We start from the raw sequence: 72,089 nt of genomic DNA on the forward strand, positions 1-72,089 counted from the left end.
CCGACTCAATAGTCGTGTCCGGTGGTATCACCGCAATTGCTGTCGGTAGGCCTTGCGCCTATCCTGACAGCAACCAACATTACACGCAAGGGAAGCAGTTACATACATTAAAGGGGCTAGCATTCCTGCAGACGACGCACCTCGACCGCGATCCGCCCGACCACCAGACGACATTCCTCTGCGGCTATGGGACTGAACATAGTGGCTGTATTTAGGCCGGCGCTCGAGGTACGATACCGATGGGCTTCACGGGCTAGCTGCAGAATGCAGTCGCATTACATGAGTCAAGAACTCATTTTGGATCCGGCTCAACGAGGACGCCATGTTTCTTGTTAATAATCAGCTAATTCTCGTCTTAGTTTCCACCCTGGTCTTGACTGTGTTTCGTCATAATGGGACTTTGCAACTCAATTGTCCTTCTGTGAATTTAAGTCGTACCATGCCTACATCTACGTCTACACCTACATCATACTTTTCAAGCCACCTAATGGTATGTGGCAGAAGGTACTTTTTGTTTCACTAACTGAGCTTCTCAACCCTGTTGCATTCGCGAATAGTGCGTGGGCGAAATGATTGTCAGTAAGCCACTGTATTGGCTCTAATTTCTCGAATTTTCTCCTCCTGGTCTTTAAGGGAGAAATGAGTGGGGGGAAGTAATATGATCTCCGGAAAGTGCTCTCGCGAAATTTCTATATTAAATCTCTCCGTGATGCACAATGCCTCTCTTGTTGCTCTGCAAATGGAGTTTGCTGAGCATCTCCGCAACGTTCGCGTGCCGACTAAACGATAGCGTGACGAAACGTGCCGCTCTTCATTGGATTTTTTTCTATCTCTTCTATCAGTCCTGTCTGTTAGGGATCCTATTTAGATGAACAATGCTAAAAAGTCGATAGAACAAGCCCCTGATAATTCACTTCCTTCGTGGATGAGTTACACTTCCTTAGATTCTTCCTATAAATCTGAGTCTGGCATCTACTTTTCCCATTATTTGTTTTACGTGGTCGTTCCACTTAAGGTCGCTCTGTATAGTTACCTCTAGATATTTCACGGCAGATACTGTTTCCAGCGGCTTGTCATCAATATCGTAGCTATACACTAGCGGATTTTTCCTATGTATGCGTAGTATGTTATATTTACTTACGTTGAGGGTCAACTGCCAGTGCCTGTGCCATTCACCAATTCTCTGGAGGTCATTCTGCAAATCTTTACTATCTTCTGGCGATGCTACTTTGTTACAGACAACCGCATCGTTTGCGAATTGCCTTAGAGAGCATCCGTCGCTTACTTCTAGATCATTTACGTATATTACAAACACTAACGGTTCTGTCTCTCTTCCGTGGGGTACACCGAAAATTACGTTTACATCTTTCGATTCTGTTCCTTTACGAGCGACGTGTTGAATTTCTGTCTGCAAGGAAGTCTTGAATCCAGTGGCAAATCTGCTCCGGTACTCGATAAGCTGGTAATTTTTTTTTCACTAAACGGTAGTGAAGGATGGTGTCAGATGCCTTCCTGAAGTCAAGGAGCACGCCATAGACCTGAGCCCCATTGTCTATGACGCTCTGGATCTCACGGAACTGAATTTCGCAGGATCTCTGTTTGCAAAATCCATGTTGATTTTTATAGAGGAGATTTTTCTACTCAAAAAACGTCACAATTCTTGAGCACTAAACATGTTCTATAATCCTACAACAGATTTACGTCTACGATATAGATCTATAATTGTATGCATCTGCGCTACGGTCCATCTTAAAAACGGGAATAACCTGCGCTTTCTTCCACTCGCTAGGTACCCTTCGATGATCAAGCGACCTACGATAAATTACTGTTAGAAGGTGAGCAAGTTCTTTCGCGTAATCTTTGTAGAATCTTATGTTATCTCGTCTTGTCCTGTCCTTATCTCAATATCTGTTATTTCGACGTTCGCACGACGATTGAAAGGAGAGACTTAGGATCTTCCGCGGTGAAACAATTTCGGGAGATCGAATTCAGTATTTCGTACTTCTCTCCGTTATCTTCCGTTTCGATACCAGTATGGTCACTGATTTTACATACGACCAAAATATCTTAGGGTTTTTACTCAAGTCGGTTGACAAAGTTTTCCATCCAAAGTCATTGGACGCTTCTCTCATTGCTCTCCGTACGCTCATTTCTGCTTCGTTCACCTATTGTTTGTCAGCTAGGTTTTTACTTCCCGTGAATCTGACATGAAGATCTCTTTGTTTACGTAGCTGTTTTTTAATATGGCTATTAAATCGTGGTGGGTCTTTCCGACCATTTAATGACTTACTCGGAACATACAGAGTGACACTTATATGAAAAAAACGTAAATTACTCACAATCTACAGCGTGCACACACTTTATTCAACTTGTAAACGCCACTAAAGGTATTTGGATTTAGGTTATGACATTCTCGATATGCCTGCCATCATTGGCGAAGAAGTTGCACAGGCGACTATCGAAATTCTGCATGACCCGCTGAAGTGTCGGAACATCGATGCTCTCAATGACCACCTGAATGGCTGTTTTCAGCTAACCAATGATTTTGGGGTTATTGCTGTACACCTTGTCTTTAATACAATCGCACAAAAAGTAGTCGCGTGTGTTCAGACCTGGAGAATATGGCGGCCAATCAAGGCCCATTCCAGTGGCCTCTTGGTGCTCCAGAGCCAGAATCCTGTACCCAAAGTGTTCCTCCAGGACGTCAAATACTCTTTTGATCGATTTGGTTGAGCTGCGTCTTGCTTGAACCACATATTGTCGAAATCAGGGTCACTCTGGATAATGGGGATGATATCATCTCCCAAAACCTTCACGTACCTTTCGGTAGTCACCGTGCCATCAGGGAATATCGCACCAATTATTTTGTGACTGATCATTGCACACCACACAGTCATCCGTTGAGGGTGAAGAGACTTCTCGATTCTCAGTCTCCCAAATGCGCCAATTTTGCATATTGACGAACCCATCCAAATGAAAGTTAGCTTCGCCCCTTAACCAAACCATGGATGCACATACTACGAGTAATTCTCATCATGCCCCGCGACCAACTGTCCAGCTTGAATGTCGTAACGCAAACCATTCAGAAGTTCTGACGATTTTATTTCATAAAGTTCAATAATTCTCACCACGTATTTGTCTAGGGCATATTGCACAATTCCTTTGAATTATTTTCATTTGTTTTCCACATCTTCGTCTTCACCACCGAATATTTGATGCTGACTGCTCAGATTCTCTGAAATTTGTATCCTGTCACTCATGCTAATCAAAAATATATTTCCACCTTTCTTAACATTTTTGTCTGACCCGTTGTAGATTCTATCATATTTCACTTATACCTTCCTCTACGTTAACTGATTCGATAAGTTCAGGTCTCTTTGTTGCCAGGAGCTCTAAGACGTTGCCCTCAAGAGTTGGTCCTCAAAGTAATTTTCGGACAAATCCAGAGCAGTGTTGTCCGAATCCCTGTCTCTAGCACCAGTGTTGATAGCATGATGCTCCCAATCTACACCTGGCAAGTTGAGGTCACCCCCTATTACAGCAGCATGATCAGAAAAGTTATTAACGATATTCCGCAAGTTCTGTAAGAAGCGCTCTACCGCTAGAGCTCCTGCCCCAATCGGTCTAGCATTTTCGACCCATCTTTGATACTTAACTTCACCCAGATTAATTCACAATCGTAATGCGTGATAACCTTGCTAGATGTTATCGAATTCTTTTCTGCAAAAAACATGCTGCTACCAATCCTTACGATAAATATTCCAATCTAAACATAGGATTTCGTTGTCATTAATTTCTGATTTCAAACAACTTCCTGTTCCTGATAATATCTGTGCATTATAACCTTCAGTAAGCGATACTAATTCCGAAACTTTTCCTTGGATGCTCCTGCAGTTTAACCTTTTCTGTCCCTGATCTACAGTGACGCTGCTTGTGCGTCTGCTCGTCCTAAAAGCTTTCAACTTCCAGACAATATTGGCGTTTACTTGTTCTTCCAGGAAGTGATTTTCCCTCAGGTCTTTGGCCTCCCTAATCACATCAATACTATTTCGCTACTTGAGAAGGAACTTTCTTTTCAATACTACTCACTCCTTATTCAAGAAGTAATTGTCTTCGTCGAGTGATTAACTCTTACGTCGTATTAAAACACACGTCGGTGAAAGCGTATTCTCTCTTGTTCAATAAGCGTCGTTCTACTAAATCAACGTGAAAATTTCCTTTCCGATAGACAAGACGAACACAAAATCAGCGCTGTCAGACAAATAAGAAATTGCATCTTGCAACTAGGAGTGTAAGTACAGTCACTGATGGCCGTACAAAGAGATGATCCGAAATAACAGCTATTGTGAAACGTCGACATGGCAGCGCTCCAGGAAACCATTATTGCTAATGAAAGTCATATAAGTGAACTACGTGCAGTCGACAACGAATTTTGGGAGTGAGATTGCCGCGCGGGATTATCCGAGCGGTCTTAGGCGCTGCAGACATGGACTTTGCGGCTGGTCCCGACGGAGGTTCGAGTCCTCCCTCGGGCATGGGTGTGTGTGTTTGTCCTTAGGATAATTTAGGTTAAGTAGTGTGTAAGCTTAGTGACTGATGACCTTAGCAGTGAAGTCCCATAAGATTTTACACACATTTAAACATTTTGGGAGTGAGATTCTCTGTCAAGAACAAGCTTACAATTACCTGAGAGATCTGTCGGAGGTTCCAGCTCGACATAATGAACGCATCATGGCATTTAGAATTCGATTAAATGGGAACCATCATGGTACAGTGATCAGCGTATAAGGCCCCATTATAGATTCTGATGATGAAATCAAACAAACATTCTGCGCTGATCTGAATGACATCCTAATATTAGTTGGAACTTTAAGTGCCAGAGGGGTAAGGACCAGAATGTACGGGGTAGTGAGTGGCACTGACAACGTGGGAGTTGGCAATGAAAGCTCAAGTGTTATTAGAATCCTTTCAAAACGTGGTGAACAGGGATTAACAGTTACCAACACCGTCTTTCGTCGAATGGATGGAATCAAAACATTATTAAAACACGCCAAATCGATGCAGTAGCATCTCATTGACTATGTAATGTCCGCAAGAAAGTTGCACACGGTGTTTCCATCACTAAAGCGATGACAGGAGCGTTGCTGGGAAGATAACCGTCTTAGATAAGTCATTCATCCCGCGGGACTGCTACGGTCGCAGGTTCGAATCCTGCCTCGGGCATGGGTGTGTGTGATGTCCTTAGGTTAGTTAGGTTTAAGTAGTTCTAAGTTCTAGGGGACTTATGACCTAAGATGTTGAATCCCATAGTGCTCCGAGCCATTTGAACCATTTTAAGTCATTCATCTGTCGCTATGTGCCCAGAGGAGGAAGCAAAACAGGAGCTACAGATACACATTTGATACCCAAAACCTTAGAAACTTATAATATGCCTCACAATACAGCAGCTTCATAGAACAGAGTCGAAATAATGCCCTCATGATGTAATCTAACATTGTGAGAGATTGAAGACCTCTATTCTCACTCTCTGGAGAGAAACGTTAGGGCATATGACCAGAAAACATCAGGATTCGTTTGACGAAAATGATGAAGTTGAAGCATCGATCTCAGTGAAGAAGGAAGGCTTGTAATGCAAATGTACAAAAAATTTCCCGTGCGCTGAAGAATGCGTAATGGATAACAAAAATTAAGGTAACGCAGTCTCCCGCAGATGAAAACACTCAACAATTTTCCCAGGCCACATAGTAAATTTATGGTCCAGTCACCTATGTTAGCGGTCCAGTTTGGTCCAGTGATAAGAGTACACTTCTAAAATATCAACCCTACGTAATGAAAAGGTGGAAGAACATTTTTAAGACGTTCTGAATACGGAATCAGTTTACTGACAAACAACTGTACGACTTAATGAGAAAAAAACCATTAAAGGAAAACTTGGCTCCTTACCAGTATCACATGAACTTACATGTGTTGTCTGTCAAGCAAAGAGGTCATCGGTTTTAACGAAAATGAAAGAAACAAAATAGGCCTCTTTACATTAACTCTATTAATTTCGCTAAGGCATTTGACTCGATTAAACATGAAGCATTATGGAAGATTTAAGGAATATATTGTTTGCGAAAGAAATTTCTTTCCATCTTGAAACTGCACTACACAGATACAACTGTCATTGGTATTAACGTTGTTCAAGGGTCATTCCACATGAGTACCTGTATTACGTAAGAATATGTAATTGTATGGTTACACGATGATGACATCGTCCTGCGTAAAATATTCCGGAGGGAAAATAGTCCCCCATTCGGATCTCCGGGTAGGGACCACCCAGGAGAACGTCATTATCAGGAGAGAAAAAACTGGCGTTCTACGGATGTAGCGTAAAATGACAGACCCCTTAATTGGGTAGGTAGGTTAGAAAATTTAAAAAGGGAAATTGATAGGTTAAAGATAGATGTAGTGGGAATTAGAGAAGTTCTGTAGCACGAGGAACATGACGTTTGGTCAGGTGAATATAGGGTTGTAAACACAATATCAAATCGGGGTAATGCAGGAGTAGGTTCAGTAATAACTAAAAAAATAGGAGTGCGAAGAAAGTCCGAGTACTACGAACAGCGTAGTGAATGCATTATTGTAGCCAATATAGGCAAGAAGCAATCACACACCAGATACCTCTGCACATGAGGAGGAGATAGAGGAAATGTACGAGTATGATGAGATAGAAGAAATTATTAAGATAGTTAAGCGAGACGAATTTTTAATAGTCGTGGGGGACAGGAATTCGATAGTAAGAAAAGGAAGAGAAGGAAAAGTAGTAGGTGAATATGGACTGGAAGAAAGGAATGAAAGTGAAAGCCCCCTGGTGGAATTTTGCACAGAGCATAGTTTAATTATTGCCAACACTTGGTTTAAGAACCACGAAAGAAGACTGTTTACGTGGAAGAGACCTGGAGACACCAGAAGGTTTCAGATTGATCATATTAAAGTAAGGCAGAGATTTAGGAACCAGGTTTTAAATTGTAATACATTTCCAGGAGCAGATGTCGACTCTGACCACAATTATGAACTGCGGATTAAAACTGAAGAAACTGCAAACGGGTGGGAATTTAAGGAGATGTGACTCGGATAAACTGAAAAAATCAGAGGTTCTAGCAAGTTTCAGAGGGAGCATTAGGGAACAACTGACAAGAACAGGGGAAAAGAATACAGTAGAAGAATCATGGGTAGCTTTGAGATATGAAATAATGAAGGCAGCAGAGGATCAAGTATGTAAAAATACGAGGTCTAGTAGAAATCCTTGATAACACAAGAGATTTTGACTTTATTTGGTGAAAGAAGAAAATATGAAAATGCAATAAATGAAGCACGTGGAAGAAAATAAAAACGCCTAAAAAGTGAGATAGACAGTAAGTGCAAAATGGCTAAGCAGAGTACGAATGTAAGCATGTAGAAGCATATATCACCAGGGGAGTAAAATAGTTACCGCCTACAGGGGAATAAAACAGACCTCTGGAGACAGAAAACCACCTGTATTACTATCAAGAGCTCAGATGGAAAACCAGTTCTAAGCAAAGAAGGGAAAGCAGAAAGGTGGAAGGAGCGCATAGAGAGTGAGTCAGATCGCTGGTCGATCATCAGCGGTCGGCTTGTTATCTTCGGAGCGTCCCCGGGCATGAGCATCTTTGCGTTTTCGGCTGGGGCGCGCGGGATGGCGAGAGGCGGTCGGTTTGGGGCGGCCGGTGAGACTGGCGGAGTTGTGGCTCGCGCGCAAGATCATGTGTGATGTCTGTTACGCTGGGGCTGTTTGCTAATCGTGAAACTCCTGCGGCGGTGACTGGTTGCCTGGAAGGCATTTCATATAAACAGTGCCAAGCCTCGCAGTGAGAGGGGAGTCCGGAGTTGGTGTTGGCCTAGATGTTTGTACAAATTGAGGTGCCTGTGTGAGAAGCACGGCGTGGGCCTGTTGGTTGCTTCGTGCTTCTGGCAGCCACCGCAAGTGGATGTTCGGCCGGAATGTCTACAGTTTGTGGTGAGCATAGTGTGAACAAGTTCTCGTAGGATGTGCTTCCAGCCTGACTCTTAGCCTGTGTTATTTGTGGGTGCCGACCCCTTGTCTGCCACTGCTTCCGGGTGTCCTGTAAGATTTCACAGCAAAACTGTGTTTCGGTGGGATTCTGTGTTTCTGGCTCAGCCTTCGCTAGAAAGGTGAAAGATTTTGCCTCAACTGAAGGGGGGGGGGGGGGGGGGGTTCGATTGGATATCTTTTGTAATTCCTTAATGCTGTAACAAAAAAAATTGTTCTTTCAGAATAAGCGCCTGTTTCTTTTGGACACTGCAGTTCAAACAGGAGTGGCGTAATGTTAATCGGTTTTTGTTATTCGTCAAATGAAGTGTATGTAATGTCTTGCGGTTTTCTGGGGCACCCAGCTGTGTTACTGAACTCATTTTGAAGTGTTTGTTGGGTGGACGACTGCTCCCCACTTCAGTGTATTCTTTTGAGTAGTATTGTAAGGTTTTTTGGATATTTGTCAGTGGGGTGTATTGATTCAATTTTGTTTTTCTCTTTCTTTTGAATTACGGTGAATTGTTTAGTTTATCTGGTTATTGGCTTAACTCGTGGTACACGCATTAAATCAGCTGATTTTGAATTTTTTTTTAATTCCTGTTTAATGTCAGACAGACTCAAATGTAACTTCATTTATGTTATTTGAAATAAATGTGTTGTATGACCTTAATGAATTATGTGCGATCGAAGTAAGAGACCCAGTCCTTCATTAGTGCTTAACAGTGGCGTGTGGTTCGGGTTGTGAGCTCCGCGCTCGTACCAGAGAGTCTATACAGGGGAGATGTATTTCAGTGCAATGTTATGGAAATGGAAGAGTACGTAGATGAAGATGAGACGGGAGATATGCTACTGCGTGAAGAACTTGACAGAGCACTAAAAGAGATAAGTCGAATCAAGGCCCTGGGATCAATTAATAGCCTCCAAACCCAGTCCTGTCTAAATATTGCTATTTTTAATAAGGTTTATTGGTATAAAACTATTTTGTTTATTGTTATAAAGTTCTTTAAATGACTATGTCACGGCCGGACAACTTTTAAGAATGTTCTTTTATACCATTTTAATGATTCTAACTTGTTGGTTTCTAATTATTAATAAAGTACGTGGTTAATCTGGACGTCGCTCCTGCTGGCAGAGAACTTGTCTAAGATCGTTTTAAGGAAACAAATAAATGTTAAATTGTGACCGAAATGGTTCGTACACCTCTCTATCCCTGAATCAGCACCACTAATATCATTACAGCTTTTTTAATATTTTCATAAAATGCATGAAAAGGTAATACATGGAAAAGGAAGGTTAATGAAAATTTGGGATTGCAAATAAACTTCCAGGAATGGATTTTAAGCTACAGACGAGACTTCGTGTATGAAATGAGATACCTTCATTATTTCAAAGCTTATCATTTACAAATGCTGGGATGATATGCGTTGTGAAAATAGATGATGCAGCAATTTTCTTGACATCTTGCACACTCCGTAAAAGCTGCATTGTTATAACTACGTGGCGATTTTAAAGTTTCTACAGAAAAACAAAGTTGGTTTTTTAAATTCATGAAACGTCCTTCCTCATCGCGGGTTGTGACAGAACACCATGTGTAACACATCATTTCATAAAATATTGGCAATGGAATGTATTTTGAAGCATTATTCTCGGGATGTGATTCCTTTCTCTCTCCCAATGAGACAACAGCAGTTTTGAAGTTTTTTATCAATTTCTTTACCTTACGGTAAAAACAGAGATAGCAGGGTTGTACTAGCGAGTGCATTTTGGGACGAATCTCTTTAATACCGCATGATGGCAATCTTTCTGCACCAGAAAAATCTCGTTGTGTAACTGTTGATATGTTTGTCCTCCCCAGGTGTCTATTTACAAAAGAAATCCTGCACATAAGGCTTGTCATATCAGTCAAAAAAGGACTGTATTAATTTGTATTACTTTTTTTATGAACTAGTGACGGCATTCCTATATTTTGCTGCATGCTCATCTTTCACATTCCTTTTCATGCCCTTTATATATATATACATATATATATATATATATATATATATATATATATATATATATATATATATATATATATATATGGTAGATAATAGAACATCTGAGGATATTTCCGTTTATTTGTACCAAATGTAATATAAAAATTGAAAATAAAAACTTTTCTCATAGGGACTCAACCCCATGACGCTCGGATTACCGTTCTGTATTCTTTCCACTGCTACAAACGTTTCCTGGAAACTACGCTAACATTAATGGCTCATGCCTTATCATACCCTCCCAAAAATAATATTTTTATAAACGCTTGGCCATTTGGATCGCCGACTTTTTTCACTTTCTTTTCAGTAAGCCTTGCATATGCTGTAAATTTGGACGAAATCGGCGATGACGTGTGTGCGTGGCCCCAGTATCAAACGGAATACCAGCAAAACACTGATCCTTCACCTTTACCAAGCAGAACCTTTCGTTACATTGGCAGTATTTTCTCATCAAGTGCAAACGTAGGACCATCTGTCATCACTGATGCAAACACGGTACCTCTGGCATCGCAATGTTCAGTCATCGCCGGACTCATAAATGATTGAAAGACAAATCCGCTCGACTACAAGTGTTTCCTATGACGACAACAATGATGATAATGATGGTTGTCATATGCGCCAATAGTTTCATCAAATCTGGCAGCATAGCTTTATTTATTTATTTATTTATTTATTTATTTATTGATTTATTTAACCTGGCAAGATTAGGGCCATCAGGCCCTCTCTTACATCTAACCAGGCATTCTACTTATTTTACATTCATATGTTTTAGTAGGCATGTTAAACTACATCTAGTACAAAAGGTGAAATAAACAATTTGAAAGGTACACCTGGAAAAATACATACATATAGAGTTTATATTCTTAGATCACAAGTACTGTTATAATTAGACATTATTGAACAGACAGATTTGAGATAGGAGTGCTGGCAGCAGGGAGTATGAGGGAGACTCATGGTGAAGGGAGGAGAAGAATAGAGAGACATGATGAAACATAATTAAGGAAATATAAAGGAAAAGAATATTGCGTGGCTAATAGAGATAGATGAAGAGGAAGGCATCTCAGGAGCAACATAGGAGACGCTAGCTTTGCTATTTGACAGATGAGGGGATTGTCCTTGTACATTAATTTTGTGGAGAACTTTATAAGGATGATAGTAGGAAATGCTTCAACTTCTTCTTAAAAGCAGCAGGAGATTGAATTTTGCGCAAGGTAAGGGGCAGTTTGTTCCAGAGGCGGACAGCGGCAACTGAGAAGGAGTTTGCAAAAGTTTTTGTTTTGTGAGTGGGCACAGTTAGGATACCAAATAAGAGTGACCTCGTGTTTCGATTATGATGACATGACAGGTTTTTAATCTCTGAAGCAAGGTACTGGGGTGTTTGCGCCTCGAGGAGTCGGTGGAGTAATCATAGAGTGTGGTAGTCGCGCAATTTGTCCGGCCGCAGCCACCCTAGCTGGGAGTATGAAGCACTAACATGATCGTATCGGCGAATGTTGCAGGTGTAACGCACACAGGCATTCATGGTTAGCTCTAGCCGTCTTTTGTTTTCACTGCTCATGCCTTGTTGAATCACATCACAATAGTGGAGGTTCGGTAGAACGAGTGCTTGCACGAGCTGGCGTTTCAAGTCCTGTGGAAATATGTTCCGAAACTTTTTGAGAGCATAGAGACAAGCAGACGTCTTTCGGCACACTGCGACTGTATTCTCCGCCCAGTTGAGATGCTCATCCAAAGTTACACCCAAGTTCTTCACTGTTTTCTGATATGGTATTGGAGTACCGTCGAGCAGAATAGGAGGTAGCCGTTCGCGGAAATCTGAACTTATTAATTTCTGATGGGCTATTAAGATTACTTGCGTCTTTTTTGCATTTAGTTTAAGCCCCAGGTTTTTCGTCCATGTCACTACTGAAGACAGATCATCATTCATCTGAGCGATTGCAGTGTTTACATCTTCAGGTCTGACGCTTAGGTAGAGCTGGAGGTCGTCGGCATAGAAATGATATTTACAGGAGGACAGAACCGATGAAATATCGTTGACATATAAAGAAAACAAAAGTGGTCCTAAGACTGATCCTTGTGGCACTCCCGAGGAAACATGTTTCCAGGAAGATTTTTCATTTACGCAGACAACACATTGCTGTCTGTCTTTTAAGTAGCTTTCAAACCATCTCATTGCACTTTCAGAGAAATTAAGCTGTTGCATTTTTCTGAGCATTATGTCAAAGTTAACAGTGTCAAAAGCTTTGCTGAAGTCCAGTAGCGTCAATATTGTTGCCTTTCGATTGTCGATGGCATATTTCAGGTCATCAGTTACTTTAATTAGAGCAGTGTTTGTGCTGTGATGTTTACGGAAACCGGATTGAAATTTGTCATATAGGCTGAATTCATGCAAGTGTTCAGTGATTTGGTCATGAACAATATATTCAAGTGCTTTGGAAACAGCAGGCAGTATGCTAATTGGTCGGTAATCACTAGGCAGTTGCGGGTTTTCGATCTTAGGGATGGGTCGAATTAGGCTTCTTTTCCATGCAGTGGGATATATTCCGTTCACGAGGGAAAAATTAAATATGTCAGTTAAGACAGGCACTAAGATATCGGCAACATTCTTAATCATGGTTATACCGATACTGTCGTTGCCTATTGCATCAGAAGAGATTCTCATTATTGCTTTTCTTGCCGTATTTGTTGTCACATGTTTTAGATGGAAGGTATCGTTGTTAGTTATCCTGTTTAGGGATTCTTGTGGACGGTAATTATCAGCTGTGCTGGTATTCAGAGGTGCAGAGAAGAATTCATTTAATTCGTTAGCTGACACATGAAAAGTGGTTTCCGATTTTGCCTTTCCGACCCCCAAGCTACGGAGATTCTTCCATAGAGTCGTGGGCGTCAGATCGCTGCATACAAGGGAGCGAGCGTGCCTGATTTTAGCATTGCGAATGCATTGTTTCACTCTGTTCCGTAGCTTTCTATATTCTTCGAAACGCTCGGGTTTCGGATCTGCCTTGAAACGCCTGTGGGCAGCATCCCTATTAGTCATCATTTGACGTAATTCAGCTGTCAGCCATGGAGCAGGAGATTTTCTTACACGGATTGTGCGCACAGGTGCATGTTTGTCATAGAGGGCAGTGAGTTTATCACCAAGTTCATTAATTTTGCCGTCGATTGTGGGTTTTCTGATTATTTGATGCCATGAGATTTCTGAGCAATCGGCTGTTAGAGCGTCAAGGTCAATACGTTTCATGTTCCTACAAGTTATGTAACGCGATTTGATCCTTGGGGGCTGCACAGAGTAGGCCAGGAATATTACATCATGTGCTGAGAGGCCAGGGGCCGATGTTTGACCAACATCTCTTACTTTGTCAGTCTGTTTCGTTTCGATTACGTCTATAAGAGTATGACTGTGCGCCGTATGGTGTGTAGGTTGTAATGGAAGAATGTTCATGCTATTGCAACTAAACAGTCTTCTTAGGTTTATTGCGGAGGGAGTGTCTCTTAGCAGGTCTATGTTCAAGTCACCCATTACGATGACATGTTCGTATTGACACTGAAGTGAATGTAATTCCGACTGGAAGGAACTCATTGAGCTTATTTTTGGCGGCTTGTACACGACGCCAGTCAAGAATTTCCGACTTTGTATATTTATTTCAATGAACATGAATTCAGCCTCTTTTTCTTCAGCAGGATTTGACGTACATAAGACTTTGGTCGAGATTCTGATAAATAATTATTTACTTGCGTAGAAATTAAATTTTGACACTTTCTTTTTTACAGAACATCAGTATTGCAGGAAATGTACGTTTCGATCGTTTTTTATCTCTGTGACAATTTTCAGTTACGTACACAAAGAATCGTAGTCTAATTAGTGTGTCCTCAATAAAATCTTGTCAGTACTTTTTAAGTTCACTTATTATTGTTTTCTGTGACACTGTTTTCCTCAATACATGTTATTGGATTCATTAGTCTATTAAAGGTATCAGTTCTCTTCTTTAATGACATCGTGTTTTAACAAATAAGCTTATACATTGTACCATTGTTGCGTGTAATTTATCAATTCTTCCTGCTAGAGTTACGTGACATTAGATATAGTTTTTCGCCTGTTCGTACTCTTTTCAGTCTTTCTTGTGAAAGAACGTGAAAACCGCCCGCGTCTAATACCCTACGGGATAGCGTGGACCTCGTTGAGCTGGTACCTGTCTGGAATTTAAATGAAATGTGACTTGCAGCTGAATAAGTTTGCAAATATAAGGCTGAAGTTTTTATTCAGGATAAGTTGAGTAAGACTTGGATTATACATGATCAGTTGCCTGTAGTAATTGGAGAAGAAAATGCTTTTTATTGTAAATTTGGCTAACAGGAATCTGTGTTTATGAGATTCCTTTATGATTAAAGCACACATTGGATAAAGAAAAGGTCAACTGCAGGGCATTTTAAACATTTTATTAAACAATTATCCATTTGCCATCGCACTATGTTTAGCCTCCAAGAAGATACGCAATAATAAAATGGAAGTGCACAATTTCAATAAAGGTACACTAAATATTTATTTCTGAAAGTCTCTGTGACATAATTGCAGGAAATGATTGCATCTCAAAGCAAAAAAGGGGAAGTGATCTCCCACTCCTCCTTAGTACTTATATCACCTTCCTCCCTCCCTCCTTCATTCGCAGTAGTTACTTATACAGGCATTACAAAAGTTTTCTATTTTTTGTCATTAACTAAGCCATATTCCGGTAATATCAAACAGATTATGCAAATTAGCTGCTCGGCGTACTATGCTTCCCGTGGATATAATCAGCTCTCCACATACCTCGACTATTCCCTCTTACGCTTAACAGCTCATGCATCCAAGTTGCTGACAAGAGTAATATACAGAAGAATGGAAAAGAAAATTGACGATGTGCTAGATGACGATCAGTTTGGCTCTAGAAAAGGTAAAGGCGCGAGAGAGGCAATTCTGACGTTGCAAGCAAGATCAAAGAAAAATCAAGACACGTTCATACGATTTGTCGACCTGGAAAAAGCGTTCGACAATGTAAAATGATGCAATATGTTCGAAGTTCTGAAAAAAGTGGGGGTAAGCTATAGGAGAGACAGGCAATATACAATATGTAGAAGAGCCAAGAGCGAATAAGAGTGGATGACCAAGAACGAAGAGGGTAACGCAGGAATATAATCTTCCGTCTCTACTGTTCAGTCTGTACGTCGAAGAAACAATGATAGAAATAAAGAAAGGTTCAGGGGTTCAATTAAAAGACAAGGTGAAACGATATCAATAATACGATTCACTGATGACATTACTATCCTGAGTGACAAAGAAGAAGAATTACTTGATCCGCTGAATGGAATGAACAATCTAACGAGTACAGAATAAGGACCGAGAGTAAATCGAAGAAAGACCAAAGTTATGAGGAGTAGAAGTGTGGTGTCACCGCCAGACACCACACTTGCTAGGTGGTAGCCTTTAAATCGGCCGCGGTCCATTAGTATACGTCGGACCCGCGTGTCGCCACTGTCAGTGATCGCAGACCGAGCGCCGCCACACGGCAGGTCTAGAGAGACTTACTAGCACTCGCCCCAGTTGTACAGCCGACTTTGCTAGCAAAGCTACACTGACCAATACGCTCTCATTTGCCGAGACGATAGTTAGCATAGCCTTCAGCTACGTCATTTGCTACGACCTAGCAAGGCGCCATTACCAGTTATATTGAGCTTATTATAAAACCTGTACCGTCAAGAGCGATGTACACCAATTATGGATTAAAGTTAAGTATTACATCATCTACGTACTTTATTTGCAATTCTCAAGACATTGTCCTGTTCCAGACCTCACGCCAGTCTGCGTGTAATTAAACGCGTGCATTTCGGCCTCCTCTAGCAACACGGTGTTGGCTCTTCTGCCAACACTACAAGCAGAAATAAGAACAAAGCGAAACTTAACCTCAGGATTGATGATCACGAAGTGGATGAAATTAAGGAATTTTGCTACCTAGGCAGTTAAATAACCAATAACGGACGGAGCAAGGAGGACATCAAAAGCAGACTGCCACTGGAAGAAAGGGCATTCCTGCCCAAGAGAAGTCTACTAGTATCAAACATAGGCCTTAATTTGAGGAAGAAAATTCTGAGAACGTACACCTTGAGTACAGCATTGTATGGCAGTGAAACATACACTGTGGGAAAAGCGGACCACAAGAGAATCGAAGCATTTGAGATGTGGTGCTACAGACGAATGTTGAAAATTTGGTAGTCTGCTAATGAAAGGAATGAGGAGGTTCTGCGCAGAGGGGGGGGGGGGGGGAGGGGAAGGAATATGTGGAAAACACTGACAAGGAGAACGGACAGGATGCTAGGACATCTGTTAAGACATCAGGGAATGAGTCCCATGGTACTAGAGGGAACTGTAGAGGGCAAAAACTGTAGAGAAAGACAGATATTGGAATACATCCAGCAACTAATTGAGGACGTAGGTTTCAAGCGCTACTCTGAGATGAAGAGGTTGGCACAGGAGAGGAATTCGTGGCGAGCTGCATCAAACCAGTCAGAAGACTAATGAACCAAAAAAACAAGATTATTCTGTTGAAGAGTTGTAGAATACAATCGCATAATTAACATAGAGAATGATATATCTAGAGTACATCTGCCTGGGTAACATATTTAAGTGACTAACATTGCAAGATCACAGATTAATAATGTAAGAGCGACAGAAGCCGGTGCAAATGTGAACTGCTGGTACATTAATAACAGCTGTAACCTCCAATATGTTGAATGGAAGTATGCAATCATGCATGCATTGTGCTGTACAGGTGCCGGATGTCAGTTTGTGGGATGGAGTTCCATGTCTGTTTCCGTTGGTCAGTCAATGCTGTGACGGTTAGTACTGTTTGTCAGTGACGCTAGAGTTGTCGTCCGATGATGTCCCATATGTGCTCGATTATAGATAGATCTGGTGATCGAGAAGACAAAGGCAACATGTCTACAGTCTGAGGAGGACGTTTCGTTTGGAAACACCCAATGGAATGCTGTTCATGAATGGAAGCACAACAGGTCGAATCACCAGATTGACGTACAAATTTGCAGTCACGGTGCTTGGGATAGCCACTAGAGTGCTTCTACTGTCATACGAAATCGCACACCAAGAACGTGACGCCGGATGCAGATGTAGTGTCACTCGGCCGTACACGGGATGGTTGCAGACACTCACCTGGCCTCCTACCAACAAACACACGGCCATCACCGGCACAGAGGCAGAACCAGCTTTCATCAGAAGAGACAACAGACCTCGATCCTGCCTCCAATGAGTTCTCGCTTGACACCACTGCAGTCGCAAATGGCGGTGATTTTGGGTCAGCGGAATTCACGCTACGGGGCTTCTGCCTCTGAGCTCTCCTTGAAGTGACCGTTTTGTAACAGTTCGTTGTGTCACTGTGGTGCCAACTGCTGCTCGAACTGCTGCTGCAGACGCAGTACGATGCTTCGCAGCCATACGAATAAAACGATAGTCTTCTCTCTCGGTAGTCCCACGAGCCCATCCAGAGCCTGGCCTTCTTGCGACCACACATTTTCGTAACCACCGCTGCTAACAATCAGTACAGAATTGCAGAAGGAATAACCAACATTCACGTAGTCGTGTTACGTGACCTCTTTCATGCTCAGTGAAGTGTTGACGATGGCGTCTTTGTCGCCTTAAAGACATTCTTGACTAATATGAACTCACCACGTCAAATCTCTTAAGTTAACTAGCGCTCCGGATCTTTACATCTTTTATTTAAAGTAAACCGGATTTTTATACTCATGGTGGTACTACTGGCGATAGATTTAAAAACAGATCATCTTTCAGATGCAAAAGCACTTCTACCAACTATAGTTCATCTCGCACAACTCCTTCTTGGTGCTTTGACTTTTTTGCCGTCAGTGTATGGTATATTATTACTGCTGTTCTCTTATTTGCAGTTAATCCACGCATATTATATTCTAAGTCGTGTGCATTGACTACTATGGATACAAGGATTGGAACCCCTGTTCCTATTCGGAAAACAACTGCCTGGACTGCTCACAGAGTTCAAATTTCGATAAGGAAAAATTTCCCCGACTTTTCGCAATTATCTTCGTCTTCGTCCTTGGTGGCCGTCATCGCCTTCGCTGCAGTAGCCTACGCCGCTTAACATCGCTGCCAGACATCGCCTTCGTCGCCAGTCATCTCCTACGTTGCGAGTCATTGCAATCCGTCGTCAATGTCGTCTGTAACACGCCAGCCAGTTATCGCCACAGTCTCGACTCCTGCCTGTCACCGTCCTTGCCTTCTTTCGTCTTCCAGCTTCAATGATGCTACCTTAATGATCTACGAGGCACAAACTCTTAACTGCAATGTCCATAACCAGATGTGTACATGTACGAACACGTACATTTCACGCAGTCCTTCCCACTTTTCCCATCTTCCCCGCGGCACGAGTGGTTCTTCGGTCTTTCCACCTATGCTCATTGAACCCCCAAATTGACAGATAGTGTCACTTCCGTATGCGCTGCAGCTCTATTAACATCACCACTCTTGCTGATGCCGCCGACGTCACCACAACCAGTAGCTCAGGAAAAGAGAGAATTCATGGTCAAGACAAGTGTGCTAGTATCAATCATTGGTGTTCATCTAACGAATAAGTGGCTGAGAGTGTACGTTTGGGACACAGAATTGCATGGCCGAGAGCCATGGACTGTGGGAAAACTGGGACAGAAGATAACAGAAGCATTTGAGATGCAGTGCCATAGAGGGATGTTGAAAATTAGGTTTATTAATAAGGAATGAGGACGTTCAACGCAGAATCGGCAAATAAAGGAACATGTGGAAAACATTTGTAAGTAGGCTGTTTAGGTTTTTATATTGGTAACGCCACGTAGCGCTCTGTATGAAAATCACAGGCTGTGCTGTGTGCAGTCTGTGGCTAGTTTGCATTGTTGTCTGCCATTGTAGTGTTGGGCAGCTGGATGTTAACAGCGCGTAGCGTTGCGCAGTTGGAGGTGAGCAGTGGTGGATGTGGCGAGAGAAATGGCGGAGTTTTGAAATTTGTAAGACTGGATGTCATGAACTGCTATGTATTTATGATTTTTCAACACTATTAAGGTAAATACATTGTTTGTTCTCTATTAAAATCTTTCATTTGCTAACTATGCCTATCAGTAGTTAGTGCCTTCCGTAGTTTGAATCTTTTATTTAGCTGGCAGCAGTGGCGCTCGCTGTATTGCAGTAGTTCGAGTAACGAAGATTTTTGTGAGGTAAGTGATTTGTGAAAGGTATGGGTTAATGTTAGTCAGGGCCATTCTTTTGGAGGGATTTTTGAAAGTCAGATTGCGTTGCGTAAGAATATTGTGTGTCAGTTTAAGGACAGTCATGTATAATTGTTCAAAGGGGACGTTTCACATTGACAAGAAGAAAGGACAGTTAAGACAATAGGGAATAAATTCCACGGTACTAGAGAGCGTTGTAAAGGGTAACATTGTGATAACTACAAGAAATAATTGAGGACCTAGGTTGCTAGTGGTATTTTGACTCTTAGAAAAAGTAACGACGATTCTGCCAAAACGCATGTAACCTCTTTGAAAGATGATGACATAGCAAATACACTAAATGGCTAATAAGGTACTGACACTTCTCAGACACGTTTACTACAAAACGGAGAAATATTCGCGCAAGTCGGATAAATGCAACATACGAAATTACAAAAATCCCTTTGCTTGACGAATTCATCTCGTATATTCGGATCGAGGTGAGGAAGCTCTTTCGGCACAAATGCATGTATGGCAGGCTGTCTTTGCCGAGATCTGTGTTTATAGGCAAGCATCTGAGGGTACAGCTAACCATCATTTCACAACTCTTTTATATTTTAGTGTCACGCTTCATACGGGGGGTAATACTAACTGCTAGGGCTATGAGTGTGTGTGTGTGTGTGTGTGTGTGTGTGTGTGTGTGTGAGGGGATGACAGTTGCAATATGTGGTCTATACGTGACGTATCGTGTAGAGTTTTAAATTAAAGCACTTCATTCATATATGCCAGATTTTCGGAAATATTTCTTTCGATTCTCCTGTGACTGTATTTTCGGTTCAGTTTACTTTCATGATTTTGGGTATGAATCATATTTACACAAGTATTATTATAGACACGCCATATCAAACTACGCACGAGGTGTGGAGTTGGTTGGCAGCGGAAATGTTTGAACTCATAAGAGTGTTCGTGGAGCCACTCGGTAGCAATTCTCGAAGTGTGGAGTGTCGCATTGTCCTGATGGAAGTGCCCAAGTCACCCAAAATGTAGCCGGCCGGAGTGGCCGTGCGGTTCTAGGCGCTTCAGTTTGGAACCGCGTGACCGCTACGGTCGCAGGTTCGAATCCTGCCTCGAGCATGGATGCGTGTGATGTCCTTAGGTTAGTTAGGTTGTAACCTCCCCACAAAAATTTTGAATGACAATATTTAAATGACAATGAAAATCGTGCTATGTGTAACCTCCCAGCAAATATAAATGAAAAATGTCAATAATTTAAATGTGAATGGAAATAGTATTCAACGCAACCTCCCAGCAAAAATAAAAGAAAAGCCTATGATAATGAAAACGTGCCAAAAGTTATTTCCCCACAAGATTACTGAATAATAATGACCCAAATGTTGTTGAGCTCCCACAAAAAATGAAACTCAATTCAATGATAATGAAATCTCAGTGACAATGAAAACGCAAATAGACCGAAATGTCGATCTTAGGCCCTGTTCACTAATTAAACTGAAATTCTTATCTCAGTAAAACTGCATGTCTAAATTCTGCTCTTATTCTTCGCCATAGCTTGGAGGAAATGCATCGCAAATATTCTTTGAATTTAAGTGAAACTTTTCTTTGAGGAAATGCATGGGAAACTTTCTTTCAATTCAAATGATTGTTTTCTTAAAAAATTGCTTTGAAAACAAAATTATTATTGGGGCGATTCTTGGACAAATTAATTACAGTTAAGATACATTACATTATCAGATGTGCGCAATGCTGCTTCATTACCTTATTTAAAAAAATATACCTCGTCCTGAATCTTGACCAGACCGCCATGTCGACGCCCGCCGACTCCTCACACACAACTCCGACTGTCTCTCGCGCGGTACTAGCACTGACTGAGTGCAACTAGCAACTACAACTACCGACTCCCTACATGCAACTGAACTCACGCGCGGTCAAGCGCAGACTAGCCACGATAAATAACTCTCTGGTCATAGATTCTGTCACGCCTCGCCATCGCTGCTGCTGAATACGTACGTGTTTCATAACCCTCCATTGGGGGACCAAAAATTTGGCAGCGATGGTGAGTCATTTGGAATTGCCATGAGCAACAAATTTTTTCTTAATTAATTAATTTTTACAATTCACAGAATATTCAGATGTAGAACATGAATTAAATGTGGTGCACATGCACCGAGTACAAAACATATCAGGCAAAGACAAAATATATACAAAACATATTCACAATTGGCAAAAGTACACACGCACAGTAGTACAGAACATATCAGGTTATGAAAAAATATATATATAATAAGTAAAAATCATATTAACAAAAGACATAAGTGCACACGCACTGAAAAAACTCTTTAGCATTTTCATAACAAATAAACGCAATGGTAAAAATCATGTTGACAAGTGACATAAGTGCACATGCACTGCAGTTGAGAATATATCAGCAAATCACAAAATGTATATACAATGAATACAAATCATATTGATAAATGACAAAAGTGCACACGCACTGTAGTACAGAATATATCATCAAATCACAAAATATATTAATAAATGACAAAAGTGCACACGCACTGTAGTACAGAACATATCAGAAAACCACAAAATGTATACGTAATGAGTACAAATGGCATAAAGTGCACACGCTCTGAAGTTAAGTACAAAACATATTAACAAATGGCAAAAGTGCATACGCACTGTAGTTCAGAACATATCAGCAAATCACAAAATGAGTACAAATCATATTAACAAGTGGTATAGAGTGCACACGCACTGTAATACTCTCTAGTATTTTTCTACAAACAAATCAAGGAGTGTAATAAAGTGCACATGCACTATAGAAGTCTTTAGTAATTTCAGGATAACTGATCTTATTAACAAATGAAAGGAAGTGCACACGCACTGTATATGACTTTTTCATTTTACAAGAATTAGGGAAGGAATAGGAAGGATTGCGTCATGGTTGTAGCACTTAGGTTGCACGCAGCTGCACTGAAAGTCCATATCTTTCCACAGAAGTACAACACCAAGTGAGACAATCTGAAGTTCTTTTCCCAGAAGTATTTATCAGCGTAGCCAAGACACTGAAATGTCGTATTAATATTCCATGTTATCATTTTGGCAGTACATCAGGTACACCAAACAGTGGGACCATAATAATGTCTCCATCGCTCACGGTAGTGGACAGCATGTCGTGTCAACACCACGCTCTTACAAGGCACACCAACGTAGAATTAGTGCAAAAACCAAATATAGTGCTCCATGATCATGAGGATGGACAGGAAAAATGGATATTGCAGTAATTCAGGGTAGTTAGCTCAGAAGGTGAAGGACATTAAGTCACATAGTAGTCTTCATTGAGAATTACAGTAGTAGTTTGCGGCATTCATAGCCCAGTTATTGAACATTTCTGTACCATGTATTTAGTATTACAGAATAATGTTCATAAAATTAACTGAATATAGCAATTATTGGCATCATGGGTAATCGTATTACAATAAACAGTGGCAGTCCTTGGCCAGTTACAAAGCATATTTAGTATGACAGAATGATGTTCATAAAATTAACTGATTATAGTGAACATTGGCACTCATTGGCCGGTTATAAACCATCAGAAGTCATCATTGAAAAGGAGAGTCAATTATTGGCATAGCATTAACATAATTCATTTAGTTATACTAATTATCGGCACTCATTGGCCAGTTACAAAACATCAAAAGTCATCATTGAAAACAGGAGCTAATGAATTGCATAGTATTAACATAATTCATTTAGTTATACTAATTATTGGCACTCATTGGCCAGTTACCAAAACATCAAAAGTCATCATTGAAAATAGGAGCTAATGAATGGCATAGTATTAACATAATTCATTTAGTTACACTAATTATTGGCACTCAGTTGCCAGTTACAAAACATCAAAAGTCATCATTGAAAACAGGAGCTAATAAATGGCATAGTATTAACATAATTCATTTAGTTATACTAATTATTGGCACTCATTGGCCAGTTACCAAAACGTCAAAAGTCATCATTGAAAATAGAAGCTAATGAATGGCATAGTATTAACATAATTCATTTAGTTACACTAATTATTGGCACTCAGTTGCCAGTTACAAAACATCAAAAGTCATCATTGAAAACAGGAGCTAATGAATGGCATAGTATTAACATAATTCATTTAGTTATACTAATTATTGGCACTCATTGGCCAGCAAGTATTGAATAGTACAAAACATTATTCATCATTCAGTATTATTCAGAACTCTCTTAAATGGGTAGCATTATTTGGAACTGGTGATACATTTTTTTTGTTAGCAATGCATTGCTTTGGGTAATTATAAGGGAAAGCAAGAAGAGAAAGAGAAAAAAAAATTTGCTTCTGGGTTGTTCCTGTAAATGAAAAATGTGTAACGTCATTCTTCATGAGTCAGCTGTAGCAAGGTTATGAAACAAGGAAGTATATGTGATCACATTTATAAATGATAGACACAACTGGGTAAAAAAATGCAAGTACTAGTACAGGTTTAATAAGTAACAGGTTTAGTAAGTATCATGAAAAGCTTCTCCTGAAAAAAAAATACAAAATGGATTATTGAGCTGAAAGAAGAAACGCATACTATGCTGAAAAGTAGTGAACTTCGAATTAACAGGTAGTGAAATGTGTATAAAAAATGTGTTCCATAGCTGTCCTTTCCAAAACCTTCAGTCATCATACCATACGATATAAAACATACTGTCAAAACAAACTGCAACAAATACTTAAATAACTACATAGCATAAATACATAAACTTCAACATCATTCTCATCTGTAAAGAAAAAACTTCATTATCCATCACTTCATTATCCATATTATCATAACTTCATTATTATCATCACCTGTAAAGAAAAACTTCATTATCCATTGTAGCATATTCTTCATCATTATTCTTCATCAGCATTCATTATCATCTGCAAAAAATCACTTCATTACTCATTACACAACTATTCCTTATCTCTAGCATATTTCATCACTAAAACTAAGATGTGTAGTTCTGTCTGACAGCCTGCATCAATCGTCTTGTATTCTGTAAGAAAAAATTAGTTAAGACTGCTATTCTACGATGTATAGTATATTCTTGTTAATGCTTGTTAATTCTGATCCATTTACTCTTCCTCACGAGGTTTTTGTATCTTCTTTCGTCTATTCCGTAGTTGAAATTCCCATTTCTGTTTAATTTATTTCCTTTACACGTTATTTCTTTCTGAAATTGATGAACAAAGATTAATGTCTTACATTTAAATCATATACCCATTAAATAAGACTGGTTTATGGTAACATAATTAAGCATACAGCATAAATGACAGAAAACGTAATATGTCAAAAGCATAGACAGTGTTCAAAGGCAAAAATGTACAGAGAATATCACAATGCAGCAGCAAAAAAAAAAAAAAAAAAAAAAAAAATGTAAAACACTCACGATGTTGAGATAACATAGGGCAAAAAATGTCAAAGTCAACTGGTGTGTGTTATACCTTAACTATTTCACAGTGCATACAAACAAAACATGAAAACAATCGTACATACATAAGAAAGACAAAATGTGACGTTCGTTGTGTTCAGCTTGTATGTAGTGTAGTTAATAGAGGCGAGAATTAAAGACTTTAATGGAGAGAGAATTTGATAAAATTAATACGTCACTACATAGAATTGCATAATTATTCATAAAATACGTAAGTTTGTCTGGAAAAATATGCACGGTCTGATGTGTAACGACAAGAAAAGCGACCTGCTAACCTTACCTTGCCGGGCACTTGCCAAGAAAAAATACGATAGTCATCAATAATTAATCATGTGAATATAATTGCATAAGTAGTCATAAAAATTAGTAAATGGCATCATAGCATGTTAAATCATAAAGTGGTTTCATTCAAAAAAGGTTTAATGTTCGACACATGGTGGTTGCCCTTACTTGTCCTGGTTCTCAAAGTTTCGACGTGTACAACATTGGGGTGAGGAATGCTGCGAATCCGATATGGACCTGCATATAGAAGTTCAAATTTACTGCACTTACCTTTTATTCTGCTGGATAAATAGTGTGTACGTACTAGTATCTTCTGTCCAATGTGAAAGTCACGGCGTGTACAAACCTGTTTTTGCCGTCTTCTCCGGCGCTCTGCGGCACGTTTGATGTTGTTCAGCGCAATGTTAATTATTTCATGTTGTCGTAATCGACGAGGTGTAGGAAAGTGTACTAATTCTTTAATTTTGTTAGGTGGTTCAGCATTTTTCAGTATAACAGACGGAGATAGCATAGTGGATTCATTTGGTATGGAATTAATTACATCTTGGAAGGAGAATATGTGTGTATCCCAATCAATATGTCTTTTGTGGCAGTATATTCTACACAGTTTACCAATTTCTTTCATTAATCGTTCACAAGGGTTCGAAGAAGCATGGTACCTGGATATATAGATCGGAGACACGTTTCTAGCTCGTAACATACGTGTCCATATAGCAGATCGAAATTGTGATCCATTATCGGAAATTACTTTCATCACATGCCCTACATGAAACAGAAAATGTTTTACAAATGCTCTCGAAACGGTTTTAGCAGTAGCTTTGCGTAACGGAGTGAAAGTAACAAATTTTGAAGTGAGTTCAACAGCGACAAAGATGTAGCAAAAACCTCTGTTAGTTCTCGGAATTGGACCAAAATTGTCTACTGTGGCCATATGTCTTAATTTAGCAGGTACAATGGGATATAATGGAGGAATATGTGAAGTGGTGTCTGACTTAGCTTTCTGGCAAATGTTACATGACGCTAAAACTCGTCGTATACGTTTCTCCATGTTGGCAAAAAAACAGTTCTGTCTCAGTATAAGAAAACATTTTCTGGCTCCATAATGTGCGTAACTTAAATGAGTGTACCAGATTAATTTGTTAACCAGTTCGTCAGGAATGCATAATAACCAATTGTTGCTGTCAGGATGAGGGCGGCGAAATAGAATGTCATTGCGTACAGTGTAATGGTTTCTAATCGTAACATTATTCTTATCTTGCCAAAGGTGTTTAATTTCTTTCCACACATTGTCTTTACTTTGCTCTTTTGCTATGTCCTGTAATGACGACGAAATAAAATTTTCAAATGCAACTTGCTGAATGTACATGACGCTGAAATTTGCTTTGCAGAAGTTGGTTGCTACGTCTTGCTGATTGTTGCTGAGAGAACGAGATAGTGCGTCTGCTATAACATTTTGTGTGCCGGGAATGTGAACAATTGTAAAATTAAATTCCTGTAAATAAAGCTTCCATCTGCTTAATCTGTCGTGAGTGAATTTAGCCGAAAGTAAAAATTGTATAGCTCTATGGTCTGTGTAAACGGTGGTATGTCTGCCATAAAGAAAGTGCCGAAATCTCGTAAAAGCCCATACAACACACAACGTTTCCAATTCTGTAACGGAATAATTTCGTTCAGCAGGTGACAGAATGCGACTTGCAAATGCGATGTTTTGGTTACTGTAGAGCCATCTTCCTCAATTTCCTGGAAAATATGTACGCCCAAAGCGGTGTTAGAGCTGTCGGTGGCAATGGAAAAACCTCTGGCAAGATCTGGGTGCGATAAAAGTGGTGCATTCAACAAAGCATGTTTCAGGTTCATAAATTCAGAATGTGCTTGCTTATCCCAGGACCAAATAGTGTTTTTATCTGTTAATTGGCATAATCTAGGTGTGTCTAAAGCAGAGTGATGAATAAATTTACGAAAAAAGTTAATTAATCCCAAAAAACTCCGTAGTTGTTTCTTCGTCGTAGGAACAGTAATGTCACGTAGAGCTTGAAGTTTTTCCGGATCAGGCGCAATGCCTTCTGCTGAAATTACGTGTCCAAGAAATTTTATAGAAGTTTTGCCAAAGTGCGATTTACTAAGATTAACTGTGAGTCCTTGTGCATGAAAGGTTTGCAACAGTTGTTCTAAAATCAGATTGTGTTCAGTCCAGTTAGCTTCTGCAATAAGAATATCGTCTACGTACGTCGTAATTCTGTCTTTAAGTTCTGTCGGAAGTATTGTGTTCAAACCGCGAATAAAAGCTGCAGAAGAAATAGTTAAGCCGAATGGTAATTTACAAAATTGATAACAGTCACCAAAACAGAGAAAAGCTGTATACTTTCTGCAATTCGGATGAAGTTGAATTTGCCAAAATCCCGATTTTAAATCTAATGTTGAATAAATAGCAGTACCGTGAAATTTCTGTAGCAGTTCCTCTAATGTCTGTGGTCGATCTGTTTCATTAATAATAATGTCATTGATGTGACGTAAATCAAGCACGAGGCGAAGTGAGCCACCTTTCTTCTTAACAATATGTAGCGGGTTTATGTACGGACTAACTGCCGGTTCAATAATTCCTTGGTTAAGCATATCCTGCAATTCTTTCTTAACTTGTTCTCTATGGATATACGGAATGGCATAATGTTTAGCTTTAACTGTATCGTGCTGTTTGACTTGAAATTCATACATAAAACCGGACATAGTACCAGGAATGTTATCGAAAACTGGAGCTTGCTGTAAAAGAATTTTGCGTAGTTGCGTGCGTTCGTCGTCTGTATTTGCACTGCTCTGTTTAACTTTATCAGAAATCATCTGTATTACGTCGTAGTCAGCTTCGTCTGGAGTATTATAGTTGTGTACGTACGTATCTGTGAACAATGCGGAATTACAGTCTATGTTACGTGTTGCGGAAATGACCTCTGTGCGATTAATTGTTTGTTATTCCGCAGATAAAGAATGCTGAAATTCTAAAGCCAATTGCACATTTTCATCCTTCAACATTAAATAAGAATTTTGAAAGTCAATAACTGCGTCGTGTTGTACCAGAAAATTCGTACCTAAAATAACGTCTGTTGTCAATAATGGAACAATCCAAAAATTTGAGTGAAATGTGTGACCTGCAATACAAAATGATAAATGCGTCTGTAATTTAACGTCTACTCCTTTACTCGATACTGCTCCTTTCACTTTCGTTTTGCCTAAAGGTAATGTAGGATAGGTATTCTCTTTGTTGCACTCGTTGAAAGTCTCCTCATTTATTACTGACATAGGTGATCCGGAATCGATTACTGCCGAAAATTTCGATGAACCTATTTTAATTTCGATGACAGGGTGTGAAATGATTTTCTGAACAACTGGTCTTTCCTGCAAAAGAGTGTCTCTGATGTCGTCAAAAGTAATAACATTTTCGTGAACAACATTCTGCGTGTCAAAGGTAGTGCTTGTGTTACTGGAAGATGCGACCTGTACAGTATCTAGTCAGATTCTATCTGACGTGTTATTATTTTCTGGGGGATGTTGTGGCATTTCTACAATTTGAACTGTTCTATTACTTCTTCCTGAAGTATTACGCCCTGGATGATACCTACTGTCGGGTTCATTCATGAGAATATGTTCTTGCGGATGATTTTGCTGTTCGTAAGACCGACTGTTATTATACGTACGCTGATAATTGTGCTCATCGTTTTTACGTCTGTCGTGATAGTCATTCCTATAAGGTGAATTGCGATAGGAATTGAAATACTGTGTTTTCTGTATGTAGTTGTTCCTTTTATGCCGTGCGTTACTACTTGTTGGACCAGGGGCTATACGTCCACGCGGCGAAACATTAAATTTAGGTTGACCTTGTGCATTACATTGTTGGTTAGGTATGCTAACCGGCTGGTTTTGTTGCTGTTGTTGTGAAAAACCTCTATTGTTACCAAAATGTGGTTCCTGTTGCTGATAATTTTGGTGACTGCTGAAAATGCTATACATACTGATGATTACAATTTTCTCTAATACGAGGGCCGTTCAGAAAGTAACCTCCGGTTGATTTAAAAAAATACACCAAGTTAAATAAAAATATTTTAATATATACATCTTACAACTACATCTTTGCACTATTTTTCTACATAGTCTCCATAGCGATTGAGGCACTTATCGTATCTCTTCACAAGCTTTGAAATTCCTTCTGCATAAAAATCACCCGCTTGTGCCTGGAGCCAGCCTGTGACCGCATCTTTGAGCTCTTCGTCGTCATCAAACCGCTGTGACCCGAGCCATTTCTTCAAATGCATGAAGAGGTGATAATCACTTGGCGCCAGGTCTGGGCTGTAAGGTGGATGGTTGATAACGTCCCACTTGAAGGACTCAAGAAGGGCCGTTGTTCTGCGAGCAGAGTGAGGACGGGCGTTATCGTGCAAAAAAACGATACCGGAAGTCAGCATACCACGGCGTTTGTTCTGTATAGCCCGTCGTAACTTTTTTATTGTTTCACAGTACACGTCTTGATTAATGGTCGTACCACGTTCCATGAATTCAACCAACAACACCCCTTTGGCATCCCAAAACACCGTTGCCATCAGTTTTCTGGCAGAAAAATCTTGCGAGGCTTTTCTTGGTTTGGTAGGAGAATTTGAATGTGCCCACATCTTTGATTGTTCTTTTGTCTCAGGGATCACGTACTTAATCCAGGTTTCGTCACCGGTCACGATTCTGTTTAACAATGGTTCTCCTTCGTCCTCATAACGTGACAGAAAGTCTAATGCAGAGGCCATTCTTTGAGTTTTGTGGTGGTCGGTAAGAATTTTGGGCACCCATCGTGCACAGAACTTACGGTAACCCAATCTTGCTGTCACTATCTCGTACAAGAGAGTCTTAGAAATCTGTGGAAAACCAGTAGACAACTCCGACATTGAGAAACGTCGATTTTCACGAACTTTTGCATCAACTGTCTGAACGAGTTCGTCAGTCACCAATGATGGTCTACCGTTCCTCTCTTCATCATAAACGTTTTCTCGTCCACTTTTAAATAAACGTACCCATTCACGGACAACTCCTTCACTCATAACTCTTGGTCCATACACGGCACAAAGTTCACGATGAATAGCTGCTGCAGAATATCCTTTGGCTGCAAAAAACCTTATGACAGCACGCACTTCACATTTGGCGGGGTTTTCTATTGCAGCACACATTTCAAACTGCCACAAAAACTAAACTAGCGCAGGTACGACGTTCGCTCGACCACGGCTTGATGCCGACTGACCTGTTGAGTGCGTGAACGCACAGATGGCGTCGCTACTCCCCCCACAACCCGCACTGTGACCAATCGGAGGTTACTTTCTGAACCGCCCTCGTATTAAAGTCCTCGTGGTTGTCATTTCCGGAGTGTCTAAAGATAAATGTCACTTTCGGTATAAATTTGTCTTATCGGGTTTTCATTATACATTCTTAATCCTAGATGGAGCAATAGTTAAAGAGCGGTTTTGATAGATATAAAGGATAGTAGAAGAGAAGGCAGCAGTGCAGAAAACTAAAGATGAAACAGCACTACTACAGCTCGGGGCCCTATGCACGCTACGGCACATATTCATTAAAGCGTAATGAATCCCCTGAGGTCAATTACGCACTGCAAATAAGTTTTAGCTTTTGCGTTACAGGCAATGGTGGTAAAATTTCAAAAGCAAATTGTTGTATCCATGCTAATTCCAGTTTCTGCATTACAGGCAATGCTATTGAAAGTGCAAAAATAAATTGTCGTATACAGTTCAAATCGTGTATCTGTGCTCTGCCATTATTAAATTCCTTAGATTTTCTTACAGATAGAAAATGTTTGTTATCGAAATTATCGTCTCTGTATGATGGAACAGGTTCATGATTGTAAGAGAATCTATTTGTTTGTGTCTGTTCTGAATCTAAATCCTGTACTCTCTGTAGATTACCCATATTATACACGCTGAGTGAGTCTGACAAATGTTCACAAAGTGGCGTGTGCTGTGATGTGTTAAACGCTGAAACATTTTTTATCTCTGTTACCTCTTGCTGTAAACTTGACAATTTTCTACGCAACGTGTTATTAGACGAATCTATCTCATTAATTGTCTGCTGTAAATTTTGAAATTCCGGTGATTGGTTAAATGAAACCGGTGCAGTATCGTCTGATTTATTGTCATTAGTACTTTCGATAACATCAATACGACTGGCCAATTCATCACATTTTTCAGTCAGTATTTTTACCTGATCATCGCTTTTAGTGTCAGAAGTATTAATCTGTTTTTGTAATTTACGTGTGGTTTCGTTCAATTTTTTAACGTCAGCTTTGATGACATCGCAATCCTGTGTTATTTCTAATTGTTCAAATCTGTCTGTCACTGTCTGAATATCTACTGTGTGTGTATCTGTTTTTGATTTAAGATCAGAAATTTCATCACGTAATTCCGCGTTCAACTGTTGAATGGCATTAATTTCGTCGGACACTGTAGCAATATTGTTGTCTACGTATGTTTTCGCTTTCGCAAACATTTTACGTTTGTCTTCTTGTCTCTGTGCAGTGATTGTTTCCATTACTTGATGTTTGATCCTGAATAAATTTGCGGAAACGGGTATCACTGTTTTGTATGTGAAGATTAAAACGTTCGTCAATCTGTGTGTTCTGTTGTTCGAATTTCGCGTCTATCTTTGCATCCATTGTCCGCGAAAGTTCTGCTGTCATTGCTTTAAACTCGTCGCGTAATTGTGTAGCTTTTTCAGAGCATTGTTTAGCGACTCCGCTAATTTCGTCTCTGAGTGTTTCTGTTGCAGCTGTTTGCATTTCCCTTTATTCCTGAGCAACAGACCTAATTTCTTCGCTACTTTTTCTTGAACAAGCCACAATTTCCTTGCGTAACTGTTCCTTAGTATCATGACACTGCTTGTCAACGGCTCTAATTTGTTCACTAAGCTGTCTGGAATTGTTGTCTGATTTTTCATTTAACTGTCTGGAATTGTTGTCTAATTTTTCATTAAAGTATTGTTTGAGTTTTTCGTTATCTTGTTTGTTATCTTCACTCTGTTGTCTGACCTGTTCACTAAGTTGTTTGTAACTTTTGTCTTGTCTTTCATTCTGTTGTAGCAATATTGCCATAATTTGTTCCAAGGTAGCATTACCCACTCTATTTTCTGTACTGTTTGATGATGTATCTGCCATTGTCGCTTTTTGTGTGACCATTCGGTCATTCTGTAATTTACAAAAAGGTTTGCCAGTCGAATGTACACTGTCGGTTATTATTTCGGAATTAAATAAATCCGTCCTACTTTGAGTATCCTGTTCATTTTCATTAGAAAAATTTGTCTGTTCGTCACTTGAATTTTCCAAACCGGGTGTGTTAAGCTGGGCAACGCTCATTACAACAGAACGCCCCGCGTCATCGATTGTCGTCAAATCAACAGAGGACATAACCGAGTTCGTTTGTTCATCATTAAGACAAAAATCATCATGAGTCGTTGGAACGCACTGATTGTCAGTGAACGCAGGATTGTCATCATTATACTGCGTGTCACTAGTACTATCGATGAAGTTGCTTAAGTCGGTAATTTCATTCATTATACCTCGAGATACACTATTCACAGTCTTTCGCGGCATTTTTACAGTAGTCACAATTATTCACAAATGAAATAAGCACAAAGCAAAAAGCAACAAACACAATACAACAGAGCAACGAATTGCCGATGATCTGAGGAAAGAAAGTCACAAAATTAATAAAAGCGTTGCGCCAAATGCTAATTATATTTAAGCAAATAAGAGCAGATATCTGACTGTTTCTTAGAAGATTCCCAAAGAAATACGATCCTGGCCGGATGTCGCCAAGTGTAACCTCCCCACAAAAATTTTGAATGACAATATTTAAATGACAATGAAAATTGTGCTATGTGTAACCTCCCAGCAAATATAAATGAAAAATGTCAATAATTTAAATGTGAATGGATTTATTTATTTCTCGTTCAGCTACAGGCAAAGCGTGATACACTTACAAACATCAACATAAAAATTTAAATTAACATTAACAATGATTTACAATAAAATTTTCAGGGTTTCCAGCCACAAAAGTGCTTGGTCACTTATCACATGTATGTCCATCAGATTTCCTCCCTTAAGTCCGTGTACGTCGCATCAACTATATGCTGCATGGTTTGACTCTCTCCGCACTCACAATTGGGGTCCTGGGAGAAACCCCACTTTTTCAACAAATATCCGCACCGACCAACACCTGTCCGCAGACGATTTAGAGTTACCCACACTCTACGTTGGAGTTGGAAGCCTGGAACTCGTTGAGATGGGTCCTCAATAAGGAAACTGTTATTCACTTTGCTTTCCTGCCATTGCTGTTTCCACAGGTTATCGATATCAATCTGTTGTTTGAGTTCTTTCCAGAAGGGATTTCTTGACATCAATCTGTCAGGGGGAGGAGGTAGGTCCCTGAACTTTTCTTTGTACCTCTGGATTGCTCTTTCACGTCTAATCGAGGGTGGTTCGATATTGGCAAGGACGGGCAGCCAAGGTTTCGGGGTGGGTCTTACTGTTCCTGTTATGAGCCTCATTGTCTCGTTAAGTTGCACATCAATATATCTGACATGCCTACTGCGGGCCCAGACGGGTGCGCAATATTCCGCTACACTGTACAGAAGTGCCAGTGCTGATGTGCGTAGAGTTTCAGTGGAACATCCCCAGGTTGTTCCTGCCAGTTTCATTATGATGTTGTTTCTTGTTTTCATTTTTTGGGCGACTTCGTACAGGTGGCTCTTATATGTGAGAGTGCGATCTAGCTTAACACCCAGATATTTTGGCGTTCTATCGTTTTTCAACAATTTACCTTTTATTTGCACTTTTAGCTCACGATTTGCATCTTTGTTACACAAGTGCATTATTGATGCCACGGATTTAGTCGGATTTACTTTGAGGTGCCAGTTGTCATAATATTGTTGTAGTCGTTCCAGGTCCCTGTTTAAAATTTCTTCCAGTTCTTCGAAAGTGTTGGCGTGAGCCGCGATAGCGATGTCATCTGCATACATAAAAGAACGAGATTCCAGGTTTTGGATGTCCGCTATGTATAAATTGAAAAGGCATGGAGCCAGCATAGACCCTTGGGGGAGACCATTTTGTAGTGTCTTGTAGCTGCTTGTTTTCCCATTCAGAGATACCTTGAATCTCCTGTTTATCAACATATTTCTGACTAGATCTATGATCTTCTTGCATTTCACGACTTTTGACAGTTTATACAGTATCCCTTTTGTCCATACGGTGTCGTATGCTGAGGTGAGATCTAATAATACCATGCCCGTTTTCTTTTTGTTTTGGTAACCTCTTTCGATGAAAGTGGTTAGGGCGAGAACTTGGTCGCAACAATCTCTTCCTTTTCGAAAACCGCCTTGCTCTGGGGGAAGAGCAGCTTCTACACTCCTGGAAATGGAAAAAAGAACACATTGACACCGGTGTGTCAGACCCACCATACTTGCTCCGGACACTGCGAGAGGGCTGTACAAGCAATGATCACACGCACGGCACAGCGGACACACCAGCAACCGCGGTGTTGGCCGTCGAATGGCGCTAGCTGCACAGCATTTGTGCACCGCCGCCGTCAGTGTCAGCCAGTTTGCCGTGGCATACGGAGCTCCATCGCAGTCTTTAACACTGGTAGCATGCCGCGACAGCGTGGACGTGAACCGTATGTGCAGTTGACGGACTTTGAGCGAGGGCGTATAGTGGGCATGCGGGAGGCCGGGTGGACGTACCGCCGAATTGCTCAACACGTGGGGCGTGAGGTCTCCACAGTACATCGATGTTGTCGCCAGTGGTCGGCGGAAGGTGCACGTGCCCGTCGACCTGGGACCGGACCGCAGCGACGCACGGATGCACGCCAAGACCGTAGGATCCTACGCAGTGCCGTAGGGGACCGCACCGCCACTTCCCAGCAAATTAGGGACACTGTTGCTCCTGGGGTATCGGCGAGGACCATTCGCAACCGTCTCCATGAAGCTGGGCTACGGTCCCGCACACCGTTAGGCCGTCTTCCGCTCACGCCCCAACATCGTGCAGCCCGCCTCCAGTGGTGTCGCGACAGGCGTGAATGGAGGGACGAATGGAGACGTGTCGTCTTCAGCGATGAGAGTCGCTTCTGCCTTGGTGCCAATGATGGTCGTATGCGTGTTTGGCGCCGTGCAGGTGAGCGCCACAATCAGGACTGCATACGACCGAGGCACACAGGGCCAACACCCGGCATCATGGTGTGGGGAGCGATCCCCTACACTGGCCGTACACCACTGGTGATCGTCGAGGGGACACTGAATAGTGCACGGTACATCCAAACCGTCATCGAACCCATCGTTCTACCATTCCTAGACCGGCAAGGGAACTTGCTGTTCCAACAGGACAATGCACGTCCGCATGTATCCCGTGCCACCCAACGTGCTCTAGAAGGTGTAAGTCAACTACCCTGGCCAGCAAGATCTCCGGATCTGTCCCCCATTGAGCATGTTTGGGACTGGATGAAGCGTCGTCTCACGCGGTCTGCACGTCCAGCACGAACGCTGGTCCAACTGAGGCGCCAGGTGGAAATGGCATGGCAAGCCGTTCCACAGGACTACATCCAGCATCTCTACGATCGTCTCCATGGGAGAATAGTAGCCTGCATTGCTGCGAAAGGTGGATATACACTGTACTAGTGCCGACATTGTGCATGCTCTGTTGCCTGTGTCTATGTGCCTGTGGTTCTGTAAGTGTGATCATGTGATGTATCTGACCCCAGGAATGTGTCAATAAAGTTTCCCCTTCCTGGGACAATGAATTCACGGTGTTCTTATTTCAATTTCCAGGAGTGTATTTTACTTTCTATTCTGCCTAGGATGACTCGTTCAAACAGCTTGTAAGTGGTGCACAATAAAGATATCGGTCTATAATCTTTAGCATTCTCTCCTGTTTTCCCTGGTTTCTGGATGGCTATGACTTGTGCGTTTTTCCATTGCTTTGGTAACCGGCTGGTATCTATGATATTAGAGAAAAGAGAAGATAGCCATGCTCTTCCCTTTGGCCCGAAGTTCTTCAAGAATTCTGGAAGAAGGCCGTCACAGCCAGCTGCTTTACCAGGTGACATTTTCTTTAGTGCTATATTTATCTCTTCTTGTGTTACCCAGTTCGCTAAACCTGCTTCCTCCTCGCTTGCATCTAGCTCTTCGTTCATCAGTTGGTGCAGTTCTTTTTTCTTCGAGGCGGAGGCATGGATTCTGGATGTTTGTAGTATAGAAGAGCATATCTTGTTAGGGGTCATTTTATTATTGATGTTCCGTCCCTTGAATTGTGCTCCGCCAAGTTTCCTCAGTAGACTCCAGCTCTTCTGTGAGGAGTGCGTAAAGTCCATTTGTTCCATCCGCTTTTGCCATCTCTGTTTGCGTTCCTCGTCCATAGCTCTTATGAGCTGTTCTCCTAGTTCTGGATTCTCTGTTTTGTTATATTCATCGAGTAGTTGTTCGCACTCCTTTGTCCAGCATGGGATGTATTCTTTCCGCGCTCCTCTTGGTATTGAGTTATGTGCCGCTTTAATAATTAACTTCGTAAATCTGTCGTAATTTTCTGGAATTGGGGGAATTCTGTTTACATTATTTTCAATGGTATCTTTAAACTTAACCCAGTTGGCCTTCCTGAGGTTCCAGCGGGCTATAGGGGGGCTCTTTATTATTGGTATTTGGATCCCAAGGTCTATAATAACTGGTCTGTGTTGGCTCCGAGGAATACGGCTCAGTACAGTTCTCTTAGACGGAAGTGCTATTCCAGTTTCTCCAGATGAGACAAAACAAAGATCGGGCGTTGATGTTGTGCCCCACGCTCCTGAACAGAAGGTGGGGGTATCTTTTGCATCGTATATTAATGTATAATTATTTATATCTGCCCAGTCTGCCAGCATGAGTCCTTCTTTGTCGCAAGACTGATAGCCCCATCTGGGGTGGTGGGAGTTAAAATCGCCAATTATGACTGCAGGGTGTTGTGGGTTAGGTAAAACAGGTTGTTCCCATTTTTCTGAAGGTGGCTTGTACACGTTATACACAGACATATCGTTTAGTTTGATTCCCACGGCAAATTCGTGGTGCATAGTTTCCTCAATATTATCAACCAGTTCTTTCTTGATCAGTGTTGCAATACCGTGTTTATTATGGGCTTTATAGCCCACAATTTCATAGCCTGGTATTAGAAGTCTCGAGATATTTTCTTCTGATAGATGTGTTTCCTGCAAGGTCAGCACATCAATTTTTTCTTCTGTTAGTAGCTTTGTGAGGATGTCTCCTTTTGTCCTCGTGTATCCTTCTATGTTAACTTGGCATATACGTATTCGTCCACGCACTTCGCTCCGGGGGGGAAACTGAGGCATTTGTCTCGCTCTCTTGCGTAACTTCGCCTGTGAGGGCCGGGAGGTATTACTACGTCCGGCCGCCGTTTGGTGGTGAATGGAAAGAGTATTCAACGCAACCTCCCAGCAAAAATAAAAGAAAAGCCTATGATAATGAAAACGTGCCAAAAGTTATTTCCCCACAAGATTCTTCTTCTTCTTCTGCTTTTACGGCCTCATTGGACCACTTCAGTCAATCATTTCTGGTCCTCTTCTTTGGTATTTTCCCCTTCCGAGTGGCCCAGTATCTCTTCATTCGTTCCGATGCTTTTCGTCGTTCCTCATCTGTAAATACCCTTTTCATTGTATGTCGTTTGTCAATTTTTGGTTTAAATCTTATTTCTGTGTCCCTCAACTTCTTTAAATTTGGCGTTTTGTTCTGCAAATCATCCAGGGTTATTTCCAGTTCTTCCATATCCTCTCTTATTTCCTTAAGCCATCCTCCTTGTTGTTTCAACTTCCAGAGTTTCTCAATAATTTTCCTTGATAATCTGGTTTCTGGTGTCCTCAGAATGTGACCACAAAAAGAGATCCTTTTCTTTCGTATAGTATCAGTGATGGGCTCCAGTTCTCTGTATACCACTTCATTTGGAACTATCCGCCATTGCCCAGCTTTTTGATATTTCTTATTTATGCATGTTCTAGCAATTCTTCTCTCTACTTTTAAAATTTTGTCAATTCTGTTTTTCTGGGTGACTTTAAAAAGAGTTTCACTTCCGTATGTAACCTCTGGTTGAACCACCGTCTTGTAATGTTTTAATTTTGTTTTAATCGATAGACATTTTTTATTGTACGTAGACCACGTTAGTTTTTGAGCTTTTATCATTTTATTAGTTCTTGCTCGCCATGCAGGTTTCTCGTCCAATTTATGTGTTATAATTTCACCCAGGTATTTAAATTGTTTCACTATTTTAATTTCCCTATTATTCACTGTGATGTGATCTATTACAAGTGGATCCGTTACCATTATTTCAGTCTTTTCAAATGATATTTGGAGTCCTAATTTTTGTGCTATATTTTGTAAGCTTGTTATTTGTTTCGTGGCTTCCTGAATATTATTAGCTAGTAATGCTAGGTCATCAGCAAATCCCAAGCAATTTAGGTTTATTTTATCTTTCTTAGTCCCAATTTTAATATTCATAGGATTTTCCTTGTACCATTCTCTCATTACATATTCAAGAGCACAATTGAATAGCAATGGTGATAAACAATCTCCCTGTCTCAACCCTGTTTTAATCGTAAATGGTTCAGATATTTCTCCTCTAAATTTTACTTTGGATTTGGTGTTTGTTAAGGTTAACTGTATCATTTTTATTAATTTAGGATGAAGTCCAAAATTCCTTAATATTTTCATCATTGAAGATCTATGGATGCAATCATACGCCTTTTTGAAATCTACAAAGGTTATGACTAGTTGTTTTTGCCTTCTTTTGTAGACATCCATAACTAACTTTAGGGTGATTATCTGTTCTGGGCAGCTTCTCCAGGATCTAAATCCTCCTTGATATTCTCCCAGTTCCAGTTCTAGTTGATCTTTACAGCGGTTGTATAGTATTCTTGACATGATCTTATACGTGCAGTCCAAAAGGGAAATTCCTCTATAGTTGTCTGGATTTGATTTTTCTCCTTTCTTATGTAATGGATGTATTATAGCAGTAGTCCAATTTTCTGGTAATTTCTCTTCATTCCAGATTTTTACTATGCATTTGTGTAATGCTATCTTTACTGGTTCTGCTGCATATTTCCAAAGTTCAGCAAACGTTTGATCTTCTCCACTTGCTTTGTAGTTTTTGAGTTCTTTCAAAGCTCTGTAGACCTCATTAATTGTAGGTGGATTTATATTTTCTGCTGGTGTTTTAATTGGGGTTTCTGTGTTTATCTGAAGAAGTTCTGGGGGATCTTCACAATTTAGTAACTTGTTAAATGTTTCTGCTAGAATTTCTGTATTTTTACTATTGCTATGGGCTAGGCTATTATCTTTATCTTTTAACATTAATGTTGGAGGATCATATCTTTGTAATTGTCCCCACAAGATTACTGAATAATAATGACCCAAATGTTGTTGAGCTCCCACAAAAAATGAAACTCAATTCAATGATAATGAAATCTCAGTGACAATGAAAACGCAAATAGACCGAAATGTCGATCTTAGGCCCTGTTCACTAATTAAACTGAAATTCTTACCTCAGTAAAACTGCATGTCTAAATTCTGCTCTTATTCTTCGCCATAGCTTGGAGGAAATGCATCGCAAATATTCTTTGAATTTAAGTGAAACTTTTCTTTAAGGAAATGCATGGGAAACTTTCTTTCAATTCAAATGATTGTTTTCTTAAAAAATTGCTTTGAAAACAAAATTATTATTGGGGCGATTCTTGGACAAATTAATTACAGTTAAGATACATTACATTATCAGATGTGCGCAATGCTGCTTCATTACCTTATTTAAAAAAATATACCTCGTCCTGAATCTTGACCAGACCGCCATGTCGACGCCCGCCGACTCCTCACACACAACTCCGACTGTCTCTCGCGCGGTACTAGCACTGACTGAGTGCAACTAGCAACTACAACTACCGACTCCCTACATGCAACTGAACTCACGCGCGGTCAAGCGCAGACTAGCCACGATAAATAACTCTCTGGTCATAGATTCTGTCATGTCTCGCCATCGCTGCTGCTGAATACGTACGTGTTTCAAGGTTTAAGTAGTTCTACGTTCTAGGGGACTGATGACCTCAGATGTTAAGTTCCATAGTGCTCAGAGCCATTTGAACCATTTGAATCCAAAATGTAAAATGGACGTGAATAGATACAGGTGATCAGACAGGATGCTTACGTACGTTTCGCCTGTCAGAGGCGTGTCTAGACGTATCAGGGGTCGCATATCACTCCAACTGCACAAGCTCCACACCATTACAGAGTCTCACACAGCTTGAGCAGACGCCTGCTGACATGCAGAGAAGATGTATTCATGAGGTTGTCTCCATACCCGTAAACGTCCATCCGCTCGATATAATTTGATACCATACTCGTCCGACCAGGCAATATGTTTCCATTCATCAAAAGTCCAATGTTGGTGTGGACGCGCTCAGGCGAGACGTAAAGATTTGGGTCTTACAGTCATCAGTGAACACTTCGGCTTCGAAAGCCCATAGCGATGATATTTCGTTGAATGGTTAGCACGCTGACATTTGTTGATCGTCCTGCATTGAAATCTGCAGCAATTTGCGGAAGGGTCGCACTTCGGTCACGTTGAACGATTCTCTAACGTCGTCGTTGGTTCCGTTCTTGCAGTAGCTTTCTCCGGCTGCAGCGATGTCGGAAATTTGATGTTTTACCGGATTCCTGATATTCACGGTACACTCGTGAAATGATCGTACGGGAAAATTCCCACTTCATCGCTACCTCGGAGATGCTGTGTACCATAGCAAGTGAGCCGACTACAACACCACGTTCAAACTCACTTAAATCTAGCTAACCTGCCACTGTAGCAGCCGTAACAGATCTAACAACTGCGGCGCCATATTCTGCCTGTTTACATATCTCTGTATTTGAATACGCATGGTTATAACAGGTTCTTTGGTGCTTGAGTGCGTGAATCAGAGGAAAGATAGACAATGGCTGACAGTGGATATTGAAATAAATCGAAGGGAAAAGTTTAAATTTGAGTCGGATCGGGAATCGGCCAAGGATCCGCCGTTTTCTCAGGAGCGCTTGCCGTAACCGCTTCGTCCATCTGGATACCGTCCCTCATCGACGCTAATTTCCAACATAGCCTCACATTACCTATGTAATGCCCAGCGCATTAGCCTCTATACCCGGAGCATTCGCTAATTCCTGTAAGAGTTCGAGCATATGTGTGCACCTACACAAAAGGGACATCGAGGCAGTCTTATTAAATCTGCTAGTGGGTACTGAAATAAGTTTATGGGGAATATAGGCATGGGGCTAGATGGCCCCAATAATCTCTTCTGTGTAGATCCACATACATGCTCCAACTTATACCAGAATCGGCAAATACTGCGAGTACAGAGGCATTAATGGGAGGTATCACTATGTCGGTAGTGTGAGGATAGGTTGGAGATTTGCATCGGTCAGGCACCGGTTAAGGCACTACCGAAAGAACAGACACCATGTCGATATATGTATAGCTTATCGTGTAGTCTAATTTCCTCTGCTTTCCTTGCCCTAACTGGACGCGATAAATTATCCGAGAACTATTTACCCATGAATTTAACAAAGCCTACCATACATTGTAGGAGGATCTCTTAAGCTAGGCAGCAATTCGTATCTCAGATGTATCAATTCTTCGTCTGCTTGAAGTTACACCCCCATAAAAATCGTATCTCATCTATGACCTACGATTATTTATTTTTGTCAGGTTCTATTACTTTCAGCGTATTTAATGTGGGCATAAGCCTGTACTGTACCAGTTAGATTCGATTCTTTCTCCAAGCCAAAGCAGAAATTAGTTGCCACCGGGTTAGTAGATTTTTTCACGTCCCTGTACCGATAGAGCGATGCTGTTTTACAGCAGTGTTCTTTACAACCCGTCATTTCTGATAATCGCAATACTTTTGTTTTCTGCTAACCCGTAAACAGTGCATCGTTTATTTCTTATTAGACGTTGTCTTTTCAAACTTAACTATTCTTCAGAGATAGGAGAGCTAATGGACCTATAGCCTCTTGTAATCTCTTGTATTAGCAGCTTTTAGCTAAAATTGGCGCAATTAGTTTTCACCAGAGATCATCCTTATTTCCTGAATTTGAACAGTCTCTGGTGCGAAATATTGTTCGTTTAAATAAAATGCAAATTGTAATTAAATTGCGATAATCTATTCACTGAACATTTATGTGCTCCTAATTAATGAGTGCTTTAATATTAATGAACACTTTAGGCTTTTCACTATCAAAGAACGAATTAGCAAATACCATTTACTAAATTACGCCAGCTTTTATAATTCGCGCAGTCCGGAACCGTGCGACTGCTACAGTCGCAGGTTCGAATCCTGCCTCGGGCATGGATGTGTGTGATGTCCTTAGGTTAGTTAGGTTTAAGTAGTTCTAAGTTCTAGGAGACTGATGACCACAGCAGTTGAGTCCCATAGTGCTCAGAGCCATTTGAGCCATTTTTTTATAATTCAAATGTATCTTTTGTCTATTGCTTAGCGTCAATGTGAACTTCGTATTTAATAATGAACCTTTATGAAAGTGGAGATAACTATTTCTAGTAACAATTCTCCATACAATTCTCTTCACAAAATTTTCACAAAAAATCAGAACACTGATTCGTTCCAATTAAATTCAACAACGTCAAACAGGTTTCCACTTGAGCACAATACGTATAGAGTCACGTAAGGAAATAACAAGACAGAATACATGTCTTGATCATCCAAAGATCGACTGACAATTTTTTAGATACGGATTATGTCTTTCATTCTTTTACATTGTTACAAAAAATAGGGGTAACAAGACTTGCAACTCTCGTCATCTTCTCCACACTTATGGCCTCCGACATGTTGGTGAAAGATGTCCGATGGCATTAATTTTTTCTCGCATGAGAAGAACTCCCACAGATGCCAACTTCTTGCTCCACCATCCATGAAACAAAATACCACATTTTGTGGTCACATGTAAATAATCCAAAATACATAACATAAAAATTATAAATCATATTGTCATAAAAATGTAAATTCGACTTCTCACACATAGTTGCCACCGGAATGACTCGTAATGATTACTGACTACCTTATATCACTGTTACATGTAAGACTGACTCGAACAAGAACTTCATTTGTCCATAATGTGCAACGATCTTGTCGATAAATATACTATACAAGAAGACAGAAAAGGCAGTCATATTTCATTGCTCACAGCAACTAGAAAATTACTGGAGATATTTTAACGGACGTTGGCGTCAAGAATCAGTTTCTTCACATGTCAGATAGAGTTTTGTCTCGCATGATATTGACAGAAAAAGAAAATTACTACGAGAATGGAATGGAACCGAGCCGTTACATGTAAAGATAATAAAGGCCGTCTGCCTTCTTCAGCTACAGTTCATCAGCACCCTATCTTTCAGCCTAAAAAATAAACGAATAGCTCCGTACATTCACAGATCTTACATAAGCTTTCGGTTGCCTTGGGACACCGCATGCTTTAAAAAATTAATAGATTTTTAGGGTTTCCGTACACACAAAAATTTACTTGCAGGTTTATCTTAGAGAATCAGGTTTCCATCGGATTAACTACTACCACTGTTTATGCAACACTTCCAGCAGGGCTGTCAAGCGGGCTACCGTCAGCATGAAGGTAGGCGTCGACCATCTCCTCGCCGAAGTACGGTTTCGCTTCAACACCTAGTCAGTCATAACGTCAGATGGATATGGTTGTTTGAGATTTCATATCAAAGTGTGACTGTGTTATAAGAAACAATATAGTTGGTAAACAACACCAGTCATAGTATTAAGCATTTTGTTAATTATACTTCTCGATGTTAGAATTTTTGGGAGTATTATTCTTGTTATTTAAAAATGGTTTGCATCAAAGCTGTGCAGAACGAGGCCTGAGAGATGTAAGTGTGCTGTAATGGTCCTTAGTTTTCAGGAGTAACTGCTGCATTTTTCGAAGTGAATACCTCCTCGACGGCAATGTTACCGTTATGTGTGTGACACCATCGTAAGAGCAAATGGGGTCTTCCATGCACATGGTACCCCAAAGATCTTCAGACAACGACTTTGTTCACGAATATCGGGAATTATGAGATAAAAGTTAATGTATTTTAAAACAAGTACCGTTTATCTTTAATGAGATTTCAGATTTACAGGTAACACAGTTTTCGACACTGAAGTGATAGCGATTTCCCAAAACCGATAGACTTGGTGTATATAGACAGCATTGTTGGTACTATAATTTCTAATCAACGATTTCCATAAAATTTCACAAGGCTTATAATGCTTGTTTGTGCTTCGTTACTAAGGAAAGTACGAAATTTCTAATCAACGATTTCCATAAAATTTCAGAAGGCTTATAATGCTTGTTTGTGATTCGTTACTAAGGAAAGTACGAAAAATGCGTAAAAAACACATGAGTACGTCTAGAATATTTCTCACAGTAGTTATGATCATTGGGAACAGGTTTTCAGATTGCAGAAATTGGTTCGACGCCATACTTTGTGAGCTTTTATCTTTACGGTAGCCCTGGTTCGGTAGCGGGACGCTCATGGCCTACCTAATTTAGCAATAATTCCATCTGTTCCCCTTGCGAATGCTCTACATTGTTCTCTAGATTTGCAACATGTTACATTTACAGGTGTTGGACAAAAGCACGCTTGAAAATGTATGCGGATGCTGGCCAAGTCTGCGCCAACGGCCTTGCCACAGTGGAAATACCGGTTCCAGCCATATTACCGAAGTTAAGCGCTGTGGGGCAGGGCTAGCACTTAGTTGGATGACTATGCGGTCTGCCGAGCGCTGTTGGCAAGCAGGCTGCAGTTAGCCCTTGTGAGGCAAACTGAAGAGCTACTTGATTGAAAAGTTTCGGCTCCGGTCTCGTAAATTGATATACTGCCGGTCGGTATCATTGGGCCTACATGCTCTTTCCGGAGGAGTTAAGGTTTTTCTTCCGCCAAGCCTGCAGGTTGCACGGTTTTATTTGATCACGGAAGACACTTGCGCAATGCCTCAATACGTTGCAAGTGTCGGTCATGTTCAGAATAGTGTTCCGCGCAGTTGTGAGTGTATGATGCCGGAGCGAAGTGAATTCGATAGTGGGCGATTTGTTGAAGCTCATATGATTGGCGCTTCCGTAAGCAAGTATGGCGATGACGAATCCACGCTTCCAATGGACGTTCGCCGCGATGTTGGCAAACACGGATGCGACCATCATGATGCTGTAAACAGAACCTGGATCCATCCGAAAAAAATGACTTTTTGCCATTCGTGCACCCGGGTTCGTCGTTGAGTACACCACCGCAGGCATTCCTGTCTGTGATGCAGCATCAAGGGTATCCGCAGCCATGGTCTCCGAGCTGATAGTCCATGCTGCTGCAAACGTCGTCGAACTATTCGTGCAGATGGTTGTTGTCTTGCAGACGTCCCCATCTGTTGACTCAGGGATAGAGAAGTGGCTGCACGATCCGTTACAGCCATGCGGATAAGATGACTGTCATCTCGACTGCTAGTGATACGAGGCCGTTGGGATCCAGCACGGCGTTCCGTATTACCCTCCTGAACCCACCGATTCCATATCCTGATAATAGTCATTGGATCTCGGCCAACGCGAGCAGCAATGTCGCGTTACTATAAACCGCAATCGCTATAGGCTACAATCCGACCTTTAGCAAAGTCGGAAATTTGATGGTACTCATTTCTCCTCCTTACACGAGGCATCACAACAACGTTTCACCAGGCAACGCCGGTCAACTGCTGTTTGTGTATGAGAAATCGGTCGGAATCTTTCCTCGTGTCAGCACATTGTAGGTGTCGCCACCGGCGCCAACCTTGTGTGAATGCTCTGAAAAGCTAATCATTTGCATATCACAACATCTTCTTCCTGCTGGTTAAATTTCTCGTCTGTAGCACATCATCTTCATTGTGTAGCAATTTTAATGGCCAGTAGTGTATATGCTGAGCGATCGTGACAGATGGTCATTAAAGAGGATTGTGACGAAGAAAATAGGACTACAGCTGCAACAGTCACTGCAGAACTGAATGTCGTACTCGTGAATACTGTCAGCCCCCGCCTCCACACGAAGAAAACATGACGGGAGTTCCAGAAGCAGGAATTTGCACGGCGAGCTGCAGTTCCAAAACAACTTATAAGTGATGCACAGCCCGTAACAAGAAAACGTGATGTGGAAGCCCTAAAACCTATACCACTGGCCAATGGAAGGAAGTAATCGTGTTGTATGTGTTTTGTTTCACACTGTTTCCAACTTTTGGCCAAATTTGCGTCCCAAGAGTGAAACATGGCCGGGGTTCAGTAATGATTTGACCAGTCATTTTATGGTACTCCATGGCTCCCGTGGTTACTCTGTAAGGTCGTATTACTGCCAAAAATTATGTTACAATTTTAGCTGGTCATGTTTATCCAGTGGGACCATAATTCTTCCCTTATGTGGGTGCTATGTTCCAAGACGACAGGGTCGCTGTTCACGCAGCTCGAATCACCTGGTGCTGGTTTTGTGTACACAAGAATGAATTTTCTCATCTCTCCTGACTACCACAGTCACCATATATAATATTATTGAGTCCTTATGGTCTACTTCGAAGAGAAGTGTGCGTGATCATTCTCCACCTCCAGCACCATCAAGTACACTTATCGCTATTTTCCAGGAGGAATGGAGCAAGATTCCGTTGAAATCCACACAGAAACTACACCGATGAGGAAAACATTATGACCTCTGCTTAACAGCTTATCTGTACGTCTTTGGAATGAAATACAATACTGATTCTGCGTATCAGGGATCCGACAGTTTGTTGGTTGGTTTGTGAAGGTATGTGGCATTCGATGTCCATGTACAGGTTATGTAATTCGCGTAAATAACGAGCCACTGATTTGCGTACGCGGCGATGGCGTGCGATAGGGATATAGATTTGTTCCATAGGATTTACATTAGGCGTATTTGGTCGCCGAGACATCAACGTGAGTCCACAATAGTGCTCCTCAGATCACTGTAGCACGGTTCTGGCTCCGAGATACGGACTACGTACGGCGGAAAGATGACATCGCCGTCGAGGAAGACATTAAACAAGAAGGGATGTAGGTGGTTCGCAGTTGTTATTTTCGATTACCACCACAGGTCCCATGCAAGCTCAGCATAATACTCCCAGCAGCCTGCTCCGTGGCGCGCTCAACGTTTCGAGTCGCCCGTTGACCTCGCTGACGGCGTTTGTGGAGACGACCTAGTGCAGCAAAAACGTGATTCATCCAAAAGCCGATCGATGGTCCAATCCAGTTGGCCCCGTACTCACTGCAATCGTAATTGACGATGTCGTCGGATCAACATGTGAACACGTATGGTTAGTCTGCTGCAGAGTTCCATGTTCAACAATGTACCATGAACGGTGTACTCGGAAACACTTGTGCTTGCTCCAGCATTGTGCTCTTTCGGCAGAGATGCGAAAGATAGCCATCTGTCTTACTTTACAGAACACACAAGCATCCGAACTGTACGTTCTCTGAAGAGTCGTGGACGTCCAATTATCTAGCGCCCTCTGGTAATTTCGATGTCCTACGTCTTTCCGTAGAAGCTCACGACAGTAGCACGCGAACATTCGACCACCTCCACCGTTTCCGAGATACTCGTTCACAGGCTCTGCATAATAACAATCTGCCCTTTGTCAAAGGCGCTTATCTCAATGGATTTCTCCAATTGCAGCCCATATCTTCGCTTGGGTGGTCATTCGACCATGTCTGCTCCGCTTACACACTTCCGTTACCCCGTCACGTGTCTGCGACACCACCAGGCGGTATCCAACGTCGCGGTGGGCAGTGATCATAATGGTTTGGCTTATCAGTGTATGTTTATTCCTTCCTTGACAACTGGAAGTTGTTCTGAATGTAATGAATTTCCTACACCGTATTATTCATCATTTTGGTTTGCAGCTCCTTGTGTTGGCCGTATTTGCAGTTAAAATTGTTGGTTGTGAGGTCCGTCAGTTATACAAAACACCGTTTGGTCTCAGTAATCAAACACGTTTCGGCACCACTGTGGCCATAATCAGTGGGTTTTCGTTTTTATTTATTCTGCAATATGAACATTTTTGTTAAATGATCATAAATTAATGTGCACCTTTAGTTCAAACAATAGATCGTTTCTTTTTGTAAATACCTTTACATTTGGTGTGCATGAATTTTCTGGATTACTTGTGTGTCAGTTACTACGGGTAGCTTGTCATCTGAAACCAAGCGATGTTGATGAGAAAGTTTTTTGCTGGGAGGTAACCAACCTTCTAGGATGTAATTTAGTTTGTCGCGATGTTTTCGCGCCTATATTCGTTTTTACTTACATTTTCGTGTGGCAAGCACTTCCATTCTCCGCGTCATGCTGAGTTGTTGTGATGCACACGTAACTATAACAAGTATTTTCCACAAATAACGCAGTAAAACACTTTTCTCTTCACCAAAACATAGTATGATTGTGGTTTGTTGTGTGTCCCAGCCCAGACCAGAGAGTTCGGCGCCAAATTTGAATTTTGTTTGCATTTTATCTTTGTGTGTGTGTGTGTGTGTGTGTGTGTGTGTGTGTGTGTGTGTGTGTGTGTGCTTTCTGTGCGCTCTTAGCTTTTATATGGTATTCCTTTTGTGGGTAACTGGTGCGTCTTTGCAGATTTTAGTGTATCTATTTTTCTCCCACTGCAAACGAAAGAAATGCTTATTTTTATTCATCTTCGTGAAATATCCCCACTGAAAATATATTTCTAATAAGCCTAAATAACGTACTTGGAGATTAATTCTACTTGTGTCTGACAGTTTCTAGACGGATTAAATTTTAAAAAAGAAGATGAGGAATAAGAAGAAGAAGAAGTTCCTACGACTGTCTTTATTTAGCAGAACAACAATATCCCTTTTTATCTTCTTCCACGTCTTACTTTTTGACACTTAGTCATGGATTAAATGCTACAACGAACACTCAGTTGTCCACTCTAAGGAACTCCCAGAACCACCTTTGTACATAGCATGTCGTCCAACGAGAGCGTATTCCTCTTATGATAAATCGAAGCTAGATCTTTCTGGCTATGTCACGTCCTTCCTCAGAATCGCAGCAGAGTTTGTCGTATTTCTAGGAGTGTGGCAAAAGAAATGAGACTGACTTTTTATCTACCACCATTTTTATTTGATTCAGACAACAATCTCGTCCCCTTCAAAGAAGTTCTCTTCGGCAGCTATACACCAGCTGAATCGTGTTCCCCAGTCTTAGTAGCAGCGATCAAAGGCTTCAATATGTCGGTCACATTCTTTTGAATACTCTTCGGAGTCCCAAAATGACGTCGTTTTAAGACTTTTCGACTTCTTTAAGAGAAAAAATTAAAGTTCACATGAATAGAGGAGCTGTGAAACAAAAGAAATGCCTTTTGAGGTCAAAAATTCAGTGATGGTAGTAGCCGTGTGACCTGGAGCATTGTCATAATCCAGCATCCACTTGTCTGCAGTGTTCGTCTCCCTCAATCATCCCTTACCTGAGCCTTTCAAGGACATTAAGTAAAACACTTGGTTGACAGCTTGTCCTGGACGAACAAACGCTTTATGCACGATATCCCTGCTGTTAAAAAAGCAAATCGCCATTATTTTGACCTTTGATTTGCTCATTTTATCATACGAGCTTCTTTCGGTCCTCAAATTGCCCTTTTGTCTCAGGATCGTACTCAGAAATCAAGAATTCGTCACCCGTGGTCACAGGACTGAACCATTTTGGTCACTGGCAATCCCCTCAACAAGATCAGCGCACACATCTCTTCGATTAGCCTTCTGCTTAGTTGCGAGGTTTTTCGGCATAATTTTGCCATAGACATTTCGCATGTGCAGAACTTCTGTCAAAATCTGATGTACTGTGAAACCATTTAATAGGTTAAATGTCGGTCTGATCTCACGAGTGTACGCACACTTTCGACGTTTTCGTCGGTTTTGAAGCTGAAGGTCTCCCTAAGCGAGATTCATCTTCAACGTGTTCTCTGACTTCAAAAAATAGTCCGCACCAGCGAAAACTTGTGCGCTTGATAAGAAATGTTCCCTTTAGGCCTGATCGAATTTTTCATACTCGTGGATAACCCAGGTTTAGCACAAAAACGTGATGGCATAACGTTGCTCTAAATTCCGCCGTTCCATTTTCGTAACGCACGACAAAAACACACATTCACCGATGGTGCTCTCAAAAGTCACGTGTTGGCCGTACGGAGGTGAAACTCGGACTGAGCATCTGGAAGGAATGTACACACCGGTCTACGCAAATAGAACAACACAGGATATGCCAGATAGTTCGCAGTGTTGCCAGTCTCATTACTTTTCTCACACACGTCGTACGCGAAACTAGAGAATCGTATAAAACAGTTTACTATAAGATGTTTTTGACGTACAACACAAAAGATAACAATATATATAGATGCCGTGACGTACTCTCATAATCTAAAATAGTGGACGACTGTCGTTTCATTAAGTTAATACCTGTAAACATTCTTCATTGACAAATTTTAATTTATATGTAAAACTGAAATATTGTCACTCCTATTTCGTAGACTTACTGCTTCCAACGTCCTAAGGGAATTTGATGTTTCCAATGATACTATAAAAACTCATTTAGAGGTTCTCCTCGTTTTTCACCTCTTGTTTTCCAAGTACATGACATCTGTTGCTGTTTTCATTGACTGATAGAAGACGACGCAGGGATAATCAGTTAGGGTTCCAGAGAAATGCAGGAACCTCCGGGGTAAAACTGACCCTACGAGGTACCTTAGAAGTCAGGTTAAAGATAGTCAAATGAACATGTACAGCATTTGTAGGTATAGAGATAGTTTTTCACAATGTTGACTAGAGAACATTGTTTGAAATTACGACGGTAGCAGGGATAAAATAGAGGCCTGGTTATTTACAACTTTCACAGAAGGCAGACTGTCGTACGTGAAAGGGAAACAGCACTAGAAAAGAGAATGAAACAGGGTTGAAGCTTATATACACGATGTGATTCAATCTATACACTGTGCGCCCTATGAAAAAAAGGAAATTTCGAAACGGAATTAAGTTTCAGGGAGATGAAAATTCTGTTTGTTGCTGTCACTGTAAGTCTGTCAAAGGCGACAAAGAACAAAGACCTGTTGGAAGAAATCGGTAGTGCTTAGAAACCAACTAAAATTTGGAAAAAACAAGGGTAATGAATTTCTGTCGAATTAAAGAAGGCGATAGTGAGGGAACTGAATTAAGAAATGAGAAACTAAGATTGGTTGATGAGTTTTCTTATCTGGGTAGTAAAATGGCGGATGTAGATGTGATATAAATGCAGAATGGAAACAGCAAGAACAGCGGATTTGAAAAAGATACATTTCTTAATGTGGAATTTAAATTTAAATATTTCCGAAGGAATTCCTCTGGAGGTCTCCCTTATACGGGCGTGAAACGTGGACGACGAACCGTTTAGACAAGAAGAGAATACAGGCTTTGTAGATGTGGTTAATAGAATAATGCTGAAGATTATATGAGTAGGTCAGATAACTAATGAATGGGTAATGAACAGAGTTGGTGGGAAACATGAAATTAGCGACAAAATGTGATTAAAAGAAAGGATTGTTTGATAGTACATACCTTGAGGCATCAAAGAAACGTCAGTTTAGTAGTAGAGGAAGATGTGGAGTGTACAAGGTGGAGAGAGACAAAATGAAACGAATTAGATCAACTTTGCTCCAGAGCCCAGTGTTCAGATATAAATGTACGTAGTCCAGTAGTTACGCTAGCACAGGATAGACAGAAGGAAATAAGAGAGTCGTACAGAAGAATCAGTGTTAGAGGAAGTAGGCTACTGAAGTACTGAGGAACGATTAGACGCGTTTCATGTTCGCTAAAGATGTGGATACTATGACAAGGAATATCATATTAAGCAGCTCAGTTGCAGAGGAGTTGACATCTCTAAATAGAGCAATCACAGATGTTGGAAAGACAGACACAGACACTAGGAAGGTAAAATTAAAGCAATAACAGCCCTCGGTCACAAAAAAGAAGTCTTTCGACTTGGTGTCGGGGCTACTATGAACGCCTTCATCAGAAGTAAAACACTCAAACTGACATGTCACGTAAAAAATAAACATCAAGCGATGAAGCTTTAGTCACAAAATATTTAAAATAGAATACAAAGAAGGTAAGCCATTATGGGCTTCTCAGACGTTTCGCGCTACGGTAGCATCAGATGTCTGATTTCATAAAAATATATTCACATAAATACACTTGAGAATTAAGTATCGTTTTCTCACAGTGACATCATCAAACAGTAATGTCATCCAAGATGCTCACTGGCCTGAGACGGTCCCATTCTCTTTAATTTGATTGATAATGGCATATCTAAAAATTGACTAATATTGATTTTTACATTTTTAACTTACTTGCACCACACGGTGCGTCTGCAAAAGAGATTTATACCGTCGTCATTGGACCCGCATTCTTGTTGCGACGGTTGATTTACTAGAAGACTCGTGTTATTCGCAATATTTTGTAAAGTCGCTCATTGAGAAACCTTTCATTGACATTTCTCGACATGCCAGAAAGATGCGTTTCAACGTCCTTTTTTTGTCCTTTTTTTGCGGCTTGATCCCTGCTAGGGCATTTTGAATGAGATATCTGAACGTCTGTGAAAGAATGAAATAACATTATTCCTCAAGAGACGAAACCAGAGAAGGTACTGATGTTGAACACTGGGCTCTGGAGCACAACTGATCTAATTCATCTCATTCATTCCAATGGGTTCAGGTAGGGGCTCTGGGAATGCAAGTCCATTGCAGGAATGTTATTGTCCATATATCAGGACCTCACAGATGATGGTTTATGACAGGGTGCGTTGTCGTGTGGCCGAGCGGTTCTAGGGGCTACAGTCTGGAACCGCGCGACCGCTACGGTCGCAGGTTCGAATCCTGCCTCGGGCATGGACGTGTGTGATGTCCTTAGGTTAGTTAGGTTTAAGTAGTTCTAAGTTCTAGGGGACTGATAATCTCAGAAGTTAAGTCCCATAGTGCTCAGAGCCATTTGAACCATTTTGCGTTGTCGTGAAGATGCAACCAACCGCCGTCTCCGAACCGTTACTGTAACGTACGCAGGTGACAAAATGTGTTCATATTCTCCCGCATTATGCGGTTTCTTAATTAAAGTAACTCTACCACATCCTAACTACAGGAGACACTCCCATACCGTAACACCACCTCATTCATATTTCACTGTTGGTACTACCCATGATGGCAGGTAACGATCTGAGGAGTTTCGCCATACCCAAACTCTTTCACCTCAAGGTACAGAGTTGTCCATCGCTCCAAGTCAATCGTTTCCACCCATCCACCGTCCACTGTTCACTGTTCATCACTGTGTCCCTTAACACAGGCAACAGAAATATGTGGTTTATGAGGAGCTTCTCGGCCACTGTACCCTATTCTTTTTTACGCACGACGTACAGTGCCAGCTCGAATGGTGGTAGTCCTCTCGAAATCACGAGTGATTCCTTCCGGTGATTTCATGCTATTTTCTACAATCAACCTGCGCAATGCTCGACAGTACACGAGGTCCTTCGCGTTTCCACTTAACAATCACATCATCAACCGCCGACTTGAGCAGGTTTAGGAGGGTTGAAATGTCGCTGATATATCTGTTACTCAGGTAACATCCAACCGTCCATGCTCAGCGTGACCGACTCACGCTGCTGTTACCCCTTCTTTACTGACACCACAATACTTCCCCTCTTGTTTTACACCGGCGGGATCGTCTCTCGTGACATCTATTGATCCTCGTTACACAGGGAAGTCTGGATGATCTAATCAGACAGTGTATGCTCTTCGGTGTGGGGCTGACGTTGTCTCAATTTACGGTGCCTAAAATTATTAATAACTGCTCGCCGAAGACTATGGCAGTTGATTCCATCATTTTAACTCACACCTGAATGATGACAATCAGTTTCTCAGAGACTTGTATTTCTGTTCACGATTACTATATTCATGATCACAGCTTTGATAACATTCTCTACGAGGCACAATTGGAATGTCAAGTGAACAACTGTACATCAATAACACTCGTCTTCTTGCTGGCTATGTACAGGCGGGGGAAAATAACCATTCAAACCGCTTTCTGCGGATCGAGCGTCCATTAATCTCCGTGGCTGCCGAGGCTCGTTTATTTCTTCTTCGTTGTTATTCACTTCTTTCTTTCTGTCGAGAACCGGCTACAGCTGTCTCGCTGCTCTTCAGAAGCTCAGTCTGCACACACAAACACAATGCATCAGAATTACTTCAAAACATTTGCTTCCAGCAACCTGAATATATTGATGAAGGATATTTTTGTAAACTAAAATCGACTGGCTAATATATTACACAGTATCACACTATAAAATTATTGCCCGCATCTCGTGGTCGTGCGGTAGCGTTCTCGCTTCCCACGCCCGGGTTCGATTCCCGGCGGGGTCAGGGATTTTCTCTGCCTCGTGATGGCTGGGTGTTGTGTGATGTCCTTAGGTTAGTTAGGTTTAAGTAGTTCTAAGTTCTAGGGGACTGATGACCATAGATGTTAAGTCCCATAGTGCTCAGAGCCATTTTATAAAATTATTCAAAAGGTGACCTTTAGACGGAATTAATTATATAACAGGATGAATTATCTAAGAAATATGTAATTATTTCTAAGTGACAAAGCTGATCACTGACGAGTTTGTGAAGATGCTATTGTCACTGTTGTTTATTTGAACTGTGGAGGGTTGTCGCTGATAACAAAATGCTTTTGGAAGCAACGAGACAAAGTCTTTTTTTTACATTTCTTAAGACACAGTCACAAGAACATTTCACAGTGCCGTACCGCCACTTTGGAGCAATCAGCGGTCATCTTCGGACTAAAGATATGGGCTGCAAGCAGTTACAGTTGCACTGCCAACCATATCAAAATCATTGACTCACAGAAACCATTTGCAGTATATGTCTTTAGCCTGATGGTGGTCACTGACTGATTGACATTGGTTGCAGCTTTATAAAATTCCGATGTGACTTATTTAGAATTGTTGACACAGAGTTGTGTTTTTCAAACAAGCAGTAACTAGTACAGAGTGACACAAAAAAATGGGAACACTTCCACAATTCAATAAAACTAGAAGGGGTGAAGGAAAGAAATTGCATTCATAGTAACTGAAACCTTACAATGTTGCCATTTACGAAACATCGATGGCATTTTTCATTTTTTAAAAATTACGTCCTTTAGATGGCGTCCTCTTGTACTAATACATTCGTGAAATCCCCCGTTCAGGTTCTTCATTGACCGCTGCAATATCTCAGCTGGGATACTGTGAATAGCATCCCGATTTCTCTGTTTTAACTCATTCAGGGTTCTTGGTCGACTCGTCTAGACTTTGCTCTAGGTAGACCCACAAAATAAAATCACAAGCGGATGAATCTGGCGATCTAGGGGGCCAGGGAATCTTACCGATCGTGAGATCACACGGTTGCCAAACAATTCTCGCGCATATGCCATTGATTGCCGTGCAGTTTAAGATGTCGCTCCGTCCTGTTGAAACCAGGCTTCTTGAACATTTGAAAAGTTGTTCAATGCAGGCGTAACGAAAGTTCGTAACATCTCCACCTAAAGGATCCCGGTTCATTTGGGAAAAAAAATACTGTCTGATAATCCCATGTGATGAAACACCACACCATACTGTCTCTTTACTAGCGTGTAAAGGGCGCTCATGAACGTCATTAGGATTTGTGTTTGCTCAGCAATGGTAGTTCTGTTTATTCTCGTAACCAATGAGATGAAAATGTGCCTCATCTGACATCCACAACTTATTTAGAAATTGCCGGCCGCGGTGGTCTAGCGGTTCAGGCGCTCAGTCCGGAACCGCGGGACTGCTACGGTCGCAGGTTCGAATCCTGCCTCGGGCATGGATGTGTGTGATGTCCTTAGGTTAGTTAGGTTTAAGTAGTTCTAAGTTCTAGGGGACTGATGACCACAGATGTTAAGTCCCATAGTGCTCAGAGCCATTTGAACCATTTATTTAGAAATTCATCATCATTGTTTATTTTTGTTATCAAATGGTTCAAATGGCTCTGAGCACTATGGGACTTAACGTCTGAGGTCATCAGTCCCCTAGAACTTAGAACTACTTAAACCTAACTAACCTAAGGACAGCACACACATCCATGCCAGAGGCAGGATTCGAACCTGCGACCGTAGCGGTCACGCGGTTCCAGACTGTAGCGCCTAGAACCGTTCGGCCACTCCGGCCGGCTATTTTTGTTATCATTTTTCGACAAAATCCTATTCGTAACCGGTAATCGTTGTCCTGAAATTGTTGCACCATCTGTAGTTTGCACCGATGAAATTTTAAATCCAGATGAAGAATTCTGCGAATACTCTCCTGAGACATTCCAACCACTGCTGCTTGCTTACGAAAGGAATGCCGTGGGCTCCGTAAGACAGACTCGCGGTCAACATCAATGTTCGCTGTAGAACGCACACTTCTTGGTCGTCCTGTTGGTTTCTTCCTGTGAGCATATCCAGTCTCTTCAAAGTTATTAATCCAACATTTTATCGCATGTTTGGACCAGCACGTCCCAAATTATAAAAAACTTTGAAACTCTGTCGGCGCCGCTACGAAACTATCATTGTTTTTATAAAACATTTTTGGCTATCGCACGCAGTTGTCCGTTCCACGGATCGATGATTACTGAACTGGTAGACTGTTTACTCGTTAACTGTCACGAACCCACAGTGCTGCCACCTGCTGCTCATGGCTGCCACAACTCATTTCAAACATTCCCGTTATTCTGTGTCACCCTATATTAAGGCTCGCCTTCAAATCCCAGCTAGTTTGATGTAGCAGGGATTTGGGGATTGGCTTTTATGGCGTATGGAGCGCAGCTCTTACAGGTTTCTAGAAGGCTGCTCTAGCTGAGTTTAAAAGAGTCGTACCTGTCTTCACATGATTTTCGCTTCCGCTGCCTACAAATGGCTTCAAATGTTTGTGAATTCCTAAGGGACCAACCTGCTGAGGTCATCGATCACTAGACTTACACACTACTTAAACTAACTTAAGGGGCTCCGGAAAGGCTCAAAATCATGAAGAGTTCAATTTTTACTTTTTTGCGTTTTCTGAATCTGCAGACTATTACCTTTTAATAGATATATAATTTATTCAATTCCGAAGACTACAACTATTTTTAATTTTTTTTTGAAATGTGTTCTACATGGGCGTGGCCCACTGTGGCGCTGTTAAACTGCTGTCAAATGGTGTTATTATTAACGTCCGTGTTCATCAGGTACATTTTAGTGATGTGAGATAATGTATGTGTTGTGGCTAACCTGTGTGATTGTCGATTGTTTCATGTTTATTTACTCTGTCGTTATCTCGAAAATATTCGTAATTAATTCTCTTTCTTGAGTCTCTGTTTTGTTGAAGTATAATAATGAGTAAAAGTAAAGTTATTAGAAATCCTCTGAAGGCTTTTAAGAAAAGGGGAAATGTTGGAAAGCCAAAGGTATGTGTTATTACTGTAAACAATAAAGACGATAACCAAATGAGTGAACCTAACCTCTCAAGTACACCTGCCCATAGCAGTCAAAGTGGGAAAGAAAATACTTCACAGAAGAAGCTTGGTTCAATGAGTGAAAACTATGAATGTTTTATGGGCGAATCGGATGTGAATGAAATATTTGATATGTCGGTTCTCAAAGGAATTTTTTCAAACTGTGTAAGATGTATTCATTGTAGTGAAGTTGGCCTGGAACTTTCCATAATAAAGCACGTAGGACTTGCTAGTGAAATACAACTGAAATGTGATAACTGTTCATACATGACCACCTTTTGGAACAGTGTTGCAGTAACTGCAACTGAAGAAAATGGTAGCAAAATCTACGAACACAACATTAGATTTGTTTATTCCTTGCGTTCAGTTGGTAAGGGTGCTACTGCAATTTTCTGTGCCATGATGAATCTTCCAAATCCCCCAACCAAGTTTACGACCTATAATAAATTAATAGGGTCTAAAGTAGAAGATGTCTGCATAGAATCTATGAAGAACGCTGTGGAAAAGGTAGTAATGGAAAATAATGGTAACAGAGATTTGACTGCAGCGTTCGATGGTACCTGGCATAAACGGGGACACACATCTCTTCATGGTGTAGTGTCTGCCACCAGTATGTATACAGGGAAAGTTTTAGATGTAGCAGTAATATCAAAGTATTGTAGATGTCCACAAAAATATAAAGGTACACATGAAAATAATTGCAAAGCTAACTATAGTGGCAGTAGTGGAGGAATGGAAGTGGCTGGTGTTGCCAGTATATTCCAGCGTTCTGAGGCGTGTGATAAAGTGCGATATGTTAATTACCTTGGTGACGGCGATTCTAAAAGTTTCAAACATGTTCAAGGACTGATGCCCTATGGTGATGATGTTGTAGTGCAGAAATTTGAGTGTATTGGACACGTACAGAAGCGAATGGGACCAAGACTTCGGCGACTGAAAGCTTCGTACAAAAAACAAAAACTCAGTGATGGTAAAGGGTTGGATGGGAAGGGAAGGTTAACTGACAGTGTAATTGAAAAAATACAGAACTATTATGGAATGGCTATTAGGAAAAATACACAAAGTGTCGACGAAATGAAGAAGGCTGTTTGGGCTCTTTTTTTTCGTACTTCTTCAACCGATGAAAATCCCCAACATAGCTTGTGTCCCAAAGAAGAAGACAGTTGGTGTAAATATAACAAAGGATTGCTAACTGGTGAAGTGTACGCTCATAAGCATAGTCTGCCTCATGCAGTAATGGAGGTGATAAAACCTATTTTCAGAGACTTAGCAGCACCTGAACTGTTGAAAAAGTGTATTCACGGAAAAACTCAAAACACCAATGAAAGTGTAAATAGTGTTATATGGTCGAGAATCCCCAAGACTGTATTTGTTGGAATAGAAACACTTCACTTTGGTGTGTATGATGCTGTTGCGACTTTCAATGATGGCAACATTGTAAGGTGCAAGGTATTTAGAAATATGGGAATGAAGATAGGTTCTAACATGGTACGAGCGATGCTTGCTTTAGACAAGGAACGCCTTCGGGCTGCAGACAGGGCTGTAAAGAGTCTAGAAATACAAGCAAGAGTAAACAGGAGGAGGAACAAGAGGAAGCTGGAGGAGGAGTTTGCAGAGGATGAAGATAATCCATCCTATGGACCTGGAATGCACTAAAAAGTTAATCCAATCTTTGTCGCTCGATTCCCAAAACTTTTATTTTCTCATACTAATTACATGTTTTCTAAGGATCTTCCAAACATATTTGTTTCAAACTTTCAGTAAATGTTACACAGTACCTTCTGCATAATTTAACACAGCCTTTTTCCAAAAAAACTGTATATTTTTGAATATATAAATAAAAAATTGCAAAAAAATGTTGTGAATTTTCATTACAATTGAAAAAAAATCATCTTTAATAACTGAACTAAAATTTTGTAAAATCCCTGTGTTAAGTTGTAGCCCATATTCCAATAAATAATCTGTAAAAAGTGCAACTTCCTACCTCAAATACTTTGTGAGGAAAGATGTAATTTATAAGCGTTATTTTAACATTGCAAGTATAGGGCGTTCCGGAGCCCCTTAATCTAACTTATGCTAAGAACAACACACACACACCCATGCCCGAGGGAGGACTCGAATCTCCGGCCGGACGCTGCCTACAAAGAATGCAAAACAATAAGGTCGCTCAATCGTCAATCTCGAAACCCTGTCTCTGTATCTCTCCGCTATGCTTTGATGTGTCATTTATTGCTGTTTAATATTAATATTTTTCTAGTACAGTTGGATATTTGTTCCGTATGTCGTATTAACGATAAACGTTGTGATGTAGGAAGTGTCAACGGAACAAAATAAAAACATATACTCCTACGTATATAAAAGAAATTTAAAAAATTTTATTTCTACTCGTTGGGCATTTACATGTTTTTCTTATCTGAAAAAATGGCAAATTATTTGTATTCAGTAATTCCTCTATGATATAGAAGAAGTTCTTAAGGAGAAATATTTTTTATCAAAATTATTTCAGAACAGTTCTCCTATCTGTCAGCAATTTTATTTCCATGGTTAGATTATCAAAAAAATTATTGCTGCATATTTCACCCGTGTTTGTACCAAAGATACATTCATTATAGGATAATGCAGATAATTTTTCCTTCAAGTGTTGTATCTGTGTTACTTTCAAACTCAGGTGGATTTTTGACAAGAAATATCAAACGTGAATTAACGCACAGTGAGGCTGTGGCTAATATTCGCAGCTGCTTCAAGAGACGCCTACAGGATGTACGTGTGTGAACGTATACATAATTCTGATTACCTTATTTTGTGCTACGAATACTACTGTCTACGCGCGGAACCACCCAAGAATAAATCCCATCTGACACCAGCGAATGTTGCATGTTAAATTAGAGGCTCCTGTATTCCCAAAGGCGCCAATTATTTTAATGGAAAAATTAGCGGAACCTAATCTTTTTAATAGGTATACCACACTGGTGGAATAATTTCGGGAATGCATGTGTCTGGGTAACATATTTAAGTAATTAACATTTCAAGATCACTGGTTAATGTAATCGCGAGATAAGTCATTGCAAATATGAAATGTTGGTACATTAACAACCGATGTAACGGCCAGAAGGTTGAATACAAGCATGCAAACGTGCATGCATTGTGTTGAACAAGTACTGGTTGTCAGTTTATGTACTGCAGTTCCATGCCTATTGCACTTGGTCGGTCAACACAGAGGCAATCTTTTGTAGGAGACGCTGGAGTTTCGTCCGATTTCGTCCCATATGTGATCGATTGGAGACAAATCTGGTGATCAAGCACGGCAAGGCACTATGTTGACACTCTGTAGAACATGTTGGGTTACAACAACGTTATGTGGGCAAGTGTTATCCTGTTGGGAAACACCTCCTGGAATGCTGTTCATGAATGGCATCACAACAGTTCAATTCACCAGAAGGACGTACAGTTTTGGAGTCACTGTGTGTGGAATAACAACGAGAGTGCTTCTTCTGTCATACGAAATCGCACCCCAGACCATAACTCCAGTCTGCCTAGCACACAGACAGGCTGGTCGCAGGTCCTCAACTGAACTTCTAACAAACACACGGCCATCATCGACATTGCGGCAGAATTATCTTTCATCAGAAAACATAACAGACCTGGACCGTGCTCCTCAGTGAGCTCTCGCTTGACACCACTGGAGTTGCAAATGGCGGTGGTTGCGATCAGTGCAATGCACCCCACAGGGCGTCTGGCTCGGAGCTTTCCTTGACGTAACCGATTTGCTACAGTCCGTTGTGTCGCAGTTCGTTGTATCACTGTGATGCTGACTGCTGCTCACGTCGCTGCTGCAGATGCAGTACGATGCGGCAGAGTCGTACACTGAACACGATGGTCTTCCTCTCGGTAGTGGCACGCGGCCGTCCGGAGCCCGGTCTTCTTGCGACCGTACATTCCCGTAAGCACAGCTGCCTGTAATCATACGCAGTGCCTAGCTTCCTGCCAAATCTTTCTGCAGTATAGCAGAAGGAACATCCGGCTTCTCGTAGCCCTATTATACGACTTCGTTCAAATTGACTAACATCAGCTCACCACGTCCAATCTCAAAGGTGACTAACGACTGTTACAGCGTTTGTTTAAAGCAAACCTGATTTGCATTCTCATGGTAGCCCTACTAGCGCCATTCTTATGCGACTGGAGCGGAATTTGAAAAGACATTTTTCAGATGTAGAAACACACCTACCAGCTTTCGTTTATGTCGCACAACCCCTTCTTGGTGTTGCTATTTTTCTTCCTGTCAGTGCATAAGAGCAGTCAAAAGGAAAAGAGTGAGTAAACCGTTTATTCTTTCAAAAGTGATCGCCATAACTCTTAATATACTTATGCCACTGTAAGACAAGGCGGTCAGTGCCTTCGTGGAAAAACATTTACGGTTTCCATCATTGTAACCAGGGGCACAAATTAACGGCCACGAATGTCTTTCTTCAATGCCCCAAAAATATGGAAATTGCATGAAGAGAGATCGCGACTGTATGCAAAATGTTTAAGTACTTCCCAGAGAAATTTCTGCAGCCTAGTCGAAACAACCTTCCTCTTTATTGTTAATAGGACGCCTCTTTAGTTTCAGAAATGGAAATTCTATCCACTATATTAAAGGCTCGCTGAGTTTGTAAATGTTGCGGCAGAGTGCACTAGAATACTGTAACACAAATGTCCCTATCTGTCGATAGTTTCACAAATAATTACATGAAATAAGAGCGGGTACGAAGCACCTCTTATTAGTGGTGCTAACAAGTACCTTGTTAACAGCGTTGATTAATAAAGTGTGTTAGCTGCAAGTGTTTTGTTTTCTTTTTATCCGTTTTGACTGTATCCGCCGCGTGTGCATTTCATAGAAGTTACAAGAATGAGTATTTTGTGATCTAGTTCAAGAGGACAGTTTGTAGGACGTTCCGACAGTGAGGGATTTGATCATACTGTTAACAGAACCACATTATTCCACAGTGTGTAAATCACGAGCTTCGATTGAGAGCGTGTATGTCATTTTTTCCACAGCAATAAGACAAGATAAATGACTGGAACACGTTTTATCGGGGCTTCTGGCGTGTACAAGTCAATCTGATTCTCCTTGGCATTTATGCAAGTGACTGATCCAGCACTGCAGTGTCTCCCTCCGGCGCTGATCTAATTGGCGGTGTGCTGGGGGGTCATAGGGATCCTGACCAACCGAAACACGCTTCAGTAGAAGTGCCTGTATGTCAGTTAGCAAATTTCGCAGCTAACTTTCGGAGAATAGAGTAGCATGAAAACTAAGAGTCTCGAAAATAGCAAGGACTCCTATAAATCACAAGCCACATCTAGAACGGGGTATTTTTCAGTTGCTTGTGTGAAGGCTTGCGTACGTAGATGAGCTTACGATCTCACTCATAACATTCTAGCCGGGTAAAGACGTACATTCTTAGGTTGACCTACTGTCAAAAACAAATGTAACACGGACCGTCAGTCCACATGTAGAACTACAAACTACAGGAAGTTGAGTAGGGGATGCAGAAAGAGAAAAACGCTACGAGAAGAAAAAGTAGACTCCCTAACCAGACGTGGGCGGAAACCACTGAAAAATACAGAATACCGCTCGCTTACACGGTCACACAGCCCAGTATTCAGACTTACGCTCACAAAGGAAGTGCGAGGCCAAGAACGCTCTAAACTGCACGCCAATAGGCTTAGAAAATAAATGTGCCTAAACTGCATATAAGAAACTGTTGAAGAGAATGAATCGTCTGATGAGTAAAGAACTGGGTTTGAGAGTAAACCGAAGAACGACGAAAGTAGATGAAGGAATTCTTCTATCTTGGAAGCAAAATAACCCATGACGGACGAAACAAAGAGGACATAAGATGCATACAAGCACAAGCAAAGATGGCATTCTTCGACAAGAGAAGTCTACTAGTGTCAAACACAGGCCTTAATTTGAGGAAGAAATATCTGATAATGTACGTTTGAAGTACAGCATTGCGTCATAGAGAATCATGGTCAGTGGAGAAACCGAAACAGAAGTGAATATTAGCATTTTAAATGTGGTACTGTGATAAAATGTTGAAAATTAGGCGGACATAAGGTAAGAAACGAAGAGTTTCTCTGCAGAATCGTTAAGGAAAGGAGTACATGGAAAACGCTGAGAAGAAGAAGTGACAGGATGATAGGAGATGTGTTAAGACATCAGGGAATAACCTACCTGGTACCAGATGAGGGAGCTTTAGAGAGCAAAAACTGTAGAAGAGGACAGAGATTGGAATACGTCTAGCAAATAACGTAGGCGTTGAAGAGGCTGGTAAGGGGGAGTTATTTGCGATGAGCTGCGTCAAACCAGTCAGAACACCGTCGACCCAAAAATAAAGAATAATATAAATTTTATTTTTAAAAAGTTTTAAATCTTATAGCAAACATTAACCGAAGACTACACATATGGTTCTCTCGAAATATAGTAATCAGCAAAAACTTCGTACACAAACTTGTTTTATGATAATATACCTTCCTCGATGTCTACACTCCACCTCCATGAATATGCGCGGACAGCTACAAAATTTACTTTACAGGTAACCTGAAGCAAATTAATAGAGACACAAACTGTGCGTGCATTCAGGAACAATATATCTACATCTCCATCTACATCCGTACCCCGCAAGCCACCTGATGGTGTGTGGCGGAGGGACCTTGAGTACCTCTATCGGTTCTTCCCTCTATTCCAGTCTCGTATTGTTCGTGGAAAGAAGGATTGTCAGTATGCTTCTGTGTGGGCGCTAATCTCACTGATTTTGTCCTCATGGTCTCTTCGCGAGATATACGTAGGAGGGAGCAATATACTGCTTGATTCTTCGGTGAAGGTATGTTCTCCAAACTTCAACAAAAGCCCGTACCGAGCTACTGAGCCTCTCTCCTGCAGAGTCTTCCACTGGAGTTTATCTATCATCTCCGTAACGCTTTCGCGATTACTAAATGATCCTGTAACGAAGCGCACTGCTCTCCGTTGGATTTTCTATCTCTTCTATCAATCCTATCTTGTACGGATCCCACACTGATGAGCAGTATTCAAGCAGTGGGTGAACAAGCGTACTGTAACCTACTTCCTTTGTTTTCGGATTGCATTTCCTTATGATTCTTCCAATGAATCTTAGTCTGGTATCTGCTTTACCAACGATCAACTTTATATGATCATTCCATTTTAAAACACTCCTAATGCCTACTCCCAGATAATTTATGGAATTAACTGCTTCCAGTTGCTGACCTGCTATATTGTAGCTAAATGATAAGGGATCTTTCTTTCTATGTATTCGCAGCACATTCCACTTGTCTACATTGAGATTCAATTGCCATTCCCTGCACCATGCGTCAATTCGCTGCGGATCCTCCTGCATTTCAGTACAATTTTCCAATGTTACAACCTCTCGATATACCACAGCATCATCCGCAAAAAGCCTCAGTGAACTTCCGATGTCATCCACAAGGTCATTTATGTATACTGTGAATAGGAACGGTCCTACGACACTCCCCTGCGGCACACCTGAAATCACTCTTACTTCGGAAGACTTCTCTCCATTGAGAATGACATGCTGCGTTCTGTTATCTAGGAACTCTTCAATCCAATCACACGATTGGTCTGATAATCCATATGCTCTTACTTTGTTCATTAAACGACTGTGGGGAACTGTATCGAACGCCTTGCGGAAGTCAAGAAACACGGCATCTACCTGTGAACCCGTGTCTATGGCCCTCTGAGTCTCGTGGACGAATAGCGCGAGCTGGGTTTCACAAGACCGTCTTTTTCGAAACCCATGCTGATTCCTATAGAGTAGATTTCTAGACTCCAGAAAAGCCATTATACTCGAACATAATACGTGTTCCAAAATTCTACAACTGATCGACGTTACAGATATAAGTCTATAGTTCTGCACATCTTTTCGACGTCACTTCTTGAAAACGGAGATGACCTGTGCCCTTTTCCAATCCTTTGGAACGCTACGCTCTTCTAGAGACCTACGGTACACCGCTGCAAGAAGGGGGGGGGGGGGGGGGGGGCAAGTTGCTTCGCGTACTCTGTGTAAAATCGAACTGGTATCCCATCAGGTCCAGCGGCCTTTCTTCTTTTGAGCGATTTTAATTGTTTCTCTATCCCTCTGTCGTCTATTTCGATATCTACCATTTTGTCATCTGTGCGACAATCTAGTGAAGGAACTACAGTGCAGTCTTCCTCTGTGAAACAGCTTTGGAAAAAGACATTTAGTATTTCGGCCTTTAGTCTGTCATCCTCTGTTTCAGTACCATTTTGGTCACAGAGTGTCTGGACATTTTGTTTTGATCCACCTACCGCTTTGACATAAGACCAAAATTTCTTAGGATTTTCTGCCAAGTCAGTACATAGAACTTTACTTTCGAATTCATTGAACGCCTCTCGCATAGCCCTCCTCACACTACATTTCGCTTCGCGTAATTTTTGTTTGTCTGCAAGGCTTTCACTTTGTTTATGTTTGCTGTGAAATTCCCTTTGCTTCCGCAGCAGTTTTCTAACTCGGTTGTTGTACCACGGTGGTTCTTTTCCATCTCTTACGATCTTGCTTGGCACATACTCATCTAACGCATATTGTACGATGGTTTTGAACTTTGTCCACTGATCCTCAACACTATCTGTACTTGAGACAAAACTTTTGTGTTGAGCCGTCAGGTACTCTGTAATCTGCTTTTTGTCACTTTTGCTAAACAGAAAAATCTTCTTACCTTTTTTAATATTTCTATTTACGGCTGAAATCATCGATGCAGTAACCGCTTTATGATCGCTGATTCCCTGTTCTGCGTTAACTGTTTCAAATAGTTCGGGTCAGTTTGTCACCAGAAGGTCTAATAAGTTGTCGCCACAAGTCGGTTCTCTGTTTAACTGCTCAAGGTAATTTTCAGTTAAAGCACTTAAAAAAATTTCACTGGATTCTTTGTCCCTGCCACCCGTTATGAACGTTTGAGTCTCCCAGTCTATATCCGGCAAATATGTAAATCAAATACACAGATAATGTTTCACCTGAATATTTTAATATTTTTTCTCTCCATCTACGTATATACTCCGCAAGCAGCCGTATTGTGCATGGCGGAGGGTATCAGGTACCACTACTAGTCATTTCATTTTCTGTTCCACTCCCAAATAGAGCGAGGGAAAAAGGACTATTTATTCGCCTCCGTATCAGCCGTAATTTCTCGAACCTTATCTTCGAAGTCTTTACGCATGGTGTATGCTGGCGGCAGTAGAATCTATCGGCAATCAGCTTCAAATGCCGGTTCTCGAAATTTTTTTTTAATTACTGTTCCTTTAAAGAACGTCGCCTTCCCTCCAGCGATTCCCATTTGAGTTCCTCAGGCATCTCCGTAATACTTGCGTGTTGTTCGAACCAACCGGTAACAAATCTAGCAGTCCACCTCTCAATTTCTTCTGTGTCTTACTTTAATCAGACCTGGAACGGACCTCAAACACTCGAGCAGCACCCAACATCGGGTCGCACTAGTGTCCTATATGCGGTCTCATTTACAAATGAACCACACTTTCCTAAAATTCTCCCAATAAACCGAAGTCCAGCTTTCGCCTTTGCTATTTTAGTACTTACGTGTTCATTCCATTTCATAATACTTCGCAACGTTACGCCTAGACTGTGTCAAGCAGCACACTTTTTCAACATTATAGGTTTGTTTTTCCTGCTCATCCGCATTAACTTACATTTTTCTGCATTTAGAGCTAGCTGCCATTTATCACACTAACTAGAAATTTTGTCTACAGTCACTCAACGACGATAGCCCCATACACCACAGCACCATCAGCAAACAACCTCAGTCTGCTGCTTATCTTGTCCGTTAGGTTATTTGTGTGGACAGAAAATAACAGCTGTTCTTTCACTCTTCCCTGGGCCACTCGACGATACCTTTGTCTGATAACCACTCGCCGTCGAGGACAGCGTACTGGGTTCTATTACTTTAGAAGTCTTCGAAGCACCCACATACCTGGGAACCTAATCCGTATGTCGGTCTGTAGTGGGTCAATATGTCAGTTACTTTACGAAAATCTAGAAACATTCAAACAGCCTGTAGTCGTTCATCCATAGTTCGCAGTATATCATTTGAGAAAAGGACACACTGAATTTCGCACGACCGATTGTTTCTAAACGGTGCTGAAACTTAAGCGTCTCAAGGAAATTCATTATATTCGAACTGAGAACATGTTCAAGAATTTTGCGGAACACTGTCGTTAAGGGTATTAGTCTGTAATTTTGTAGATTCGTTCTCTTACCCTTCTTATATACACAAGTCAGCTGTGCTTCTTTCCAGTGGCTTGGGGCTTTGCGCTTGGTGAGAGCTTCAGGTTAAATACAGGTTAAGTAAGAGGCCAGTTTTGTAGAGTACTCTTTGTAAATTCGAACTGGAATTCCGTCAGCCCTGTCGACTTATTTGCTTTCAACTCTTTCAGTTGTTTCTCTACACCAGCCACGCTTATTACTACGTCCTCCAAACGGTAGTGTGCGATGGTCAAGCGATGGTATGTTTGCACGATTTCTTAAATGCGAAATTTAAAACTCCGGCTTTACTTTTTCTGTCTTCTACTGCCGCGGGAGACTGGTGAGCAAGTGACTGAGTAGAAGCCTTGGACCCACTTAGCGATTTTACTTAGGACCACAATTTGCTCGGGTTCTGGGCAAGATCTGTTGCTAAGGTATGACGATGGTTGTTGTTGTAAGGTTCGCGAATCAATATTTTCACATACACGCGAATTTCTATTAACTTTTGTCTGTCGCCATTTACGTCTTAGAGTTCAACAGCCTAAATACACAATTCTCAGAACATGTTTGGCGCTATACAATTGATTCTTTTATGTCAGTGACAATGCTCCTGACGTAACTATAGAGCGATCCAAATCAGATTATTATACAATCCTATGGTAACACAGAGCAATGGCGGAGCTCGTCCAGTTTGCGCAGATGTGAGCCCAAGAAGGTCAAGAAGACAGATAGAAGTCAATATCGAACAAAATAAATGAGAAACGGAATTCCTGTACTGATAACAAGCCTAAGAAGGTCAAGAAGACAGATAGAAGTCAATATCGAACAAAATAAATGAGAAACGAAATTCCTGTAGTGATAACAAGCAAATTGTTTTCTTGTGCTCTATTTTAGAAAATAAGTCTATGGACCTAGAGAAAAGCTTAATTAGGTAATTTTGCTTTTGGTGTTATATAAGACTGATGATGAAATGATGATCGTGTAACTTTAATTGTGGTACGCGGCACATTGCAACTTTAAAATTTTGACAACATTCATTCGCCTCATGAGATCGATGTACACTCTAACCGACAACAAAACCCTCCAAAAGACGACCTACTACTGCACAACTAGAGTAACTACTTGCTGATGCAGCGGCAACACATCACCGCTGAATCGCGCTAGCAGGCAACATCTGCGTTTCGCATGCTATTTGTGCGGCTGATCCCGGCGGAGGTTCGAGTCCTACCCTCGGGCATGGGTGTATGTGTCTGTCTTTAGGATAATTTAGGTTAAGTAGTGTGTAAGCTTAGGGACTGACGACCTTAGCAGTTAAGTCCCATAAGATTTCACACACATTTGAACATTTTTTCGCATGCTATTGGCTCATGGTATGTTTTATGGGATGATTGGTTGGCGCTATACTAAGGATTCTTTTATATTAGTGATAGTTTCATGTGGTCCAGAGTTTTTGAAGCGATGCGCTTCCCCTGTTAATAAAATACGTACAATGGTTAGTGCACATTCTGTATTGTGTAAACCATGACGTTGTCCAAGTTGAGAAATTTTGTTACTCGCATAGTTATTCAAGTAATTTCGTGACACGCGGTCTTCTCCAACTCTCGGGAAAATACATTTCATTGCATGTGAGGCAAAAGGGATTTAGAAATTACGATTTTTTAATAGCTGTGGTAAGTATTCTTCTAACAAAGACGAAAATCAGTGGTCAACTGCACAAACATTTTATTAGATTCATTTATTACCGATTTCAGCAGGGTAATCTCTCATCATCAGAACTCTGAAAAAGGCTGAAATCGTAGGTAACACGACGTCAAAAACATGATTACACGACAGAGTACTACAAAGAGTCGGCAAGAAATACATATATAACAGTTTGTTAAAAATAGATATAGAAAGGCAGAGAAAGTGAAGAATAACAGGGTTCCTAAAACATATCTAAAACAGTTGAGCATCAGAATCACATTTTACATTTGTTCAAGAATCAATAGAAGCACATGGCAAAAGAATGTATGATGTAGGCGACGAGTAGTAAGCAACAGACTGTCGAATTACAAATAATATGTAATATATATTACTGTTGTGAATATAGTAAATGAATGCTAGTCTTAATTCGGCCCAAAAATGTTCCCCTGCTACAGTTCCCTAACGACGGTTGTCTGATGAAGCGAAACTTAACAGAGATGTGGCAACATAATAAGAAGTAACAGAGTAAAATGAGGTGACAAAAGTCATGGGATAGCTCTGCACATATACTGATGGCGTTAGTATCGCATACACAAGGTTTAAAAGCGCGCTCCGTTGGCGGAGCTGTCATTTGTTCTCATGTGATCCATGTGAAAAGGTTTTTGACGTGCTTATGGCCGGACGATGGGAGTTAACAGACTTTGAACCCGGAGTGGTAGCTAGAACTAGGCGTATGGGAAATTTCATGAATCGTTAGTGAATTCAATATTCCGAAATCCACAGTGTCAATAGTGTGCCGAGAATGCCAAATTTCAACCAGTACCTCTCACCACGGACAACGCAGTAACCAACGGCCTTCACTTAGTGACAGAGAGCAGCGGCGTTTGCGTAGAGTTGTCAGTGCTAACAGACAAGCAGCACTGCATGAAATAACCGCAGAAATCAATGTGGGAGGTACGTCAAACGTGTACGTCAGGACGATGTGGCGAAATGTGGCGTTAATAACCCATGGAAGCAGACGACCAAAGCGAGTGCCTTTGCTAACAGCACTATATCGCCTGCAGCGCCTCTCCTGGGCTCATGGGCATGTCGCTTGGACCCTAGGCGACTGGAAAACCGTGACCTGGTCAGAAGAGCCCCGATTTCAATTGTTAAGAGCTGATGGTAGGGTTCGGGGGTGGCGCAGATCTCAGGAAGCCATGGGTCCAAGTGGTCAACATGGCACTGTGCAAGCTGGTGGTGGATCCATAATGGTATGAGTTGTGTTTACATGGGACAGATGGATCCTCTGGCCCAACTGAACCGATCATTGACTAGAAATTATGTTCGGCTATTTGGAGACCATTTTCAGGCACTTGTAGACTTCATTTTCCCAAAGAACGACGTCACGTCACCGACCCGCAATTGTTCGCGATTAACTTGAAGAACTTTCGAGACAGTTCTACCGAACGATTTGGTCACCCAGTCCGCACGACATTAATCACATCGAACATTGATGAGACATAATCGGAAGGTCAGTTCGTGCACAAGATCCTGCACCGGCAACACTTCCGCAATTATGGACGGCTATAGAGGCATCATGGCTCAATATTTCTGCGGGGGACTTCGAACGACTTGTTGAGTCCATGCTACGTCGAGTTACTGCACTGCGCCGGGCAAAAGGATGTCCCACAGACCTGAGAACGTATCTCATGACTTTTGTCACCTGAGTGTATGTTACAATGTACTACTTAATTCTGGTACGGTTTGACGAGTGGCACTTGATCTCTTAAACCTAATACAAAGACTAAGTAACTTTACTGTCTGAAGGTCCGCAGCGCGTGGTGTTTTGGTGCCTCTAGGCGGCAGAATTTTCCCGTCGGCAGTAGAATGTAGAAGTAACCCGCAGTTCCCTATTGGCTGCCAACACTATCGACTGATTTACACGCCGCGCATAGGGAAGAGGAGCGAAAGCAGAAAGAGCCCAATCTGGAGGCTACTACGGAGCTGAGAATCGCCAAAAGGTGGTTGTGCCTGTGTGATGGTCTCCCGCGGTATTTCTTGCGTACCTCTTGCTTGATACGCAAGCTGCTGATAACCTGAAGAGATTTTAGCACGCCTATACATAAAATAGGAGAGCTAGAGTTTTTAGAACCTTTATACATTGTCCACTCACGGTAAATGATGAGAGCCTAAACAGTTGCAGGATAAAGATTTATTAAAATTCTTGACGACGGTTTCGGTATATATAAATATACTTTCATCAGAAGTAAAATATCTACCGAAACGAATCCAACGATGTGTAACAGTAAGTTCTTTGAAGGTCAGCGAAGGTTGAAAAGGTGGCATG

Source organism: Schistocerca nitens, chromosome 9 (genome assembly GCF_023898315.1).
Source record: "Schistocerca nitens isolate TAMUIC-IGC-003100 chromosome 9, iqSchNite1.1, whole genome shotgun sequence".
Lineage (NCBI taxonomy): Eukaryota > Metazoa > Arthropoda > Insecta > Orthoptera > Acrididae > Schistocerca > Schistocerca nitens.